The sequence below is a fragment of the Spinacia oleracea genome, chromosome 4 (assembly GCF_020520425.1).
Source record: "Spinacia oleracea cultivar Varoflay chromosome 4, BTI_SOV_V1, whole genome shotgun sequence".
In the NCBI taxonomy this organism is placed as follows: Eukaryota; Viridiplantae; Streptophyta; class Magnoliopsida; order Caryophyllales; family Amaranthaceae; genus Spinacia; species Spinacia oleracea.
In genome coordinates, this window is record NC_079490.1 from 45,788,731 (window position 1) to 45,860,819 (window position 72,089).

Genomic DNA, 72,089 nt, shown 5'->3' on the forward strand with positions numbered 1-72,089 from the left:
TGTTCTTCATGGCTAAGAAATGCGCTGACTTTGTTAATCGATCAACAATGACCCAAATAACATTCATTCCCTTGGTTGATCTTGGTAAACCTATGATAAAATCCATTGAAACTGAATCCCATTTCCATTCTGGCACATCCAGAGGTTGCAACAAACCTGCTGGTCTTTGATGCTCGATCTTGATTCTCTGACATGTCAAATATTTAGCCACATATTCTGCCACTTCTTGCTTCATGTTGCTCCACCAATAGACTTGCCTTAAATCCTTATACATCTTATTTCCTCTAGGTTGAATCGAGTATGGTGAATTATGAGCTTCTTCTAAGATTCTCTTTTTCAACTTCTCATCATTAGGCACACATAATCTTCCCTGAAACCTTAACGTTCCATCTTCTTGAATGACAAAACCAGGTGACTTCCCGTTTTCCACTTCACTCCTTATTCTTTCTAATTGTGAGTCCTTACATTGCGCTTCCTTAGTCTCATCAATCAAAGTTGGCTTCATTACCAACACATTCAAGCAAGCATTTCCTTTGATAAACTCAATTTCCATCTTTTGTAGATCATCTCGGTTGACTCGGGAAAAAGTTAGGATAGAATTTAGGTGAGACTTCCGACTTAATGCATCTGCAACAACGTTAGCCTTTCCGGGATGGTATTGAATATCAAGGTCATAATCTTTAAGAAGTTCTAACCACCTACGTTGCCTCATATTGAGTTCTTTTTGGGTGAAAATATACTTAAGACTCTTATGGTCGGTGAAAATTTGACACGAAGCTCCATACAAATAATGTCTCCAAATCTTAAGGGCGAAAACAACAGCTGAAAGTTCGAGGTCATGGGTAGGGTAGTTTTGTTCATGAACTTTGAGTTGGCGTGAAGCATAAGCTATAACTTTTCCGTTTTGCATCAAGACACATCCTAACCCATTCTTGGAAGCATCACTATAGATTACAAATCCGTCAGTTCCAGATGGAAGGGTAAGAATAGGGGCAGTGGTGAGACGTTTCTTAAAATCTTGAAATGCAAATTCACAATCATCATTCCACACGAATTTGGTATTCTTTCTAACTAATCGGGTTATGGGTAAGGCAACCTTAGAAAATTCTTGAACGAATCTTCGATAGTATCCAGCTAAACCCATAAAACTCCGTACTTCGGGTACATTAGTTGGTCTAGACCATTTCACAATTGCTTTTATTTTCTCAGGATCAACAGATACACCTTCCTCAGAGATAATATGTCCTAAAAATGATATTTCCTTAAGCCAGAATTCACATTTCGACAACTTAGCATATAACTGGTTTTCAATCAACATATCTAACACTTTTCTCAGATGCTCCTCGTGTTCCTCATTACTCTTAGAATATACCAAAATATCATCAATGAAAACAACTACAAACTTATCAAGGTATGGTTTGAAAATGCGGTTCATTAAATCCATGAATACGACTGGTGCATTAGTTAACCCAAAAGGCATCACAACAAACTCATAGTGACCATATCTAGTTCTAAAGGCTGTCTTTGGAATATCCTCAGGTTTAATTCGAAGTTGATGGTAACCTGACCTCAAATCAATCTTAGAAAACACTTTTGCACCTCGAAGTTGGTCAAACAAATCATCAATACGGGGTAAAGGATACTTATTCTTAATGGTAATCTTGTTTAACTCTCGATAATCTATACATAACCTCATAGTTCCGTCCTTTTTCTTCACAAACAAGACAGGGGCTCCCCAAGGTGAAACACTAGGTCGAATATATCCTTTTTCAAGTAACTCATCTAATTGTTTCTTTAATTCTTGTAACTCAGCTGGTGCCATTTTATATGGTGCCTTAGAAATAGGTATTTTATATGGGTGGATCCTGGAATTAATTCAATGCTGAAATCTAATTCTCTTGGTGGGGGCATACTAGGTATTTCTTCTGGAAAAACATGTGGGTACTCACAAACAACAGGTATGTCGGTAATGGAAGGTCCAGAGGTATTTAAGTCAATAACACTACACAGATAACCAGATAAACCACTCTCAGTCATTTTACGTGCTCTCAAAGCATGGACAATTTGAATCGTTGGTTTTCTTACTAACTTATGGAATGAAACTCTATCTCCATCTGGCGTTATAAGGGTCACACTTTGCCTCGAACAATTAAGGTTAGCTTCATACTTAGTCAACCAATTCATTCCCAAGATTACATCAAATTCAGATAGGTCAAAAGCTATTAGGTCTGCTCGAAACTCAACTTTCTCTATTACAATAGGGCAATCCTTATACATGGTTCTACATTTCACAATTTCTCCACTAGGAAGGGAAACACTCATAGCATGAAAGTCACAACATGGTTTCAAAATTAAATATTTTGCAAACAATGGAGAAATAAAGGAATGTGAAGCTCCAGAATCAAAAAGAACATGGGCTGGTAAAAAATGGATAGAGAAGGTACCGGTGATAACATTATCATTCTCATCTGCCTCATCCTGTCTCATCACAAAAACTCTTCCAGCTGGCGGTGGTCGAGGTGGGTTGCGGTTTGAACCTGAGGCGTTGTTGTTATTCCGACCACGATCGTTGTTAGTTGAAACTGGTCCTCTCGTGGTTGGGGTTACCTGCTTCGGACAATCTCTGATGTAATGATCATGGCTCCCACATCGAAAACAAGTGTTCGATCCTACACGGCATTCACTCTCGATGTGGCCTCTTCTCCCACACTTGGCACATTCTTGTGCCCTATTATTCTGGTTTCCACGATAACCTTGTCCTTTGTTTCCAACATCGTTCCTCCTTTGGTTTCCCTGATAGCCTTGGTTAGGCTTCTTTGCTCCTCCTTGACTCTGGTTTTCATTCCTCCTTTTATACCCAACATTCTTCGCTTCTCGAAGCAGTACCACTCTCTCTACATTAGCTGCAATATCAACCATATCCTGGTATGAAGTAAACCTCTGAGTGGACAACCTATCCTGGTACTTAAGGTGCAGGCCTCGCTCGAAACGGTTCATTCTGGACTGCTCTGTCGACACCAAGTCTGGTGCAAACCTTGACAACTCCATAAACTTATTTGCGTATTCCAACACGCTCATTGTTCCTTGTTGTAAGTGTAGAAATTCATCTTCTTTTTGTTTCCTCAGGGATGGTGGATAAAACTTGTCTCTCATTAACTTGTGTAGTTCGTTCCAACCAAATCCAGGCCAATTCTTTCGTTCCTTGTTAACTTTCCACCATAATCCTGCTTGACCCGTCAAGTAAAACACTGCGAAATCAACTCTCCATTTCTCAGGGCACTGCAGGGTTTCAAACAACTGATCAATGCGACTTATCCAATCCTCGAACTCAACTGGATCAGGCTTGCCATCATAGGACGGTGGGTTGAGTGACGAAAAGTTCTTGAACATCGTTGCGCTCTCGTTCCCACTAACATCTTTCTTTTTCCGAGAATCATGGATTAATTCAGCCAACATTGCACTCACATTTTCCAATCGATCCATCCTTTCCTCATGGCCATTATGTTAGGTTATGATACATATGATATTACATAAATCATGCGGAAACAACCATTAACCCAGGAATACATATTATTTACACATAATCATATAGCATAATTTAGATGCATACTCTTTGTTGCGTGCCCTCCCTAGCTGCGCCTGAACCGAACAAGAACAAGTCTTTAGGACTCCAAGTGTCGTCCCTCAGTAGATAGTCCACAGCACGTCCGGATCCGCCTTAAGATTGACCAACTAGAATCGCCCTTAAGGTACTAGAATTTTCGGCACTTTTGAGCAAGATGTGTGACTGAATTTTTCTCTCAAAAACTCACTTTGAATACTTTAAAACTCGTTATAAATTGTGAACCCAAGCCACATATTTATAGGGGTATGGAAAGAGAATTGGAATCCTATTAGGATACGAATTAATTAAACTTAGAATCCTACAAGAACTCTAATTAATTAATTTATCAAATAGAATTAGGAATTTAATCATTAACCGAACTCTGCACGTTTTAGGAATCGTGCATGAACACAAACTCACACACACACACACGGCAGCCACGATGGGCCGCCCATGCGCGTGCGTGCGAGCAGCAGCCTACGCAGCGAGGCCCACGCAGCCGCGGCTTTGGCGTGCGCTGGGCCTGCCTTGCGGTAGGCCTGGGCGCTGCCTTGGCTGGGCTTGTGGCGCGCGTTTGGCCTGGCTTCGAGCTGGGCCCTCGTCCGGCAGGCCTCGTCCGATGCTTATTCGTACGATACGCTTCCGATTAAATTTCCGATTCCGGAATTCATTTCCGATACGAACAATATTTAACATTTCCGATTCCGGAATTAATTTCCGTTTCGAACAAATATTTAATATTTCCGTTTCCGGAATTATTTTCCGATTCCGATAATATTTCCGATTCTGACAATATTTCCGTTTCCGGCAATATTTCCGATTCTGGCAATATTTCCATTTCCGATAATATTTTCCGATACATACCATGTTTCCGTTTCCGGCAACATCTACGACTTGGATAATATTTATATTTCCGATACGATCCATATTTCCGTTTCCGGCAATATCATCGTTTCCGGAGTATTCATTTCTTGCTTGTGACGATCTCAGCTCCCATTGAAACCAAGATCCGTCGATTCTGAATATCCATAGATAGAGTATCTAATGCCATTAGATACTTGATCCGTTTACGTACTATTTGTGTGACCCTACGGGTTCAGTCAAGAGTAAGCTGTGGATTAATATCATTAATTCCACTTGAACTGAAGCGGCCTCTAGCTAGGCATTCAGCTCACTTGATCTCACTGAATTATTAACTTGTTAATTAATACTGAACCGCATTTATTAGACTTATCATAGAATGCATACTTGGACCAAGGGCATTATTTCCTTCAGTCTCCCACTTGTCCTTAGGGACAAGTGTGCATTTCCTAATTCCTTTGTCGCTCGATGCTTGCTCTTGAACATAAGGTAAGAGTTGTCATCCTTATTATGTCCAGAGGTGTTCCTCGGTTTCAGAGTTCAACTGATCAAATAAACAGATAATCATAGCCTATGATTCATCCGAGCACGGCCATGCATTTCACAGTTTCTAGCTCTCCGAGTGGCCTTGTACAACTTTTAAGCATCTCATCCCGATTTATGGGAGGACAATCCCAATCTTGCGATCTTGAGATTAGACTTCGTTTGATAGGTGATTACCTGAGCGTTGCCTTTATAGCCTCCTTTTACGGTGCGACGGTTGGTCAACGTCAAAGCAACCAGTTCTCAAACAAGTTCTCAAATCACTCAGGTATTGAGGATTTAGTGTCTAATAATTTAATGAAATTTACTTATGACAGATTTTCATCTCTTACAGTAAAGTTTGATAGGTCTTGTCCGATACTAGTCTTCCCAAAGTAAGTATCTATGCAAATGATTATGACATTGCCATGTCCACATAGTTCAAGAAACAGAACTACTAGTCATCTTGCATTCTAATCGTCTAACGTTTTCTATGCGTCCAATTTTATAGAAAACTCCGACTAGGGACCATTTTCAACCTTTGACATTCAAGTTCACTTGATAGACATTTCTTAGTCACAGGACTGGTCCTGACAGTCTATCTTGAATATATCGTCAAATTGAAGGGACTCATCATTTAATAAACCACAAATTAAATGGAAAAATGAATTCTTTTCATTTATTGTGAATGATTAACCAATAATGTTTTACAAAGATTTAAACTCTAAAACTTTAAAACATTAAACAGAGACATCAAAGCCATTCTCCAATATGCTTGATTCCCATAGCTGCAGTGTGCGAGTTGTGCTTCGCTTGCGGCAGAGGTTTAGTTAATGGATCTGATATGTTGTCATCAGTTCCAATCTTGCTTATCTCGACTTCTTTTCTTTCAACGAACTCTCGTAGAAGGTGAAATCTACGAAGTACATGCTTGACTCTCTGGTGGTGTCTAGGCTCTTTTGCCTGTGCAATAGCTCCGTTATTGTCACAATACAGGGCTATTGGTCCTTTAATGGAGGGGACTACACCAAGTTCACCTATGAACTTCCTTAGCTATATAGGTTCCTTTGCTGCTTCATGTGCAACAATGTACTCCGCTTCAGTTGTAGAATCCGCAATGGTGCTTTGCTTAGCACTTTTCCAGCTTACTGCTCCTCCGTTGAGGCAGAAGACAAACACAGACTGTGATCTGAAATCATCTTTGTCGGTTTGGAAACTTGCGTCCGTATAGCCTTTAACAATTAATTCATCATCTCCACCATAGACCAGGAAGTCATCTTTGTGCCTTTTCAGGTACTTCAGAATATTCTTGGCAGCAGTCCAATGCGCCTCTCCTGGGTCTGACTGGTATCTGCTCGTAGCACTGAGTGCGTACGCAACATCCGGGCGTGTACATATCATAGCATACATTATTGAACCAATCAATGATGCATATGGAATCCCATTCATTCGTCTACGCTAATCAAGTGTTTTTGGGCACTGAGTCTTGCTTAGAGTCATTCCATGAGACATGGGTAGGTAGCCTCGCTTGGAGTCCGCCATCTTGAACCTATCAAGCACCTTATTGATATAAGTGCTTTGACTAAGTCCAATCATCCTTTTAGATCTATCTCTGTAAATCTTGATGCCCAATATGTACTGTGCTTCTCCTAGATCTTTCATCGAAAAACATTTCCCAAGCAAAATCTTGACAGAGTTCAACATAGGAATGTCATTTCCGATAAGTAATATGTCGTCGACATATAATACTAGGAAAGAAATTTTGCTCCCACTGACCTTCTTGTATACACAAGACTCGTCTGCGTTTTTGATGAAACCAAAGTCACTGACTGCTTCATCAAAACGTATATTCCAGCTCCTGGATGCCTGCTTCAATCCGTAGATTGACTTCTTTAGCTTGCATACCTTTTTAGCATTCTTTGGATCCTCAAAACCTTCAGGCTGTGTCATAAACACAGTTTCTGTTAAAACGCCGTTTAAGAAAGCAGTTTTGACATCCATCTGCCATATTTCGTAATCGTAATATGCAGCGATTGCTAACATTATCCGAATAGACTTTAGCATTGCAACTGGTGAAAAGGTTTCATCGTAATCCACACCGTGGACTTGCCTGTAACCTTTTGCAACCAATCTAGCTTTGAAAACTTCAAGTTTCCCATCCTTGTCCTTTTTCAGTTTGAAAACCCATTTGCTTCCAATGGCTTGGTAGCCATCTGGCAAATCGACCAAATCCCATACTTGGTTTTCAGACATGGAGTCTAATTCAGATTGCATGGCTTCTTGCCATTGCTTGGAGCTAGGGCTCGTCATAGCTTGTTTGTAAGTCGCAGGTTCATCACTTTCAAGTAATAGAACGTCATAGCTCTCGTTCGTCAAAATACCTAAGTACCTTTCCGGTTGAGATCTATATCTTTGCGATCTACGCGGGGTAACATTTCTAGATTGACCATGATTCTCACCAGATTCTTCTAAAGATCTCTGAGTTTCATCCTGAATGTCATCTTGAGCATTCTCTAGAGTTTGTTGTTTGACTCGAATTTCTTCGAGGTCTACTTTTCTCCCACTTGTCATTTTGGAAATGTGATCTTTCTCCAAAAAGACACCATCTCGAGCAACAAACACTTTGTTCTCAGATGTATTGTAGAAGTAATACCCCTTTGTTTCCTTTGGATAGCCCACAAGGATACATTTGTCAGATTTTGGATGAAGTTTGTCGTATACTTCACATCCCCAAATCTTAAGAAAAGACACATTTGGAGGCTTTCCAAACCATAATTCGTATGGAGTCTTTTCGACAGCTTTAGACGGAGCTCTATTTATAGTGAGTGCAGCTGTATTTAGTGCATGTCCCCAAAATTCTAATGGAAGTTCGGCCTGACCCATCATTGACCTGACCATGTCTAGCAAGGTTCTGTTCCTCCGTTCCGACACACCGTTCCATTGTGGTGTTCCAGGAGGAGTCAATTCTGATAGAATTCCACATTCTTTCAGATGGTCATCAAATTCATAGCTCAGATATTCACCGCCTCTATCAGACCGCAGTGCCTTAATCTTCTTGCCTAATTGATTCTCTACTTCACTCTGAAATTCCTTGAATTTGTCAAAGGATTCAGACTTATGCTTCATTAGGTAGACATAACCATACCTACTGAAGTCATCAGTGAAAGTGATAAAGTAGCTGAAACCACCTCTAGCATTTGTACTCATTGGTCCACATACATCTGTATGGATTAAACCCAATAGTTCATTTGCTCTTTCTCCAACTTTAGAGAAAGGTTGCTTTGTCATTTTGCCAAGTAAACATGATTCGCATTTACCATAATCCTCTAAGTCAAATGGTTCTAGAATTCCTTCCTTTTGAAGTCTTTCTAAGCGTTTCAAGTTTATATGGCCTAATCGACAATGCCACAGATAGGTGAGATCTGAATCATCCTTTTTGGCCCTTTTGGTATTTATGTTATATACTTGTTTGTCGTGATCTAATAAATAAAGTCCATTGACTAATCTAGCAGATCCATAAAACATCTCTTTAAAATAAAACGAACAACTATTGTCTTTTATTAAAAAGGAAAATCCCTTAGCATCTAAGCAAGAAACTGAAATGATGTTTTTAGTAAGACTTGGAACATGGAAACATTCTTCCAGTTCCAAAACTAGCCCGGAGGGCAACGACAAATAGTAAGTTCCTACAGCTAATGCAGCAATCCGTGCTCCATTTCCCACTCGTAGGTCGACTCCACCCTTGCTTAACTTTCTACTTCTTCTTAGTCCCTGTGGATTGGAACATAAGTGTGAGCCACAACCTGTATCTAATACCCAAGAAGTTGAATTAGCAAGTATACAGTCTATAACGAAAATACCTGAAGATGGAACGACTGTTCCGTTCTTCTGATCTTCCTTTAGCTTCAAGCAATCTCTCTTCCAATGCCCCTTCTTCTTGCAGTATAAGCATTCGGATTCAGAAGTGGGTTGACTGACCTTCCTCTTTACAGATTTGGCGCCAGTTTGCTTAGTTGGGCTGGCCTTGTTGCCACCTTTCTTAGCATTCCTCTTCTTTCCAGATTTCTTGAACTTGCCCCCACGCACCATAAGCACATCCTGCTTATCACTTTTGAGCGTCTTTTCAGCGGTCTTCAGCATACCGTGAAGCTCAGTGAGCGTTTTGTCCAGACTATTCATACTGTAGTTAAGTTTGAACTGATCATACCCGCTATGAAGAGAATGGAGGATGGTGTCTATAGCCATTTCCTGAGAAAATTGCTGATCCAGCCGACTCATATTCTCAATGAGTCCAATCATTTTGAGAACATGTGGACTTACGGGCTCGCCTTTCTTAAGCTTGGTCTCAAGAATTTGCCTATGAGTCTCGAATCTTTCGACTCGAGCCAGATCTTGGAACATGTTCTTCAACTCACTGATGATTGTGAAAGCATCTGAGTTGATGAACGTTTTCTGCAGATCCGCACTCATGGTGGCGAGCATTAGACATTTCACATCCTTGTTGGCATCAATCCAACGATTGAGGGCTGCCTGAGTGACCCCGTCGCCTGCAGCTTCGGGCATCGCCTCATCTAGGACATACTCCTTTTCTTCCTGCATAAGAACTATTTGCAAGTTCCTTTGCCAGTCAAGGAAGTTTTTCCCGTTTAACTTCTCCTTTTCGAGAATTGATCGAATGTTGAATGAATTGTTGTTTGCCATATTAAAAAACTACAATTGAAAAGAATAAACAAATAAATAACCATTCACAGTTTCTCTTAATAAACTTAAATTCTAGCATACATGCATAATTCAATGTTTATTAAGCATTTTATTCAAGTTATGTGTTCCGGCAGGTGTGAATAAAATGATTCCAAGATCCTAAAATCATTGAAGAACTAAGCACAGTTTGTCGACTTAATCCTAGAACATCTTAGGTAAGCAAAAGCCTTTTGCTAATAGTCTAGAAATTATTCTTGGTTGATAGGTACGTCTAAGACCTTATTAGGTAAACCTATCGATTTTGCCACGACATAAAAGGACTCCTTACTTATATCGTTGAGTTTCACCAAAACTAACATGTACTCACAATTGTTTGTGTACCTTGCCCCTTTAGGACCAATAAGTAACACCTCGCTGAGCGAAAACTATTACTAGATTGATGTAAAGGATATCCAAGCAAGTGTATATTTTGGCATGGCACCTTTTAACTCAATTTTTAAGTTTGGAACTTAAGGCTCTTACTATGTTGGTTAGATTTTAAGTGAACTAAAATCCTTAGTCATGCAACATAATCAAGCTTTTGATCTCATGCATTTTAAGACATATTTAAAAGCAATAAATAACTTAAAACATGCATAAGATTAAATGTGATCTAGTATGGCCCGACTTCATCTTGAAGCTTTGACTTCAAAGTCCGTCTTGAAAATCTCCGTGGGAGGCACCATTTTCTTCAAATAGGATAAGCTATAACTAATTACAACTATTTGATGGTTCGCAGACCATATTTGAATTGAAAAATAACTTTGGTACTTTAGACCAATTACATTCAAATTAATGGTACGCAGACCATAATTTCTATCCTATTTGGGCCATACTAGTCACTTCATAACCTGCAAAACAGTACATATCCAATATATACCATTCACCCATTCATTATCATGAATGGCCCACATAGCTGGTTAGGAAAACACATTATGCATCACGTAAACATTTGCAACAATTAATCAAGGGCACCAATAATCTACTAATTATTCAGTCCTTATTAATTCTAATCAAGTTGTTTTAACCTTAAGGATTTGTAGACCTAATCAAGAGTTTATGACTAAAAAGCGCTCCCACTTAAACCAATAAATTCATATGCTTTACTAATTTTAAACATAAAAATGTATTTCTAGTCTAACCGGAAACATACAAATTTAATTAAAATTTAAAGCTCATATAAATTTATAATTGAATCCAAAAAGTTTAATTTAATTTCAGTCGTTATTTAAATTAATTCATGATTTTAATTTTAGTAAAATAATTAGAATAAATAAAATTTATTATAATTACAATATTGAAAATTAAAATCCAAGAAAATAATTTAAATTATTAATTTTAAAATTAATTAAAATTACGTGAACTGAAATTTTCAAATTAAACATTCAAAACGATCTAATCGTAACGCAAACACCCTACGCATTGCACGCCCATGGGCCGCACGCACATAGCCATTGCTGGCCATGTGCGCGCAGCCCATGCGCTCGTCGCATAGCTGCTGCATCTTCCATCGCAAGCCATCGCACGCTGTGGTGCTCGCTGCGCGCGCGCCAGCGCTCGTCGCACGCGAGCCATCGCTCACAGTGCGCGCTCGCCAGCACTCGCTGTGCGCGCTCCATAGCTCGTTGTGCGCGCGAGCCATTGCTCGCTGTGCGCGCGAGCCATCGCTCGCTGTGCGCGCGAGCCATCGCTCGCTGTGCGCGCGACATCGCTCGTTGGGCGCGCGACATCGCTCGCTGTGCGCGCGAGCAACGCTGGGCGCAGCGCTCGTGGCACGCGAGCTTGCGCTCGCTGCGCGCGAGGCTGCGCGCTCTTGCGCGAGGCAGTGCGCGTTGTGGCGCAGCTCGCTTGCTGCCCACACGCGACTGCCTTGGCTTGCCTTTCGCCCATGCCCATTTGTTCATAGCTCGTGGCCCACGACACAAGGCAGGGCTGCTGCCTTGTGCTCGTGCACCATGCCTTGCTCATTGCATTGGTGCCGCACGGGCGACGAGCTCCCTTGCTCGTCGTCGCATGCCCGCACTATACAACACCCCTTAAGGGTAACACGAAGCGTCCATTGCTTTGTGCGTGCAAGTTATATGAACGAATCGCATAAAAATTTAAAATTTATATTTAAAATTAATGACAAATTAATAAATAATATTAATTTCATAATTTTAGGGCGAAAAAATCGAAAATTTATTATTCAATTGATTTCCGATTGTTATGGTTTCAAGTCTAGGTCATAAAAATTTAAAATTTATCATAAATTTACAATTTTTATGGTGGTTTTTAATCATAGGTTTCTAATTAAATTATAATTAATTATGAAAATCAAATTAATTCTAAATTATTCTAATTTTCAACAAATTAATCATAATTACGAATTAGATTGCATAATTAACAAGGCTAGGCATTCAAACTTGTTAAACATATACAGTAGGTCAATCAAAAATTCAAGATTTATCAACAAGAATCGCAAATATTTAATTTAACATCTTAAATTTACGAAATTTTGCATTCGAAAAACTAAAACCTTCGAAAAGTCATAGTTAGGCTTCGAATTTGAGAATTCTGGGTTCGGCAGAAAATTACTATTTTTGTCAAAATTTTAGAATGCCTTTTACATGCGGAATTGACACAAAAATCACTCGATTTGGATGAGTAACGAAGAAACTGCCGAAAAACTGCGTACGTATAATTAAATAAACGCAATTTGCAATTAATTAACAATTACGAAAATTAATCACCCCTTTTAATTCTTGCAAATTTTTAATATTTAACCATGTTCATGCAAATTAGATTATGAAAATAATAAGGGGCTCGTGATACCACTGTTAGGTTATGATACATATGATATTACATAAATCATGCGGAAACAACCATTAACCCAGGAATACATATTATTTACACATAATCATATAGCATAATTTAGATGCATACACTTTGTTGCGTGCCCTCCCTAGCTGCGCCCGAACCGAACAAGAACAAGTCTTTAGGACTCCAAGTGTCGTCCCTCCGTAGATAGTCCACAGCACGTCCAGATCCGCCTTAAGATTGACCAACTAGAATCGCCCTTAAGGTACTAGAATTTTCGGCACTTTTGAGCAAGATGTGTGACTGAATTTTTCTCTCAAAAACTCACTTTGAATACTTTAAAACTCGTTATAAATTGTGAACCCAGGCCACATATTTATAGGGGTATGGAAAGAGAATTGGAATCCTATTAGGATACGAATTAATTAAACTTAGAATCCTACAAGAACTCTAATTAATTAATTTATCAAATAGAATTAGGAATTTAATCATTAACCGAACTCTGCACGTTTTAGGAATCGTGCATGAACACAAACTCTCACACACACACACGGCAGCCACGATGGGCCGCCCATGCGCGTGCGTGCGAGCAGCAGCCCACGCAGCGAGGCCCACGCAGCCGCGGCTTTGGCGCGCGCTGGGCCTGCCTTGCGGTAGGCCTGGGCGCTGCCTTGGCTGGGCTTGTGGCGCGCGTTTGGCTTGCTGGGCGATGGCCTGGCTTCGAGCTGGGCCCTCGTCCGGCAGGCCTCGTCCGATGCTTATTCGTACGATACGCTTCCGATTAAATTTCCGATTCCGGAATTCATTTCCGATACGAACAATATTTAACATTTCCGATTCCGGAATTAATTTCCGTTTCGAACAAATATTTAATATTTCCGTTTCCGGAATTATTTTCCGATTCCGATAATATTTCCGATTCTGACAATATTTCCGTTTCCGGCAATATTTCCGATTCTGGCAATATTTCCATTTCCGATAATATTTTCCGATACGTACCATGTTTCCGATTCCGGCAACATCTACGACTTGGATAATATTTATATTTCCGATACGATCCATATTTCCGTTTCCGGCAATATCATCGTTTCCGGAGTATTCATTTCTTGCTTGTGACGATCTCAGCTCCCACTGAAACCAAGATCCGTCGATTCCGAATATCCATAGATAGAGTATCTAATGCCATTAGATACTTGATCCGTTTACGTACTATTTGTGTGACCCTACGGGTTCAGTCAAGAGTAAGCTGTGGATTAATATCATTAATTCCACTTGAACTGAAGCGGCCTCTAGCTAGGCATTCAGCTCACTTGATCTCACTGAATTATTAACTTGTTAATTAATACTGAACCGCATTTATTAGACTTATCATAGAATGCATACTTGGACCAAGGGCATTATTTCCTTCACATTAACATGGACATACTCCTCGTGAGTAATGTCGTTATCATCGTGAACATGATGCTCGTTGTGAGCTCCGTTGGTAACATCGTTGATAGCATCAATGGTCGACATTCTGCATAACATATCTTATCAGATTGAAGCGAAATAATAATATAAAATAAACCCTTTGATCCCGTTCCTACACTCCCACTCATGTTCATTTTAACATAGCAGGATTTTAGAAAATTCTTTTTAACTCATTCCTTAAAATTCTTTACTTAAAGCCTAATTAATTCTATTCATGCGAAAACCCGTAAGGTTTAGCACTTATGGTCCAGAACCTTTGCTCTTGATACCAAACTGCAACGCCCCGACCTCTAATTCAATAGTTAACACATAATTAGCAGCGGAATTATCCTAATTGGTCGGGACATTACCTGCCGTAACTTTCTTTTCGGAAATTACAAGGCAAACATCAATCATAAGCCTTTAAATACTCCAAAATATATATAATAATCCTTTATATTACCAAAATGAAAGTACATAACTTACTAAAAGTCTTTAATTAAAACTTATTAAACTATTAAAACCGTAAACATAAACTAGGTGGGTAATATTAAAGTGAAACTCCTCGCCACTACTCATGTCCATCATCCCCCGCAGTACCTAAAACGGAAAACAAAACGGTGAGCCGAAGACTCAGTAACGAACTATTCTAGCAGCGTAAATTCATTTCAATTCATTTTATTTAATAACACAGGGAGAATAGAATAAGTAAAACATTTAATAAAACATCATATTCAATTCATTCATAAACTTTGCAATTTAACATGCTAGTTGTCGGCAAGTACGAACCGTGAAGGAATTCTCCACTGGGCCTGGGCCCATAAGAGCCTGGGCTCATCGTAACATGGGGCATGGGCCCTGAGCCTGGGCTCATAAACCATGGGAGCCTGGGCTCGTAATCCATGGGTGGACAGGTGTCCGTGGTGCATGCATGACCGATAGATAGGAAGATGGTAGTTTATATACCGCCAGACAAACCATGTATTTCACTTTCATTTATCATGTTTTATATATTTTTACCAAGCCTTGGCTTGTATTTCAGTTGAAATAACATAACTCATTTTATATCATAAAACATCATTTAGATCATGGGATCCATAAAACATCATTTCATTCAACGCATCATATAAACATCATTTTATGAGAAAACTCAATCAAATCATATTATAAAGAATAATTCAACAAATCATAATTCATTCCCACAATCCATAAAACATGTCAAAACATTTAATTCATAAATCCAATCATAACGTCATAATTTCATAATACATTTATAAAGGGATTGCGGGTACTAGCAATAGCCGTTACCTAACTTCCACGACTTTGCTAAGGATTTTCGTTGGTTCGTTCGTCCTGAGCTCCGAGTCCAATTTCTTTAAAAATATTAAATAATTGAATTAGTTCCAAATTGATAAATAATTTAACTTAATAATTTCGAAACTTTATAATTAACCAAATTTCTAATAATAATGTTAAAAAAATATATATATTTTCATAGTTTTAATGAAAATATAATTAAACGCCTGAAGAACATAATTAATTGAAATTTCAATCGAAATATATATATATTTTCCTTAATTAATTTACACGAAAATCTTATTTAAATTTTGAAATCCATTTAGTAACTTATTTTAGTTAAATCGATAATATAATTTAAAATCAATATTTTATAAAATCATAAATTTTATAAGTAATAAATTTTATAAATAACGAGTTTTAATAAAAATATAAATTTCGAAATTTAACGAAGTATTATTATTGTTACTCGGATTTTTAATCAAAATACATATTAGTTTTCAAATCAATTTTTATGAAAGTATTGTTTAAATTTCATTTTGGATAAATAACACTAGAATCCTATTCTCATAAAATCGATAATAAAACCTGAAAAAAAATATAAACAATTTTATTAGCAAATATACATTTTACAAAAATTATTAAATCCTAAGAATTGATAAATTAGATTCTGAAATTATAAACCAGGCTTAACTCACCCAAAAAGCCCAAATCATAAAATGGCCCAATCTGAATTTAGGTTTGAGGGAGGATTAAATCAGGTTTCAAATGAAACTGATTTCCTTTTTTTTTTTTTTCTCTTTCGAATGGAGGCACGAACAGGGCAAGGGGAAGGGACGAAACAGGGGAGGCGGAGCAAGGAGGGCCCGAGGAGGAAGGAGGGAAGGGGGGAGAGGCGTCTGGCTGGGCGACGCAGCGCCGGAAGGCGACGGTGAGGGCGGTGGTTTGCGGTGGTGGTCCAGGCGAGAGGAGGAGGGAGTGCGAAAATGAAGGGGAAGCAGGGGAGGGTTGTGAGGGAGAGTTCTGGGTGATTTTGGGCGGAGCACCGGGGTTTGTGGGGCGGCGGAGGTTGGTGTGTGGGTTGGTGATGGTGGTTGTTGGTGGAGTGTGGTAGGGGTGGTGCGGGGCGGCAGAGAAAGAAGAAAACAGGGGAGGGGGCAGGGGAACGGGGCAGGGGCGTCGCGAAAGGAGGAGAGAGCAGGGGAGGGGATACGGTGAGATGGTGGTGTTTGGTGGTTAGGTGGTGTTGGGTGGTGGTGAAAATGGTGGTGCACGGTGGTGGTCGTTGGTGGTGGTTGGTCCGAATCAGGGAACCAAAAAGAGGAGAGAAAATTGAAATTGAATTTGGTTTTTGAGATTGAAATTGAAATTGGGTTTTGCTTGTTGTTGAAAATTCACCTTAATTTTCTGAATTTGTATTTGGAAGGTGTGATGAACAAGGGAGTGTACTTGGGGTCCAAGCATTTGCATTTGGACTGAATTGAGAGGAAGGAGAGGAAGTCAAAACTTTCTGGTTTATGCGTGGAGAGCAAGCAGAAATTTTTCCCTTTTTTTTTTCTTTTTTTTTTAAATTTAATAAATTCACCATATTTGGCAAAAATCCAGAATTTGTAATTAATTTTCAGAAATAAAAATGTTTAATTAAAATAATTCCTTAGAAATAAATAAATTATCGTTAACGAAAATAAATAAATAATTTCAGTTTATAAATTCGTCGTTTAAAATAAATCGTAAAAACGATTAAAATAACGAAATTCGATTATTCGTAATTTAATTAAAACGAAATCAAGTTAATAAATATTTTTAATTTAATAAATCGAATTTAAAATTTCGGGGTATTACAGATAATAATAATTCTCCGCTTCTGTTTATATTGTTGAGTTAATTTCTTTATGGCATTCTAGACTAGCTCATGTGAATGTTGCATATGTCAAGAGACTCAAATAACTTAGTCTTATTCCGGAATTTAGTAGGACCTCTTTTGATAAATGTGAAATTTGTGTAGAAGCCAAGCACCCGAAAAAGCCTTTAATAAGAATGTATGTCGATCTTCTACCTTACTTGAGCTAATTCATAGTGACTTAGGCGACTTTAAGAATTTCATGAGTAGAGGAGGAAAATGTTACTATATTACCTTTGTAGATGATTTTTCTCGTTATTGTAAGGTTTATTTATTGATAACTAAAGATGTGGCCGAAGAGAAATTCCATATATATAAGGCTAAGGTTGAAAACCAATTAGACCTGAAAATAAAAAGAGTTAGATCAGATAGAGGTGGTGAATATGATGGAACTCCTCTAAAGAAATTTTGTGAATTGAAGGTAATGAGATTAGTCATGAGGTTACAACTCCTTATATCCCAGAACAAAATGGAATAGTTAAACGCAAAAATAGAACACTTAAGGATATGAAGAATGCTATGATTATCAGTTCGGGATGCCTACTAATATGTGGGGTGAGGCAATTCTTTCTGCTTGTTATGTTCTCAACCGTGTTCCCCATATGAAGTTAGATAAAACCCCATATGAGTTGTGGAAAGGTTTCAAGGCTAATTTAGGTTACCCTAAAGTGTGGGGGTTTTGGCAAAATAGGACTTCCTGATTTCCAAAGGAGTAGGATTGGGCCTAAAACTGTGGATGATATTTTATAGGTTATGCATCCAACAGTGCGGCATATAGATTCATTCTTAAGGATGCATCAGGTTTTGGACCAATTCGTAAGTCAAGGGATGTCGAGATTTTTGAGCATATTTTTTCTATGAAAGTTAATGTTCAAGCTTGTTTACATGTTTCATCTCCATCATCTGTTGTGCATTATGACATTGAATCATCCAGTGAAACTCTAGAACCTAGAAGGAGTAAAAGAATTAGAACCGAGTCTAGCTTTGGACCCGATTTTATTATTGCCTTCCTAATTGAGAAAGAGTTATTAAATGAGAAATAAGTTGATACATTTCTCTTAGAAAAAAACCCCAGATCATATGGAGAGGCTACGAGGTCAATTGACTCAAGTTTCTGGTTAGAGGCCATAAATAGTAAAATGAGTCTATCATGAGTAACAATACCTGGATTTTGTCTGATCTTCCTAGAGGTTGCAAGCCCTTATGAAGTAAGTGAGTTTTTACTAAGAAACATACTCCAAAAAGGTCTTTTATTAAGTATAAATCTAGGCTTGTGGTAGGGGTCGTCGTCAAAATCATGGTGTAGACTATTTTGATACATATTCACCTATCACTAAAGTTTCCACCATTAGAGTTTTAATTGCACTTGCATCCATTCATGATTTTGTTGTGCATTAAATGGATTTAAAAACTGCATTTTTGAATGTTGATTTGAATGAAGAAATCATATGAAGCAACCAGAGGGATGTGTTGTTCCCAGACATGAAGATAAGGTATGCAGGCTCATTAGATCATTGTATGGTTTAAAACAAGCACCTAAACATTGGTATAACAAGTTCCATCAAACCATTATTTCTAATGGCTTTCAGGTAAATAATTCTGATGATTTTGTTTATTCTAAACTTTCTGAACTTGGTTGCGTTATAATATGTCTATATGTGGATGACATGTTAATTTTTGGTACCAATATACACATAGTAAACGAAACCAAGGGTTTCCTAAATTCTTGCTTTGAGATGAATGATTTAGGAGAGGAAGATGTGATTCTTGGCATAAAGATACCTAGAACTTCATATGGGATGTCTTTAAACCAATCTCATTACATTGAAAATATTTTAAAGAAATTTGGTCAATTTGATTGGACTCCAGTGCAAACCCCATATGTTTCCAGTATTCATTTGAAAAAGACCAAAGGTGATTCTGTATCACAACAACAATATGCCAAGATTATTGGAAGTTGAATGTTTTTGATGAATTATACTAGACCTGATATAACATATGTTGTTAGTAGATTGAGTAGATATACTCATAATACTAGTCAAGATCACTTGAATGCATTGATTAGATTATTGAAGTATAAAGACACTAGCAATTGGGGTCTACATTATCAAAGAGCGTTCTTGAAGGGTATTCTGATGCCAATTGGGTGTTAGATACTGATGAGATTCAATCTACTATTAGCTACGTTTTTACTCCAGCTGGAGGAGTTATATCATGGAAATCATCTAAGCAAACTTGTATTACCAAATCAACTATAGAATCTGAGTTTATTGCTTTAGAATTGGTAAGACCGGAAGCTGAATGGATAAGGAGCTTGCTTGTTGATATTCCATTCTGGGGGAAATCATCTCCATCAGTTTTAATGCACTATGACTCACAAGCTGCAACTGGGGTAGTGAAAAATCAAGCCTATAATGGAAAGAGACGGCATAATCGCTTAAGCCATGCTATTGTTAGAGATCTGATCAGAAAAAATGTAATATCACTCGAGTATGTAAAGTCTGAGAGGAATATTGCATATCCTCTCACCAAAGGCCTTTGTAGGAAAATGGTGCTTGAGTCAGCACAAGGAATGGTTTTAAAGCCTATTGTGGAATAAATTGTGGTGAACACCCATCTTAGGAATACATAAGTTCAATGGGTCAAACAAAATCACAAAAGAACTCATGTTTGTTACTGCTACCATTCCTAATAATAAAAGTGATGTAGTATTTTTCTTAATGTCATATGTAAGGTTGAGCTAAGGATCTTAATAAGTTCATAGCCTTGTTGAGGTGGTTTGTGACAGTACAAACTTGATGAACTAACCTATGTGAATGTGGGGGTTACGCCAAATCCCCTATGAGAGTCCCTAAGGCTTAGGAACTCGAGAGCATTCATGAAAAATTCGGGTATTTGTGAGGCACTAAAAATTACAAAATTGCGAAAACGAGTCTTGATTTGAGACAAGTTGAAATGCGCAAAACTAGTTTACTAACTTCGTTATAGGTTCAATGAGAAATCTACCTAAAATGACTGTAAGATATTATTTTTATGTGTTGAGTGTTAATTCAAGTCCAAAATACATTGACACTTTCAAAACAAAATCTTCGTTGCCCAAAAGGTTCCTTTTTAGTTTTTCTTTGTTCTTTTGAATCATGTGGGGGATTGTTGGATTTTCCCTCCATAAGTTGAATTTTTCTTCAAAACGTAAAAGTGTGTGTGTCCCATATTGACAAAAAACAAAAGTTTTACCCATTTTATATATCCACATTCAACTACTATGTTTGTTAGAAGACTTGAGGGGAGGCTCTAGGCCACCGCACACGCACGCGCGCGCGGGGGCTAGGGCGAGGGGTGCGTTCGCGGGTGGGGCCATTTTTTTTTCTACCGCCCACTTTTTCCTTAAGGGCCAGTTTGTTATATAAGGTAACCGAATATTTTACATAACGGTTACCGATTTTATTCCGTCAATTAAGTCATTGATTGATTCTAATTGATTGCTGAATTTATTTCCTCCCGAAATAATTTTGTCAGCCTTTAGTTATATATTGAGAGTCTTTCTTCTTCACAAAATACACACAAAAATAATCACTCTCAATTTTCCTCTGTAAACACAATTTCTCTGGTTCGTTTTGGGCATCGTTCAATTTCGTTTTCAATCTATCCTTTTTACAACACCAACTAGATAGATGTCGTGTAACCCCGAAGGTTGATTATCAAGAGGCCGTGTGTAAGTAAAGGGGCAAATTCAGCTTTAGGGCAGTGTTCATACACGCCACGACTTTGGTTGAGATAAGTTCATTCATTCATTACTAGTCATTTGTAATCCCCCGTAAATTTATAAATTTTATTAATATATTTTAACGTATAGTTATTTATATTTAAATAGAATTTATGAAATTTAGTAATAAATATATAATTAACGTATATTTATTTTATTTAATTGCGTTCTAAATATTTTAAAGATTTATGAAATCAAAAACAATTTTAGAATTTTAATAACGAAAACACTTTTGAATTCGAAAAACAATCCTAATCGGTTTTGGATTCAAATACTAAAACTAAATCCTAATCATAGCCCAAATTGGTGAAGCCCAAAACACATAAACCCATAATTCCCATTACTTGTTTCAACATTCATGTAAATCAAATTCACGTGAATTGCAAAAACCTCAAACACCTCTCTCTTCTTGATGTTTCTCACGCTGCCGCCAGCCACCGGCAACCACCACCGGTAACTCCTCCATCTTCCTCCTCTCCTTCGTTCTTTCTTTCTCTCTTTTGTTCCTCTTTCCTTAATCAATGGCTCTGTTTTTCTTGCCTTTGTTGCTCGACAGCCACACCTAGCGCACGCAACCAACACCACCACCTGGTTGTTGCTACTGCGCCGCCCCTTGCCGCGCCGCCTTGCTGCACCGCCCGTTGCCGCGCCGCCTTGCTGCAGCCCTACCGGCCAGTGTTCTTTCTCCTCTCTTCTTGTTTCTTCATTCGCACACCACTACTACCAACACACGCGGCCAACGTCGTTCACACCAGCCGCCGGCCACCTTACGTCAGCCGACCACCTGCCCTGCTGCCGCCGTCACTAACCGCCGGCCATCATCCTTCTCTCCCTCACTTTTGGTTATTTCTTAAACCCTAAACTATTTAATGTTTTAATTCTTGTTTTAGTAAGTTAATTAATGTTTTCATGCTTTAAATTTATTATTTTAATTATGTAAATATAGAATTAAGATTTATATATTTGCATAATGAATTTATTAATTTCCAGATTTATTAATTTTGTTAAATAAGGGTTTTTAATTAATAAAGAAATGAATTTTTAGGTTTTAATGGTTTTAAATCATGGTAAGATGATTATGAGTTATTAAAGTTATGATTTTTATGATTCTAAGCATGTTAATTTGGTTTTGGTGAAGCTTTAAACGATTTTATATTACTGGAAATTTAGAGAATGATGTTTCTATTGAGTTTTTAATGAATTTTAATCATTAATATAATAATTATTAAGCTAGAGGATTAAATACCCAAGTCTTGATGTTGGGGATTAATGTTCTAAATATGTTTAGGATGTATTTAGAGTATTTTATTATTGCTGTGAATTATTAGAAGTTGATTGGGAAATTTCATTGGTTGTTTTAGGCGGAGAATTCTCTGTAGGCGACTTTTGAAAGTGTTAAAGTGGTCTATCTATTTGTTTACACAAGGTACGTATATACCGGTGTGTTTGTGGATGTGTGCTATTATTGAAACCATGTTGAATATGTCTATGAACTTGGTTGTGTTGAAATTTACATGTTTAATGCCGTTGGATGAACATGTTGAACATAGAATTTATTATGAGATTTATAACATGTTAGCATGGATGATTGATGCAAGCATGTCGGTTGGCAAACATAGAGGAAGGCTCGTGTGAGAACACCCCTTTTATGTGAGAACACAATCTTATGTGAGAACAAATTTTGGCCTTTGGATCTTTTCTAATCTAACAGCTGAAAATAAAGGGATTTGTAATGGCATTTCTGTAAATTTGTTGAAAATATACCCAGCCATCTCCTTCCTTTTTCACGCTTATTTTTTTCTCTCTCTAACCTCTGGTTTCTCTCTCTTCTCTCTCTCTCTCTCTCTCTCTCTCTCTCTCTCTCTCTTCCCTCTCTTAAATCTCCCACCATTAAAGAACCTCAATCATAGCTTCAATTTTGCCTCATAATTCTGTGCGATTTCAATTATATTCTTGAATACATTCATCTAATTTATTGTTTAAAGGTATGATATCAATTTTTGTTTAATTTTTCAATTATTATTGTCATAATTACGTGATTATTTTTTGATTTTTGGATCTGTTTTTGATTAACAAATTACCTATGATTATGTGATTATTCGATTTTTTTTTTGTTTTTTATTATCGAATTGCTATTTTTTGTTTTTGATCTGTTTTATTTTTGAATTTTGGACTTGTTTTTGTTTTGGTTGAATTTAATAATGCTTATTTGTAATTTAAGTTCTGTATTCATATTCGGATTCAATCATGTGTGTTTTCATGCTTTTTTTCAGATGGATCATTGTTCTTTTTGTTTGATCAATGGCATCGGAAATTCATCATAGTCCGATTTCATCATTGACGGAATCTAGTGAGTTTTCTTATTATTTTGTATGATGTTTAATGTTCTGAAATATCGTTTTAATTGTTCTGACTTATAGTTGTTTTTGTTCTGAATAATTGCTTCTGGTGTTCTGCACTGTTGTTTCTAGTTTTCTGAAATATTGTTTCCGATGTTCTGAATGATTGCCTTTCATGTTTTGATTTTTCATCCACATGTTCTATGTGAATATTATACATGTTCTGAAATTGTTTTTTTTTATTTATTCTTTTCTAGATTTTATTGTGACTAATGAACAATATGCAAGTTGTTCTAATTCAAATGTGGTTGTTACTTCTGAAAGAATTCCTACATGAAGTCATGGAGGAGCGAGAAAATGGATTCTATGATGCTTTGATGACTTAAAACCTGTTGTACAGATGAAATTTATGAATCTCAAAGAGGACTTTTATTTTATAAGGCATATTCAAAAGTTGTTGATTTTTTGATGAGGAAATATACTGCTATGAAAAGGAAGTCACTGGACGTTATTTATTTTCAGTATTGTTTATGCAACAAGGTTGGTTTCAAGGCGAAAGCAATGGTTAAGGTTGGAGGCATGTCCAATGTTAAAGAAGGGGAAGGTAATGAAAATAAAGTACTTATAACTAGAAGAAGGCTAGTTACTCATGTTGGTTGCAAGACTTGGACGATTATGAAGTATAAAATTGAAGATTATTATGTGGTGACTGAATTCAGAGAGGCACGTGTTCATCCTATTTACACCTTGGGATATGATATCTAAACTTTCAGAAAGCGGATAGGGAGATGAATATTTTTCATAAGAAGATGATTGTTGATAATTGTAAGGTGAACATTGGTCCAGTTAAGTCTTTTAAATTGATTAAGGAATTAGTTGGATCATATGATAATGTGGGTGCATCTAAGCAAGATTTCAAAAACTTTCCCAGAGATTTAAAGGCTTACATTTGGAACGAGTATTTGTACTTTGATTCAATTTAGTTCTTAATTTTCTGTGTTTTTTCGAATTCGGTCTTATTTTGCAAAATCATATTGACTGAAAATTAAACATGTATTTGCGAATTCATATTATGCTACATTTGAAAATTTGTAAATTGTTTGAACATCTTCGTGTTTTTTCATGCCTTAAATCTCATATCGGCCAATATTCTATTTGATTGTGCTATGGAATTATAAGTTTTTCATAGTTCGCTATCATCAATCACTGAATCTGGTGAGTTTTCTTATTAATGTTCCGAATAATTGTTCCTTTTGTTATGAATAATTGTTTTAAATGTTCTGACTAATTGATGTATTTGTTCTGAACTACAATGAAATTGACAATGTTAATGTTCTAAATTTTTGCTCCTAATGTTTTAAACTTTTATTCATATGTTCTATGTTATTGCTATACATGTTATGAGTTGTTTTATGATCTTCTGTAAATTTCATTATGCATAGCATATGAGGAGCTTGGTTATTGTGATATCCGAAATTGCCAGTAAAAGAGAAGTGAACTTGTATATATGTTGTAACTTTTTATAACATGATTTGAATATGTAGATTACTGTTTTATTTTTTCATGTTCTGGATAAATGTTTATCGTGTTCTAAAAAATGTACAACATGTTCTAGGAAACTCTGCAATGTGTTCTAAACAATATACATCATGTTCTAAAAACTGTACAGAATGTTCTAATTTGTGTAGCACTTTTATTATTTTTTTAGTTTTCTTGACACTAAATCCTTTTTGTTATTTTCAGGAATTTGTCATAGACTCGGTTTCTTCAAACAATATGCGATTTCAGTATTTTTCATGCAACTAGAGTTGATGATTTAATTGTTACATTTTTTTTTTAACTTTAATTTTGAAGAATTGTCTAACTGTGTACTCTTTGTTACATCATTTTTTATATCTTGTTTTTAGTGCTACATTTTAGTTATCATTATGGATGGACATAGTGTTACGTTTCGAATTATGTAAATTTTATATCTTTTATTCTAAATGTATTTTGGTTTGTTGACCATGGTCTAAAATGAAACACCTTTTGTTCTACATATTGTTGATCATGTTCTAAATTTTTACATCTTTTGTTCTACATAGAAAAACAGAATATAGTTTTTTTTACCGGTCTTTTGAACATGGTTTAGCTAGTAGGTTTGCGAAGTATTTGACTTCTTTTTTAATAGATTCATTAGCAAATCAAATCAAAAGTTTATTTGTGAAACTTTTAAACAAGGTTAAATCTTCAAGCAAATGAATGTATTACAAGTTGATCAAAACCATCCAAGATAAAAATTGTCGGTTTACTAATTTTACGGATTCATCACAAAGTATGTACAAGAATTCAACAATTGATGCTAAAGAATACGATCCCGTCAAAATTGATTCGTTTTTGCCCATTTCCTTGACTTTGAAATCAAAACATGATGTTCATCATTTTCCTCATGCGCCAATATATTCCCACAATACTCAATTTCTTCATTTCCTGAAACTAAAATGAATTAAATTTTGAAGATTAGAAACAATAAAATAACATATGTTCTGAATTTACATAGCATATGTTCTAAATTTACATAGCATAAGTTCTAAAATTAGATAGAAATGTTCTGAATTTACAAAGTAGATGTTTTGAATTCACAGACTAAATGTTCTGAATTCACAAAGTAAATGTTCTGAATTCACATAGTAGATGTTCTGAATTCACAAAGTAGATGTTTTGAATTCTCAGATTAGCAGAGCTTATGTTCTCATAGACAACATGGTTAAAATTAACATAGACACACATGAAAAAGCGCGCACACACACACACAAGTAACACACGTAGTATGCGCAACTACACTCATTATATAATTGATGACATCACAATATCTTATCAAAACAAGTATGTTGACAAATACTATGATTTGAAATAGGTATGGTAAAGGTATATGTTTCAGAAATAATATATAGTAAACATTTAATCAAGATATAAATCTTAGCACAACTTGGGTTAGACGAAGCATGCAAGGCCTAACACAAATTATGTTAGAAAAATCATATAAGGCTTCAGTTTGCCTTTATTCTGAAGGAATTTTGTCAGCTTTTGTTACCTTTTCAAGTTCCTTCTCCTTTTCTGCAAGTATATGCACTCTTTCTTGCACCTTTTGTATCATCTTCTTATTTTTCCTTGGGTGGAGCTTCAGTTTTTTCTGGAGTTGATGAAATAGAAGCAACATCAACTTTCATTTTTCCAAAGGTTCATCATCCCTACAACATATTGAAAATAAATTCAGTTATGTTTTGAATGTTTAAAAGTATAATATATTAAAAATAACATATTCTCTTACTTTACTTAGCATATGTTCAGAGTGTTTTTAGTATATGTTCCAAAGTTATTTAGAAAATGTTCTGAATTATTTAGCATATGTTATGAATTTACTTAACATATGCACTCAATTTAATGGATTGTACAAGGACGTACACATGCACTCAATTAATGAAGAGAATTTGAGTTATCTAGCAAGCATACAAACGCGAAAGAACAACATAAGCAACTGCTAAGAAGGTCAACTAAAAATTTATGCAAAACCCTAAACGACATACAAATATACAAGAACAAGGTCCACACAGTTAGTAAATATGGAGATATATTAACAATAACAAATTTTCTGACTTTACTTAGCTAATATATGTTATGAATTTATTTAGAATTTTTTTTAATTCATTTGTAAATGTTCTGAATTATTTAGCATATGTTCTTTAAGTTTTAGAAAATGTTGTTAAAATGTTATGAATTTATTTGCAAATGTCCTAGATTTATTTGCACATGAGCTCAACAAGAAACCAACATAGCCAAGCAACACCAAGCAAACTTATATATGAGCAAAGTAGAATATTTCTTAGACACAAGAAGCCAACAATAGTTGATTTGATGTCACACGGTCACACACAAGGTTCAAATATGGTAAGTGTAGTCAAATAAGATCTAATGTCTTTCAATATATTTCATTCTCAATATTGAACCATCACCATCCTTACATTTTGATGTTCTAAAAAGTAACTTCCATGTTCTAAACATTAAACAATTTTGTTCTATACAGTGAACCTTCATGTTCTAAACCGTGAACCTTCATGTTCTAAACCGTGAACCTTCATGTTCTAAGTGTTGAGCCTTCGTGTTCTAATGAATTGAGATTATAAAATATTACCCAACATTGTCAAGGATGTCATTTAGAAGTGCTTGTTCGACAGTAGAGCTACCAGTGCGTTGTGGCTCTGATGTTTTGACGTATTTAATCTCATTTTCGTCATTTGAGTTTTCTCTATTTAAACATACAGAACATATAACTATAGGTTATATAACATCATGAGTTAATTCATAAAATAAATAAATCAGAAAATATAAAATTTATTTTACAAATTAATTCAAAAAATCAAAAATTAATGACCTAAAAATTCAGAAATTCAAACACTAATCACAAAAAAAAATTAGAAATATGAACAATTAATCACAAAAACTCAGAACAAGTTGATAATGGATTCACAAAATAACCACAAGAAACATCAGAAAAGTTAAATCACGACATAATTACCTACGGTTCTTCTCGATCTTCTGAATCTGAATTGTGATTTTCTTCGTTTTTTTTCGCAAATTCATCATCACTTTTCATATTTTTCCTCAAAATCATAATTAGTAAACATAAATTAACTGAAATTAAATTCTAGAACAAGAGAATAATTAGAAATTTGTGTATTGTTGTGTACCTTCTCCGTTCGTAGGTTTTTCGGCTTGATTTTATGAATTTTCTGCTTCTTCATCTTCAATTGTATACGAATTCAAAAAAATTAGGTTAAAATTGACAAAAATTGTAGAAGAAAGGAAGAAAAATACAAGAATTCGGCGACAAACTACCTAAAATCAATGAATAATCGAGTGATATGAAGCTTGATCGGTGTTTTCTTGAAGCTTTAATGGAGGATTTTTTAGGAGAGAGAAAATGGTGAGAGAGAAAGGAATGAGGCTGAATTTCACAGAGAGGGTAAACAGTTATAGTAATTCTAGAGAGAGAAACGTATGTATTTTTATTATTTGGTAGTTTGGAGGTTATTTACATTATAATCATTACTTGTTTTTAATCATAGCCTTTGAATTTCATCTAATCCTACGGATTAGATTCATTCTCATATATACTTGTATACTCACATAGGGACCTATTTTCACCGGATCCCTCCCCTATATATATATATATATATATATATATATATATATATATATATATATATATATATATATATATATATTGGTTTAGATCGATTGATCATTGTTCCCTTTTAACATTTCACTACTTTATGAGGGCGGAGGACCTTGTTTCGTAAGTTGATACTACACGCCTATATAAAGGTGGTTAACCATTGTTAAAGGAAAGGTTGAGTTAATTGGAATGAGTTCTTGATTGATAACTTTGTGATCGATTACTTAATTCCAAGATAAAAACAATTGTGGATACTTGTTGATTATGTGATTTATGTGATTGGCGAGTCATAACAAAGTATTAATTGGTAAATCATGTAAAGTGAAACTGGATAGCAATAGCTTTAGACTGTGCACGTCTGAAGTGACTGACAAACAAGAGTTGGGGTTCATGGTGGTAGCCCATGGCCTTTTCTGGCACCGGATTGATCACCGTGTTCTATTTTATTCAAAAGTTCCTCGATATCGCAGGTCACTGAGATTATGCCCGTACCTCGTTTTCCTTAGTGAAGACTTCTGGTTGGACAACTCGGTCCATTGACTATTTCAATTAAAATAATGTTAATCATACAAAGGTCTAGTGTAGTCAAATGTGATTTTCAAGTTAATATGTTTGCATGTGTTGTCCTTACTTATGCTTTATTGTATCATGCTAGGAATATTTATTCATTGATTTAGTATGTAGTACTCAGTTTTGCTGATTACGTGCTTTGTTTGTGTGTGATGATCATGGCTATGCCTTATTGATCATGTGATGACCCATTTTGGTGAGCAGTCTCAAAGTATCAATAAGCGTTGCCCATCTACAGGTTTGAAGATGATGCATCATTGGGATCGGGATTAGAGAGCTTGTATTTAGTTTGATTTTCTAAGTTGACTTCGGTTTGTTTAATTGGACTTTAAACTTGTTGAACTAGTTACATTGACTTTATTTTCGTTGATTAGTTTTGGAATTAACTCTGTAGTTGATTATTTATAAACCTGAAGTTAGTTTTATGTTTTTCGCTGCAAAATTCTGAATAAGCCGTTACGTTTTCACACGGGCGAGAGTACTTTGATAATTCTCTATAGTTATATTTATAAAAAGGGTTATTCTAGAAAAAGGAGAATTGTCGGGGTGTTACATCATTGTTCCTACACTATATATATATATATATATATATATATATATATATATATATATATATATATATATATATATATATATATATATATATATATATATATATATATATTTAAAACATTTGTTTTTTTGTTGGAGAATATATATAGTCATCCGCTAATATCGAAGTTTACACAGTTACACTCACCCTAGTTATTTTATCGATCTAAATTGATTATTTTTATGAAGGAGTCGCAAGGGCAATACAAATGGGCGGGGGAATTCGAACATGAGACATATCCTGTATAGCCCCTTAGTCTTAACCACTATGCCAAAATTCTCATTGACATTGTTTTAACTTAGTTACTATATTACTCACTACCTTAAGTGTTATCAAGCACGGTATAAATTTACAAAATTAATACATTCTCTATTTCTTAATATACGGAGTATGTATCAGTTTTGACATTATTTATACAATATTTGACTATCATTATCTTTAATTATAGTAAAAGTAATAAAAATATTAATATTTTTAAAAATACTTATATTAAGATTAATCCAACTAAATATTGATAAACATGGTCAAAGTTAGTTTAGATTTTCTTTTGCTGTAAATGAGTCATACGAATAATACAAATTACGAATGAGGGTCGAGAGAAGGAAATTCGAACTTGAAATGTATTGTGCATATAGCCTAAGTTACGGCAACTTTTGTATAAGACCGCCTTACCGGAAAGACCACTTTGATTGTTTAACTAATTGGTTCTATTGGTTAACTAATTAGTTCTAGTGCTTAACTAATTATTTTCATTGTCTAACTAATTTGTTTCAGTGCTTAACTAATTAGTTCAAGTGTTTAACTAATTGATTTAATTGCTTAACTTATAGGACATCAAGGTGGTCTTTTGTGTAAGACCGCCTTATATAAAAGTTTGTAAACATAATTGGTAGTTCGTAAACATTATCATAGTCAAATCCATTCATCTACTAAGAGGAAGGAAGTAAACGCACATATACACTCAGTCACTCACATGATCGAATTGATCCACCCATGAAGAAAATGAGGAGAGGTAAAAGAAATTTTTTATATAATATAAAAAAAAAATACTCCATAACAAACAAACACATGGGACAACTTAAATGAAGGAAGTTTAGGTACAACGGCATGAATTGAAATAAATTTACTCATTATAAATAAATAAGTTATAGAGAAATAACTCTACAACAACATCAAAAAAAAAAAGTAGGGCTACCTACCAAATCCAGCACTAACTTAATTACAAACCAATAGTCCTAATATTTTCTCTACCAACTCAGTCAAATATTACTCGATCTCCATTATACTCCATATATATATACTTATATTATATGGTTGGATTAATGTGAGTCAATTTGACCCACTCACATATTTTTCTCCTTAACCCAACATTTATATTCTCTAAAAAGAAATACACCCTTTATTATTCTCATCATCTAAACACCCCTAGTTTTGTCATACTCCCTGTCTCTCTCTCTAGAAATATTATACGCTAAAAAGAAAGAAAATAGGGTTAGAATTGAAGATGGGTAGATCTCCATGTTGTGAGAAAGAACACACCAACAAAGGTGCATGGACTAAAGAGGAAGACGAGCGTCTCGTTAATTATATCAAAGTTAATGGTGAAGGTTGTTGGAGGTCTCTTCCAAAATCCGCCGGTACGTTCGTTACTCTTGTTTTTTTTTATTTTTTTTTATTTTTACGTATTGTCATTACATATTTAAACAAATTGAGGTTGACATGAGTGGTTAAGGGTCTCTCGCTACTTAATCAAGATCTCGGGTTAGAGCCTTGGGTATGGAATAAATCTCAACTGGGAGGGATGCTGCCCATCGAGATACCCATACAAACTCTAGCGAGAGATTAGTCCACTCGCCAAAAACGGTGGGAACTCCTCGTAGTGTACTGGCTTAACTCGCGTGTTACAAAGAAGCCAAGTTTGATGGTTTGGTAGGAGTTTCTCTTTACGACCTTGATGTTGTAGAGTTTCACCTTCCACGTGTTATAATTTTTGGGATGGCTAACCTTTAGTTCTCGAGGTTATTATTGTAACTTGTGATTAACGAGTGTTTAGAGTAATTTATCAAGGCTAATATTACCACTTTTTACGTGAATTTCCTTTTCACTAATTAGACGAGAAAATTAATAAAGATTAATTCCTGTCCGTTAACGGTATAACTTTTTGTAGTGAACGAATAGAAAAAAAAAATTAAATATTTGGAAATCATCCCATTTAAATGATGAGATAGCTACGCATATATGTTTTGTATGTACACATTTGTTTTTGAGATAATGCCAATAATGACGTAATATTTTATGTTTTCAGGTTTACAAAGATGTGGAAAGAGTTGCAGATTAAGATGGATAAACTATCTTAGACCGGATCTAAGGAGAGGCAATTTCAGTGACGAAGAAGACGAACTCATAATTAACCTTCATAGCTTGCTTGGTAACAAGTATGTGTTACATAGTTAATTTGCCTTTAATTTGGTTAGAAATTTGTGGTGCTTACCATAATATTATGTAATTAACTTTTTTTTATTTTTTTTATTTTCTTGTCTAGCTAATTACATAAAACAAAAAACAAAGAAATAAGAAAAAGGGAGGATTGATTACGCAGTCCAAGTTATTTGTTTCAAAAAAAAACCGCTAGAAGGAGGGGTCGAACCTCCGACCTTGTGGTTAACAGCCACACGCTCTAACCAACTGAGCTATTCCAGCTTTGATGTTATATTGAACGTATATATAATTAAAAAATCCAAAATATCTAATATTTAAATGCCTACAATTCTAAACCTATTTTGATGTGTGTTGAGTTTCAGGTGGTCTCTGATAGCTGCAAAATTACCAGGAAGAACGGATAATGAGATAAAGAACTACTGGAACACCCACATCAAAAGAAAGCTTATTAGTCGAGGAATCGATCCGCAAACTCACCGTTTAGTCAATTCAACCATTACCACTACCAATGATAACGCTACAAGTGGTACAACGAAGAATATGTTATGCAACAATGATAACAAGAGAAATAAGAGTAATACTAGTAATGGTTTCCAATTGATGAACGTACAAGGTTCAACATTACATTTTGGCCTAGGATCAAACCTCGAGTACGAGGTTTCAGCAAGTACAAGTGATGGCAAATATTATTGCACTAGTTTCCCAACTATTACAAGGTCCAATAATATTAATATTAGTGAACGTGGACATTCTAATAGTAGTAGTAACAGTGTTGTGAGTATGGAACAAGGTGGTTACAAAGAAATTAACCTCGATTTGTCTATTAGCCTCCCTGCCTCGTCCAAGATTAATTCGATTAATCATGAAATTATCAAGAGTGAAGAAGAACAATATATGACGACTTACCAATATATCGGGCGTGGTACAAGAATGCCAGTTTTAAGTAGTATAGACGGAAGTGTATGTTTGTGTTACAATTTAGGGTTTCAGAAGAAAGGTAACCAGCAGTGTAGTAACTGTGCTATGCCAATTGTCGATCAATTATGAATATAGGAAAATTTGGTATTTACTACCTTAAAAATACACCACTTTTGTAATTACTACCTTATGAATTTTTTATTTTAAATTACTATCTTAAAGTTCCAAATTTTTATTATTTACTACCACTTTACAGTTTTCTCATTTTAAAATTAAGATATCTTTTTCATTTCTTAATCGTTTAAAGTGATTCAAAGTTCATTATTATCGTTTTTCTATAGAGATTTCATTGAGAACGACATTTCAAAACAATTCGTCTGATAATTCCTATATATTTTAAAATTTTACAAATAATATTTAATTAGTTTTACCTTTTACAAAATGTTAAAAGCAAGATCCCTATGAAATCCTTACAAATAAATGAGAAGAATGGGTTTTAAATCACTTAAAATGATTAAGAAACGAAAGAGATCGATATCTCAATTTTAAAATGAGAAAACTGTAAAGTGGTAGTAAATATAAAAAAATGGGAACTTTAAGGTAGTAATTTAAAATAAAATTTTCACGAGGTAGTAAATACAAACATGGTGTATTTTTAAGGTAGTAAATACCAAAAAATCCTAGTTATAATATTATAGAAATATTTAAAAGTGACATACATAAATATGATTAGGTGAGTATTTTCAATTCCAATCAATTCAAACTCGTCCCATCACCAAATGGGTACATGTTATCCTTATACCCGTCCACCAACATCAAATTTCTATTTGTTAGTCAACCATTTACACTTATCTTTGTCGTTAGCCCAATCTAAAATCTAAAGTCGCCCCATCATTGTAGACACCTAATTTGTGTCTCCCCTTTGGGATGATGACGATACCATTATCCTTGTTAGGTGATTGGAGTAACTCCAGGCGGAAATCCCAATTGCTAAGAATATTTCCAAATTCAAGATCCAAAATCCAACCCCCGAGACCGTTCCCTTCCCGGAACTCAGTACAAAATACAACTTTCCAAATCCAATTTCAAAATCCAAGTACAAACTCATCTAGTAGACCATCCCATTGGTTTTACTAGGCCTTTTCCACTCAAAATCATATAAGGCAAGTCAAATTCGGGCGCCGACCCACAAAACCGAGCATGCCGGGCCCCGTCCCGTAAAACCGGAATTCAAAAACCCGAGAAAGGCTTGTTTTTAGACACTAAATGATGCCTTAACCTCCAAGAAAATACAAAACGCCAAACCTAGTACTATTCGTACAACAAGTACAACACTACAAGACGAAACAAGGACGGATTCCCCGTCCTTGCATTGGCGGCATTCAAGCCACGTCACCAGCGCAAAGCGCTGGTCCAGCGCCCTGCGCTGACGTGTGCTGGTGCCTTGCACCAATTCCTTCTATAAATACCCCTCATTTCCAGCATAATACGGAGGAGAACAACAATACAACGTCGTAATTTCGACATTACGTCTCAAAATACAACTCAAAAACTCCTCAAAAACACATACAAAGTTCCTAAATTCAAAAAAAAGCAATTGGGTGCTCTTGTCTAAATCTAACTAGGTAAATCCGAATCCCATTCTAATCTACTATGCTGCTTTAATTTCTAAATGGTTAGCAAGTTGGTGTTTTTAATCATTAAAAAACACCACTTGCAACAATCACACATGTTTTCCAAAAATACAAACTTTTCCAAAAAACAAAATACAATTTTCAAAGATTCAAGGATGTCCAAGTTGTTTACAATCACCTCTTGAACTAGAATCACCATCAAACATGGGGTAATCAAAGATAACACCTTTTAACATTTAAAGGTTTAGTCTTTTGAGATTCAAAACTCCATTTTCAAAATACAAGTTCAAGTTTTCAATTTTCAAGATCTTACCATGTTTAGGGTTATTCATAGTTATTTCCCTAAACTAGGATCATTTCAAGTTCAAATTTCAATTATTTCAAGTTCAAAACTTCAATATTCAAGCTTTCAAGTTCAAGTTTAACATACAAAATCTAGGACATTTGGGTTGAGCAACCTCTCCCAAGTTGAGATTTTTGGCTTTGAATTCGTGTCGGGCGCACTTATTTTTAAGGAGCCGCTTGGCGTTCGAATCTCATGTGCCCAAGTACAAATTTCAATTATGCACCTTTCAATATTGCAATTTCAATATCGCACCTTTCAATGCCGCAATTTCAATATCGCACTTTCAATATCGCACTTTCAATACCGCAATTTCAATACCGCACTTTCAATTCCGCATCTTTACTTGCCTAGTCCATTTCTAGGCAATGTGGACCTACTCCCTAGTCCTTTTCTAGGGGGTCTTGTATTTACTAATTCCACACTTTATTTAGTATTGTGATGTTGCTTTATTTTCTTTATCGCTTTCATCACCAACATGCTAAATACAACAAAATACAAAGGTTACATCACGCTTAACAAAGATATTTTTGGACAAACCGGCCTTAGGTTCCTTAAATTAATCTTTAAAGCAAAGTTACCACCATACAATTAGAGATTCAATTTTCTCTTAATGCAAACCCACATAGTCTAATCTAGGGTTTATTTTCTAAAAAAATGTTGTGCCAACGTACTTGAATATTTCTAAAGCTCGCCGAATAAGCATTTTGTTCCGGCAATATTTCCGATTCTGGCAATATTTCCATTTCCGATAATATTTTCCGATACGTACCATGTTTCCGTTTCCGGCAACATCTACGACTTGGATAATATTTATATTTCCGATACGATCCATATTTCCGTTTCCGGCAATATCATCGTTTCCGGAGTATTCATTTCTTTCCTGTGACGATCTCAGCTCCCACTGAAACCAAGATCCGTCGATTCCGAATATCCATAGATGGAGTATCTAATGCCATTAAATACTTGATCCGTTTACGTACTATTTGTGTGACCCTACGGGTTCAGTCAAGAGTAAGCTGTGGATTAATATCATTAATTCCACTTGAACTGAAGCGGCCTCTAGCTAGGCATTCAGTTCACTTGATCTCACTGAATTATTAACTTGTTAATTAATACTGAACCGCATTTATTAGACTTAACATAGAATGCATACTTGGACCAAGGGCATTATTTCCTTCAGTCTCCCACTTGTCCTTAGGGACAAGTGTGCATTTCCTAATTCCTTTGTCGCTCGATGCTTGCTCTTGAACATAAGGTAAGAGTTGTCATCCTTATTATGTCCAGAGGTGTTCCTCGGTTTCAGAGTTCAACTGATCAAATAGACAGATAATCATAGCCTATGATTCATCCGAGCACGGCCATGCATTTCACAGTTTCTAGCTCTCCGAGTGGCCTTGTACAACTTTTAAGCATCTCATCCCGATTTATGGGAGGACAATCCCAATCTTGCGATCTTGAGATTAGACTTCGTTTGATAGGTGATTACCTGAGCGTTGCCTTTATAGCCTCCTTTTACGGTGCGACGGTTGGTCAACGTCAAAGCAACCAGTTCTCAAACAAGTAATCTCAAATCACTCAGGTATTGAGGATTTAGTGTCTAATAATTTTAATGAAATTTACTTATGACAGATTTTCATCTCTTACAGTAAAGTTTCATAGGTCTTGTCCGATACTAGTCTTCCCAAAGTAAGTATCTATGCAAATGATTATGACATTGCCATGTCCACATAGTTCAAGAAACAGAACTACTAGTCATCTTGCATTCTAATTGTCTAACGTTTTCTATGCGTCCAATTTTATAGAAAACTCCGACTAGGGACCATTTTCAACCTTTGACATTCAAGTTCACTTGATAGACATTTCTTAGTCACAGGACTGGTCCTGACAGTCTATCATTGAATATATCGTCAAATTTGAAGGGACTCATCATTTAATACTAAACCAAGATTAAATGGAATATGAAAATACATTTCATATATGATAAATGTTCAACCCCAATGTTTTATAACCATGGGCCTCAAACCCATCTTTTAAAACAATTCATGGAATTCAAAGCTATGCTTGATTTCCAGTGCTACAACGTGAGTGTTGCTTCTCACTTGTTGCATAGGTTTAGTTATCATGCTTTGCCAATCTTAATATCCTTTTCATCGAATGTTCTTCGAGATATGATGATAAGATCTTTTCGAGTTTGTTTATTATGTGATCTAGTCTTTCTTACTTCGATGGTGGTTTTACTCATTTTTCAATGAAGAACCATCAAGTTAGCAGACGTTTTTCTTGCTTCAAGAGTGGTTCTACGCATTTTTCAATGAAGAACCATCAAGCTAGCAGATAGGTGATCTACCCAAGTTCAGTGAAGAACTTTAAACAACCCTGTTTTATTGCTTCTTAGGCAATAATTACTTTTACTTCAACTGTATAGGTTGCTAGTGATGCTTTGTTTGGATTTACCTATCCAGGCAGTTCATAGATATGTGGAAGATTCTCCAACTATATCTTGGAACATAGAAATTATTATTTTAATTTCCCACGCAACAACTCATGGTCTCCAACCCATGTTGCCATTTTCAAAACACGATGCTCTATAGCTCGTCCTTATCAATGGTTAACTCCAAAGGGTCTTGCTTGATCCTTTGCCAGTGTTTATGCGTGTAGCATCAATATTTAGCATATCTTTGTTTCCTTGAATCAAGAACTATTCCTATGTACCTTTTCAAGTATCATAAGTATTCTTGATCTCAATCTAGTTGATCTTCACTTAGATCAATAGAGATTGGTATATGTTCGTCATGCCTAAAGTCATACGATACGTTTATGGCGATCCTCATATTATATCATACATGATAAATTCTTTTGCAGAATAATTCCCAATTGAATTCTATTCATGTAACTTTAGCTCATCTAGTTTCAGTAGATACTAAATCCAGCTAAATTCTTTGACATATAATATAGGTTAAGAATCTTACTTAGATCCTTGGATGTTTAACTTAGTAAATGCTTATACATAGTTCAAACATTCTTTACTTAGATTTATTCACATGGGTCGAATATCTCCAATGGAGTCATTCGTGTTTGATTTAGTAAATGCCATTACTTAATCTAAAACATTAATATAAGATCTTTGTAAATAGATCTTAATACCCAGTATGCACTAAGTTTCGCCTTGGTCCAACATTGATGAATAATTTCAAACCTAAGTTATTAGCATTTGAATGTTATTTCACAATAGAGAGATATGTGTGTGATACACATAGGACCAATTAAGTTTTATGTACTCCCACTAAACTTCTTATATATCTATAAGAATCATGTACATTTTATGAAACTAAAATACTTATTAGCTTCACTAAAATACATTTCTAATTCCCAATTGCTTGCTTAAATCTGTACTTAGATTTCATAAGCTAGCTTTCTTTTTCAAGAATTTATTTGGATCCACAAATCCTATGACATACCATGTACATAATTTATTCCAACATTTTATTGAGGAATTGTTTTGTCATCCAATTGCTATATGTACCGATATGCAATCATTGCTTGAATTATAGACTTGAGCATTACGATTATGCATGAGGTTTCAACACAATCCATGCCATGAATTTGCTTGTAACCTTTTAGCAACTAATCTAGCTTTGTGCGTGAACACAATTCCATGTTTGATGGTTTTTATCCTTAAAACAAACTTGCAACCAATAGGTGTGAAACTATTCTTGCAAATCAACAAAATTTCAATTTTGTCATCAAAACATTGAGTATGTTTTATGGCCTCTAACCATTTAAACATATAGTCTATATATGGCCTCTAACCATTTTAGGGAATCTATATTTCGTCATAGCTTTCTTACAAGTCACAAACTCATTAATCTATATGATAATAGTTTGACTGCAAGTTGTAGGTTTCTTCACTATTTAATAGAAGAATCTCATAGTTTCATTGACCTGATCTCTATGTTTCTTCACTATCTAATAGAAGAATCTCATAGTTTCAGTGACTTGAATTCTATGCCTACTTGGGTATAGAACATCAAACAATAGAATATCAATAGCCACTTGAAAGTCCTTTGAATATTCTGTTCTCCTTGAAGCACTTGTAAAGTCTTCTAAGAGATGTCTATTCTTTAAAGCCACTTGTAAAGTCCTTACAGAATAAGTTCGGTTTTTCTGAAGCACTTCGAAAAGCCTCCGGAATGTCCGTTTATGTTTGTTGTTTGCCTCGAAGACTTTCGAGGTCTATTTTCTCCCACTTGTCATTTTGGAAACGAATCTCCAAAAGGACATTATTTCGAGCAAACAAACATTATGTTCTCAAAAATTCGTGGTAGAAACAATACCCTTGTGTCTCATTTGAATAAATCACAATGAAACATATATATATACTTGGGCCTTAGTTTGTCGAATGACAAATACTAAGCTCCCACTGAGTTTTGCAACTCTCTAGATATTTTATGAAAAGTTATTCTGAAATTACTTTTCAAAAGCTTTGACGAATTTGGTTTAGTTTGGTGGTAGTTGAGCATTTTGTTTTAGAAATTATAGGAAAAGTCTTTATGATTCATCATTAATCGAATCAAGTACTAATTGACTTCGATTATCCCAACTAAGATATGCCATATCTTATGGACCTAGATTGTGAAATTACAACACACAATCATTGATGATCATATTTGGTCTCAAGTAATCATCAACATGATCTAACCTAGATCTTTATGATTTCTTGCCAAGTGGATTTTATACTTCTGAATCTTTGAACTAGCCAAACAGATTCAACTTATATCACATTTGAGTAAATAAAACTATATTCACTCAAATCTGTGTGAAATAATAAAGTCATAAAACCTTTCTTTAGCTTTGAACTCTATTGTCTAGGCGTTCTAACAATACTTCATATCTTTTGTTACTTTCAACAAGTAAGACTAGTTGTCTTAAAATGATCTAGAAATCAATCAATTTTCAAAAGTCCATCAAAATAGAGTTTATGAATGTTAACTTGTTGATATGGTCTAAGAAACAATGCCAAAGATTAGTGGAACTCAAATCAAGGGGTTGATTTGAACCTAGTAAAGTTCTTTAAAGAGTTGTTTGTTTTAATCAAGCATATTGACTCAACCTGTAATTGACCATTTCATTCAAATAAACAAACAAACATTGTTTTTGTTTTTCTTGAATGTGAGTCTTTCTGTGTTTGAAGCAGAAATTTAGGTATGCTGATTATGGAACAAAATAGCCATTAAGTTCCAGCCTTTGAAAGGACTTAAAACAAACTTAGATGACCCTACAATTAATGTAGCATTGCCATGCTTCATTTCCCACTTGTAGGTCATTAGTGTATCCTAGCTTCCATTGTTTGAGTTATTACCGAAGTAAGAACCTCAAGCGGTATATGATACCAAGGAAGTTTGATTGCTAGGTCACTTCTCTTTAAACATAAACTTATAGGTAGAAACGGAATCGTAAATTCCTTTCATTTGTTCCTCGTTTTCCTATTTCTTGTACCCTTTCTTATAGTCTTAAGAATTGAATTCTTTAGTGTTGACTTTTATACTTTGTTAGACATGTCCAATGTCACCCCAACAAGGTTCTTAACATTTAATTTATGTTGAATATTAAGTTTCAACTAGATGATCTTACCAGAAGCTTCTAAAGTTCTCTAAGCATCGATCTATTCGAATGTCTAGGGATTAGACTCATTCGAGAATTAAATGGACAAAGATATTAGGTTGTTAACCATTGGTAAAGCTGAGCGTTTAAGCTCAATGCTTTATGATCTCAAAACTACAGTGTATTTTGAATTCACAAGCACCAATTGGTTTGCCATTCGATTTTGATATTCGAAAACAACCATAAAAGTCGATATAAGAAACGTACATTTTAAATTGCTCACTTTCTCTCTTTTCCGTGAATCGCTCTTGGATTCACTACCAATCGAGGAAATTTACTGTTACCTTTCTAAAAGGATTTATTGCAGTGCAAGATATTTAATTATAAACAATAATTAAAACATACATTGAAGCATGCAAAGTCTAAACATTTATCATGAATAATAACTTGAAATTAAAGCAACCATGCAATTCAAACAAGTTATTAGCATTTTATTCGATTTTATTGTTCCGGCAGGTGTGAATAAAATGATTCCAAGATCCTAAAATCATTGAAGAACTAAGCACAGTTTGTCGACTTAATCCTAGAACATCTTAGGTAAGAAAAAGCCTTTTGCTAATAGTCTAGAAACTACTCTTGGTTGATAGGTACGTCTAAGAACTTATTAGGTAAACCTATCGATTTTGCCACGACATAAAAGGACTCCTTACTTATATCGTTGAGTTTCACCAAAACTAACATGTACTCACAATTATTTGTGTACCTTGCCCCTTTAGGACCAATAAGTAACACCTCGCTGAGCGAAAACTATTACTAGATTGATGTAAAGGATATCCAAGCAAGTGTATATTTTGGCATGGCACCTTTTAACTCAATTTTTAAGTTTGGAACTTAAGGCTCTTACTATATTGGTTAGATTTTAAGTGAACTAAAATCCTTAATCATGCAACATAATCAAGCCACAATCTTATGCATAATTAAGACATATTTAAAGCAATAAATAACTTAAGGCATGCATAAGATAAATGTGATCTAGTATGGCCCGACTTCATCTTGAAGCTTTAACTTCAAAGTCCGTCTTGAAAATCTCCGTGGGAGGCACCATTTTCTTCAAATAGGATAAGCTATAATTAAAACTAATTACAACTATTTGATGGTACCACTAGTGGAAAAACAATCATTTGCATCACCACATTTGCCTCGCACATTTAAACATGTGACGCAATTGACAGTTCTAAGCTTTAAAATTAGTCATTTGCGTCGCAGAATTATTAATCTGCGACGCAAATGACTCTAAAATGTTCTCAGAGTCATTTGCGTCGCAGATTAGTAATAATGCGACGCAAAATATTACCTCCTTTGCGTCGCAGAATTACTAATCTGAGACGCAGATGACTCTTTAAGTCACCTGCGTCGCAGATTAGTAATTCTGCGACGCAGAGGAGGTAAAAAAAATTCGGAAGTTTTTAATTATTCCTCACCCACGCGTACTGCACCCTAATTTGTCGAAGAACAAAACAAACAGGCGCAGCTACCTTCACGACTTCACCCTCATCCTCCATCGATCTTCGATCTTCTTCACCCTCATCCTCCATCGATCTTCTTCACCCTACACCAGGCGCAGCTACATTTAGAGAGAGTTTCGCTGGAACCGTAGGCCACAGCCGCCGCCGCCGCCGCCGCCTCCATTGGAGAATGCCCACTGAATAGGAATCGATCCCTGTCTCCATCAGGTACACTTACTTACCCTCAATTTCCATCTTCTTCACCCTAATTCTTCAATTGATTCCCTTATTTACTCAATCAGGTACACTTTCATTGAATTTTGTGGTTACTTTTTTGTTTAATTTGAAAGATTTAGGGTTTCTTTTTTTGGGTTTGGGATTTGGTGAGAAATTACGTGAATTAGGTCACTAATTTCCAATAATTTAGAACAATGAGGGGGTGAGTGTGCGTAATATTTTGCTAGGGATTATGAATTTGTTTTTGTTAATTTTGCGCAGATTTTTTTTGTTCTGACATTGTGTTCATTTGAATGTTCTGTTGCAGTGGTTTGGCTGAATTGAGTCTCGTTTGGGAGTAAGAAGATTTACTCCGATGGTAAGTTTCATTCCTCATGTTTCCAAAATGTATGAGACTATAGTAAGACTTTGAATTATTGTTGTTTGTTCTTGATTAAGCTATACATTTTGGCTTGCAAATGTTAATCAGCTTGAAGTTGTATGAATTCAGATAGAAGTTTGTATCTTTCTTCTTTACTTACTGACTTTGAATAACTCTCTTTGTTTCCTTTTTTTCTTCTTCTTAATTTTAGTTTTCATCCGAAATTTGCATTGTTTGTTTTAGAATGATTGATTGTTGTGATATATTGTGATTTCTTTGCTAGATTTTTTTACTCTTTCCCCCCTTAATTTCCTGGTATATTTCTTGTTGATTTCATAGATGTTTTTATTGATTTGGATTGGTTAGTTAGTGTTATAGTTGAGAATAATGGTTGGTTATTGATCTGGTTAGCGCTTTTAGAGTTTTGTTGGAAAGTTGAGAATTTTTGGTTTAATTTCTGAAGTAGACTAGAAATGTGTCATGAGGAAGGGGAATAAGGTGCAGTGATATACAATGTCCTCTTAATAGTATCAGTTAATGGCGACCAATTTGACCATAGACTGGTCGTTCCAGACTCCAGAACGAACTTGCTTAAAGTTATAGTAAAAAGCCTAGAATATTAGTTAGGACAGATTTGTGGCTTAGTGTCGCACGAACGCTGTAAATTCATAATTTAGTGTGCTTCAATTTTAATTTCTCGGCTTTTTTTTTCTCGGTTCAAATTTTTATTTTTATTTCATATTGTAATTTGTTTGATTTTGGTCTGACAATGGAGTTTTTTTATGTAACAGGCGAATATGCCGGAGAAATTGAACCTGTGTAAGCTTGATGCTCGCCGTGAACAATGCCTTTCGCAAGGTCCTGCATTCATTTTCTTTTCTTTTTTTGATTTTTACAGTTCTGTATTTTTCTTGCATAAATTAAATTGGAATCTTGCATCCACTAATTATCTAGAGCTTGCTCTCTTTTTTTCATTCACAATGAATTTCCTGGGCCCTTTGATTGTATTGGCATATCTTTCCTTTTATATATTGTGACTGTCAGGAAGACGTAGGATAACCTTGGTTATTATGGGTGCTTCATATGTAACCATATCTAACTTGGATGTTGGATAACCTTTATTTTTGGTTGTTTCTGGTTGGTAGTCTTTGTGATGATCAGTTGGGAAGTGTATATATGCCTGCTTGCTATGGTTGTTTTATTATTAATGAAACTTGCAAGTGTCCTGAGGTTTGTGATGATCAGTTGGGAAGTTGTTTATTCTAATGAAACAGAAAGCAGGTTGCGTAGGTTGTACTATGGCTATCATGAAGAATGTTTTAAGGTGTCTTTCGGTGAGTTTCTATTGCTTCAACTGTTGTAAGAGCTTACAACACCAATGTAATACGGGCGAAGTTTATTAAAAGTTTGTAAACTAGAATTATGAGTTTGTACAGCAGATAAGTATTGTGGTTTGCGTGGGTTTATTTTCTTCAGTTTTTCCATCGCCTTGATGAATTTTGCAGGCACAAACAATTTTTTGAGCTTGCTGAAACTCTTGGACATTTGTTTTCATGAACTCTTATGTTCATCTGGTTCTTTTTGTAGGATCTTTTACCTGTTTGCTGTTGTTTTTCTGCTGATCTACCAGTCACTTTTCCATCTATTTCACCACCTTAGCTGCAATTTTCTTTGATGGAGGTTGTAGGAGTTGAAATTCTCTCTCTGACAGAACTATTAGCCATTTCTTGGACTGGATTTGGCTGTTGATGAAATGACTCTGCATCATATTGTAGGATTGCATTAAGTGCTTCTTGTACTAACTTTATGGCTGCAGTCTGTTGCAGTCAAAGTTTCTCTGTCTTTGCAACTTGGTCATCAACTTCCTAGAGATTGTTGCTGTTTTTACTCAGCTCCATATTCAAGTTACTCATCTCATGGCTATTGTTTCCATCTCCACTTTATTTTTCATCTGCTTGAATGATATCTTGGGCCTCATTCGTTTATGGTTCACTTAAACTTTTATGTTAAAAGTGTAGTTAGGTTATCAACATGTTGGGTGATCTATGGTGAATTTGCCTTTTATTGGGTTGTAACTAAAATATTAAAAAACGAATTTTTTTTAAAAAAAAAAAAGTCATTTGCAACGCACATTTAGCTAATGTGCGTGGCAAATGACTTTTTTTTTTTCGCCTAAAAGTCATTTGCGTCGCACATTTAGCTAATGTGCGTTGCAAATGACTTTTCAGCACCATGCCTGAAAAGTCATTTGCAACGCACATTAGCTAAATGTGCGACGCAAATGAACCTTATTTGCGTCGCACATTTAGCTAATGTGCGTTGCAAATGACTTTTCAGCACCATGCCTGAAAAGTTATTTGCGTCGCACATTTGCTAAATGTGCGACGCAAATAAGGTTCATTTGCGTCGCACAAATGTGCGACGCAAATGACTTTTAGTCATTTGCGTCGCGAGCTTTTGCCACGCACGATGTGCGACGCAAATGTGCTTAAAAGTGCGATGCAAATGACCCTTTTTCCACTAGTGTACGCAGACCATATTTGAATTGAAAAACAACTTTGGTACTTTAGACCAATTACATTCAAATTAATGGTACGCAGACCATATTTCTATCCTATTTGGGCCATACTAGTCACTTCATAACCTGCAAAACAGTACATATACAATATATACCATTCACCCATTCATTATCATGAATGGCCCACATAACTGGTTAGTAAAACACATTATGCATCACGTAAACATTTGCAGCAATTAATCAAGGGCACCAATAATCTACCAATTATTCAGTCCTTATTAATTCTAATCAAGTTGTTTTAACCTTAAGGATTCGTAGACCTAATCAAGAGTTTATGACTAAAAAGCGCTCCCACTTAAACCAATAAATTCATATGCTTTACTAAAAAATGTATTTCTAGTCTAACCGGAAACATACAAATTTAATTAAAATTTAAAGCTCATATAAATTTATAATTGAATCCAAAAAGTTTAATTTAATTTCAGTCGTTATTTAAATTAATTCATGATTTTAATTTTAGTAAAAATAATTAGAATAAATAAAATTTATTATAATTACAATATTCAAAATTAAAATCCAAGAAAATAATCTAAATTATTAATTTTAAAATTAATTAAAATTACGTGAACTGAAATTTTCAAATTAAACATTCAAAACGATCTAATCGTAACGCAAACACCCTACGCATTGCACGCCCATGGGCCGCACGCACACAGCCATTGCTGGCCATGTGCGCGCAGCCCATGCGCTCGTCGCATAGCTGCTGCATCTTCCATCGCAAGCCATCGCACGCTGTGGTGCTCGCTGCGCGCGCGCCAGCGCTCGTCGCACACGAGCCATCGCTCGCAGTGCGCGCTCGCCAGCGCTCGCTGCGCGCGCTCCATAGCTCGCTGTGCGCGCGAGCCATTGCTCGCTGTGCGCGCGAGCCATCGCTCGTTTTGCGCGCGAGCCATCGCTCGCTGTGCGCGCGACATCACTCGCGGTGCGCGCGAGGCTGCGCGCTCTTGCGCGAGGCAGTGCGCGTTGTGGCGCAGCTCGCTTGCTGCCCACACGCGACTGCCTTGGCTTGCCTTTCGCCCATGCCCATTTTTTCATAGCTCGTGGCCCACGACACAAGGCAGGGCTGCTGCCTTGTGCTCGTGCACCATGCCTTGCTCATTGCATTGGTGCCGCACGGGCGACGAGCTCCCTTGCTCGTCGTCGCATGCCCGCACTATACAACACCCCTTAAGGGTAACACGAAGCGTCCATTGCTTTGTGCGTGCAAGTTATATGAACGAATCGCATAAAAATTTAAAATTTATATTTAAAATTAATGACAAATTAATAAATAATATTAATTTCATAATTTTAGGGCGAAAAATCGAAAATTTATTATTCAATTGATTTCCGATTGTCATGGATTCAAGTCTAGGTCATAAAAATTTAAAATTTATCATAAATTTACAATTTTTATGGTGGTTTTTAATCATAGGTTTCTAATTAAATTATAATTAATTATGAAAATCAAATTAATTCTAAATTATTCTAATTTTCAACAAATTAATCATAATTACAAATTAGATTGCATAATTAACAAGGCTAGGCATTCAAACTTGTTAAACATATACAGTAGGTCAATCAAAAATTCAAGATTTATCAACAAGAATCGCAAATATTTAATTTAACATCTTAAATTTACGAAATTTTGCATTCGAAAAACTAAAACCTTCAAAAAGTCATAGTTAGGCTTCGAATTTGAGAATTCTGGGTTCGGCAGAAAAATAATATTTTTGTCAAAATTTTAGAATGCCTTTTACATGCGGAATTGACACAAAAATCACTCGATTTGGATGAGTAACGAAGAAACTGCCGAAAAACTGCGTACGTATAATTAAATAAACGCAATTTGCAATTAATTAACAATTACGAAAATTAATCACCCCTTTTAATTCTTGCAAATTTGTAATATTTAACCATGTTCATGCAATTTAGATTATGAAAATAATAAGAGGCTCGTGATACCACTGTTAGGTTATGATACATATGACAATACATAAATCATGCGGAAACAACCATTAAGCCAGGAATACATATTATTTACACATAATCATATAGCATAATTTAGATGCATACTCTTTGTTGCATGCCTTCCCTAGCTGCGCCCGAACCGAACAAGAACAAGTCTTTAGGACTCCAAGTGTCGTCCCTCCGTAGATAGTCCACAGCAAAGTGAATTAATCTAAGTTTAATTAATTCGTGTCCTACTAGGATTCCAATTCCCTTTCCATAACTCTATAAATACGTGCCTAGGGTCACATATTTTTCGAGATTAATTCAAGTATTCAAAGTGAGTTTTGAGAGAAAAATTCAGCCATATTTCTTACCTAAGAGTGCCGAAAATTCTAGTACCTTAAGGGCGACTCTAGTTGGTCAATCTTAAGGCGGATCCGGACGTGCTGTGGACTATCTACGGAGGGACGACACTTGGAGTCCTAAAAGACTTGTTCTTGTTCGGTTCGGGCGCAGCTAGGGAAGGCACGCAACAAAGAGTATGCATCTAAATTATGCTATATGATTATGTGTAAATAATATGTATTCTTGGCTTAATGGTTGTTTCCGCATGATTTATGAATTGTCATATGTATCATAACCTAACAGTGGTATCACGAGCCCCTTATTATTTTCATAATCTAATTTGCATGAACATGGTTAAATATTACAAATTTGCAAGAATTAAAAGGGGTGATTAATTTTCGTAATTGTTAATTAATTGCAAATTGCGTTTAATTAATTATACGTACGCAGTTTTTCGGCAGTTTCTTCGTTACTCATCCAAATCGAGTGATTTTTGTGTCAATTCCGCATGTAAAAGGCATTCTAAAAGTTTGACAAAAATAGTAATTTTCTGCCGAACCCAGAATTCTCAAATTCGAAGCCTAACTATGACTTTTCGAAGGTTTTAGTTTTTCGAATGCAAAATTTCGTAAATTTAAGATGTTAAATTAAATATTTGCGATTCTTGTTGATAAATCTTGAATTTTTGATTGACCTACTGTATATGTTTAACAAGTTTGAATGCCTAGCCTTGTTAATTATGCAATCTAATTTGTAATTATGATTAATTTGTTGAAAATTAGAATAATTTAGAATTAATTTGATTTTCATAATTAATTATAATTTAATTAGAAACCTATGATTAAAAACCACCATAAAAATTGTAAATTTATGATAAATTTTAAATTTTTATGACCTAGACTTGAATCCATGACAATCGGAAATCAATTGAATAATAAATTTTCGATTTTTCGCCCTAAAATTATGAAATTAATATTATTTATTAATTTGTCATTAATTTTAAATATAAATTTTAAATTTTTATGCGATTCGTTCATATAACTTGCACGCACAAAGCAATGGACGCTTCGTGTTACCCTTAAGGGGTGTTGTATAGTGCGGGCATGCGACGACGAGCAAGGGAGCTCGTAGCCCGTGCGGCACCAATGCAATGAGCAAGGCATGGTGCACGAGCACAAGGCAGCAGCCCTGCCTTGTGTCGTGGGCCACGAGCTATGAACAAATGGGCATGGGCGAAAGGCAAGCCAAGGCAGTCGCGTGTGGGCAGCAAGCGAGCTGCGCCACGACGCGCACTGCCTCGCGCAAGCGCGCGCAGCCTCGCGCGCAGCGAGCGCAAGCTCGCGTGCCACGAGCGCTGCGCCCGGCGTTGATCGCGCGGAATTGCTCGCGCACAGCGAGCGATGGCTCGCGCGCACAGCGAGCAATGGCTCGCGCGCACAGCGAGCGATGGAGCGCGCGCAGCCAGCGCTGGCGAGCGCGCGCAGCGAGCGCTGGCGAGCGCGCACAACGAGCGCCGCGCTCGATGGCTCGCGTGCGTCGAGCGCTGGCGCGCGCGCAGCAAGCACCACAGCGTGCGATGGCTTGCGATGGAAGATGCAGCAGCTATGCGACGAGCGCATGGGCTGCGCGCACATGGCCAGCGATGGCTGTGTGCGTGCGGCCCATGGGCGTGCGATGCGTAGGGTGTTTGCGTTGCGATTAGATCGTTTTGAATGTTTAATTTGAAATTTTTCAGTTTACGTAATTTTAATTAATTTTAAAATTAATAATTTAAATTATTTTCTTGGATTTTAATTTTGAATATTGTAATTATAATAAATTTTATTTATTCTAATTATTTTACTAAAATTAAAATCATGAATTAATTTAAATACGACTGAAATTAAATTAAACTTTTGGATTCAATTATAAATTTATATGAGCTTTAAATTTTAATTAAATTTGTATGTTTCCGGTTAGACTTGAAATACATTTTTATGTTTAAAATTAGTAAAGCATATGAATTTATTGGTTTAAGTGGTAGCCCTTTTAGTCATAAACTCTTGATTAGGTCTACGAATCCTTAAGGTTAAAACAACTTGATTAGAATTAATAAGGACTGAATAATTGGTAGATTATTGGTGCCCTTGATTAATTGCTGCAAATGTTTACGTGATGCATAATGTGTTTTACTAACCAGCTATGTGGGCCATTCATGATAATGAATGGGTGAATGGTATATATTGTATATGTACTGTTTTGCAGGTTATGAAGTGACTAGTATGGCCCAAATAGGATAGAAAATATGGTATGCGTACCATTAATTTGAATGTAATTGGTCTAAAGTACCAAAGTTGTGTTTCAATTCAAATATGGTCTGCGTACCATCAAATAGTTGTAATTAGTTTTAATTATAGCTTATCCTATTTGAAGAAAATGGTGCCTCCCACGGAGATTTTCAAGACGGACTTTGAAGTTAAAGCTTCAAGATGAAGTCGGGCCATACTAGATCACATTTATCTTATGCATGCTTTAAGTTATTTATTGCTTTAAATATGTCTTAATTATGCATAAGATTGTGGCTTGATTATGTTGCATGATTAAGGATTTTAGTTCACTTAAAATCTAACCAACATAGTAAGAGCCTTAAGTTCCAAACTTAAAAATTGAGTTAAAAGGTGCCATGCCAAAATATACACTTGCTTGGATATCCTTTACATCAATCTAGTAATAGTTTTCGCTCAGCGAGGTGTTACTTATTGGTCCTAAAGGGGCAAGGTACACAAATAATTGTGAGTACATGTTAGTTTTGGTGAAACTCAATGATATAAGTAAGGAGTCCTTTTATGTCGTGGCAAAATCGATAGGTTTACCTAATAAGTTCTTAGACGTACCTATCAACCAAGAGTAGTTTCTAGACTATTAGCAAAAGGCTTTTGCTTACCTAAAATGTTTTAGAATTGAGTCGACAAACTGTGCTTAATTCTTCAATGGTTTTAGGGTCTTGGAATCATTTTATTCACACCTGCCGGAACAATAAAATCGAATAAAATGCTAATAACTTGTTTGAATTGCATGGTTGCTTTAATTTCAAGTTATTATTCATGATAAATGTTTAGACTTTGCATGCTTCAATGTATGTTTTAATTATTGTTTATAATTAAATATCTTGCACTGCAATAAATCCTTTTAGAAAGGTAACTGTAAATTTCCTCGATTGGTAGTGAATCCAAGAACGATTTACGGAAAAGAGAGAAAGTGAGCAATTTAAAATGTACGTTTCTTTTAGCGACTTTTATGGTTGTTTTCGAATGTCAAAATCGAATGGCAAACCAATTGGTGCTTGTGAATTCAAAATACAATGTAGTTTTGAGATCATAAAGCATTGAGTTTAAACGCTCAGCTTTACCAATGGTTAACAACCTAAAATATTTTTTCCATTTAATTCTCGAATGAGTCTAGACCCTAGACATTCGAATAGATCGATGCTTAGAGAACTTTAGAAGCTTCTGGTAAGATCATCTAGTTGAAACAGAATATTCAACATAAATTAAATAGAAAGAACCTTGTTGGAGTGACATTGGACATGTCTAACAAAATATAAAAGTCAACACTAGAGAAATCAATTCTTAAGGCTATAAGAAAGGGTACAAGAAATAGGAAAACAAAGGAACAGATGAAAGGAATTTACAATTCCGTTTCTACCTGTAAGTTTATGTTTAAAGAGAAGTGACCTAGCAATCAAACTTCCTTGGTATCATATACCGCTTGAGGTTCTTACTTCGGTAATAACTCAAACAATGGAAGCTAGGATACACTAATGACCTACAAGTGGGAAATGAAGCATGGCAATGCTACATTAATTGTAGGGTCATCTAAGTTTGTTTTAAGTCCTTTCAAAGGCTGGAACTTAATGGCTATTTTGTTCCATAATCAGCATACCTAAATTTCTGCTTCAAACACAGAAAGACTCACATTCAAGAAAAACAAAAACAATGTTTGTTTGTTTATTTGAATGAAATGGTCAATTACAGGTTGAGTCAATATGCTTGATTAAAACAAACAACTCTTTAAAGAACTTTACTAGGTTCAAATCAAACCCTTGATTTGAGTTCCATTAATCTTTGGCATTGTTGCTTAGACCATATCAACAAGTTAACATTCAAAAGCTCTATTTTAATGGACTTTTGAAAGTTCACTGATTTCTAGATCAATTTAAGACGATTAGTCTTACTTGTTGAAAGTAACAATAGATTTGAACTATTGTTAGAACGCCTAGACAATAGAGTTCAAAGCTAAAGAAAGATTTTATGACTTTATTATTTCACATGGATTTGAGTGAATATAGGTTTATTTACTCAAATGTGATGTAAGTTGAATCTGTTTGGCTAGTTCAAAGATTCAGAAGTATAAAATCCACTTGGCAAGAAATCATAAAGATCTAGGTTAGATCATGTTGATGATTACTTGAGACCAAATATGATCATCAATGATTGTGTGTTGTAATTTCACAATCTAGCTCCATAAGATATGGCATATCTAAGTTGGAATGATCGAAGTCAATTAGTACTTGATTCGATCAATGATGAATCATAAAGACTTTTCCTATAATTTCTAAAACAAAATGCTCAACTACCACCAAACTAAACCAATTCGTAAAAGCTATTGAAAAGTAATAACTTTTCATAAAATATATCTAGAGAGTTGCAAAACTCAGTGGGAGCTTAGTGTTTGTCATTTGACAAACTAAGGCCCAAGTATAGATATATGTTTCATTGTGATTTATTCAAATGAGACACAAGGGTATTGTTTCTACCACGAATTTTTGAGAACATAATGTTTGTTTGCTCGAAATAATGTCCTTTTGGAGATTCGTTTCCAAAATGACAAGTGGGAGAAAATAGACCTCGAAAGTCTTCGAGGCAAACAACAAACATAAACGGACATTCCGGAGGCTTTTCGAAGTGCTTCAGAAAATCCGAACTTATTCTGTAAGGACTTTACAAGTGGCTTTAAAGAATAGACATCTCTTAGAATACTTTACAAGTGCTTCAAGGAGAACAGAATATTCAAAGGACTTTCAAGTGGCTATTGATATTCTATTGTTTGATGTTCTATACCCAAGTAGGCATAGAATTCAAGTCACTGAAACTATGAGATTCTTCTATTAGATAGTGAAGAAACATAGAGATCAGGTCAATGAAACTATGAGATTCTTCTATTAAATAGTGAAGAAACCTACAACTTGCAGTCAAACTATTATCATATAGATTAATGAGTTTGTGACTTGTAAGAAAGCTATGACGAAATATAGATTCCCTAAAATGGTTAGAGGCCATATATAGACTATATGTTTAAATGGTTAGAGGCCATAAAACATACTCAATGTTTTGATGACAAAATTGAAATTTTGTTGATTTGCAAGAATAGTTTCACACCTATTGGTTGCAAGTTTGTTTTAAGGATAAAAACCATCAAACATGGAATTGTGTTCACGCACAAAGCTAGATTAGTTGCTTAAAGGTTACAAGCAAATTCATGGCATGGATTGTGTTGAAACCTCATGCATAATCGTAATGCTCAAGTCTATAATTCAAGCAATGATTGCATATCGGTACATATAGCAATTGGATGACAAAACGTATTCCTCAATCAAATGTTGGAATAAACTATGTACATGGTATGTCATAGGATTTGTGGATCCAAATAAATGCTTGAAAAAGAAAGCTAGCTTATGAAATCTAAGTACAGATTTAAGCAAGCAATTGGGAATTAGAAATGTATTTTAGTGAAGCTAATAAGTATTTTAGTTTCATAAAATGTACATGATTCTTATAGATATATAAGAAGTTTAGTGGGAGTACGTAAAACTTATTTGGTCCTATGTGTATCACACACATATCTCTCTATTGTAAAATAACATTCAAATGCTAATGACTTAGATTTGAAATTATTCGTCAATAATGGACCATGGCGAAACTTAGTACATACTGGGTATTAAGATCTATTTACAAAGATCTTATGATATTGTTTTAGATTAAGTAATGGCATTTACTAAATCAAACACGAAAGTCTCCATTGGAGGTATTCGACCCATGTGAATAAATCTAAGTAAAGGATGTTTGAACTATGTATAAGCATTTACTAAGTTAAACATCAAAGAATCTAAGTAAGATTCTTAAACCTATATTATATGTCAAAGAATTTAGCTGGATTTAGTATCTACTGAAACTAGATGAGCTAAAGTTACATGAATAGAATTCAATTGGGAATTTTCTGCAAAATTTTTTATCATGTATGATATAATATGAGGATCGCCAAAAACGTATCGAATGACTTTAGGCATGACAAACATATACCAATCTCTATTGATCTAAGTGAAGATCAACTAGATTGAGATCAAGAATACTTACGATACTTGAAAAGGTACATAGGAATAGTTCTTGATTCAAGGAAACAAAGATATGCTAAATATTGATGCTACACGCATAAACACTGGCAAAGGATCAAGCAAGACCCTTTGGAGTTAACCATTGATAAGGACGAGCTATAGAGCATCGTGTTTTGAAAATGGCAACATGGGTTGGAGACCATGAGTTGTTGCGTGGGAAATTAAAATAATAATTTCTATGTTCCAAGATATAGTTGGAGAATCTTCCACATATCTATGAACTGCCTGGATAGGTAAATCCAAACAAAGCATCACTAGCAACCTATACAGTTGAAGTAAAAGTAATTATTGCCTAAGAAGTAATAAAACAGGGTTGTTTAAAGTTCTTCACTGAACTTGGGTAGATCACCTATCTGCTGGCTTGATGGTTCTTCATTGAAAAATGCGTAGAACCACTCTTGAAGCAAGAAAAACGTCTGCTAACTTGATGGTTCTTCATTGAAAAATGAGTAAAACCACCATCGAAGTAAGAAAGACTAGATCACATAATAAACAAACTCGAAAAGATCTTATCATCATATCTCGAAGAACATTCGATGAAAAGGATATTAAGATTGGCAAAGCATGATAACTAAACCTATGCAACAAGTGAGAAGCAACACTCACGTTGTAGCACTGGAAATCAAGCATAGCTTTGAATTCCATGAATTGTTTTAGAAGATGGGTTTGAGGCCCATGGTTATAAAACATTGGGGTTGAACATTTATCATATATGAAATGTATTTTCATATTCCATTGAATCTTGGTTTAGTATTAAATGATGAGTCCCTTCAATTTGACGATATATTCAAGATAGACTGTCAGGACCAGTCCTGTGACTAAGAAATGTCTATCAAGTGAACTTGAATGTCAAAGGTTGAAAATGGTCCCTAGTCGGAGTTTTCTATAAAATTGGACGCATAGAAAACGTTAGACGATTAGAATGCAAGATGACTAGTAGTTCTGTTTCTTGAACTATGTGGACATGGCAATGTCATAATCATTTGCATAGATACTTACTTTGGGAAGACTAGTATCGGACAAGACCTATGAAACTTTACTGTAAGAGATGAAAATCTGTCATAAGTAAATTTCATTAAATTATTAGACACTAAATCCTCAATACCTGAGTGATTTGAGATTACTTGTTTGAGAACTGGTTGCTTTGACGTTGACCAACCGTCGCACCGTAAAAGGAGGCTATAAAGGCAACGCTCAGGTAATCACCTATCAAACGAAGTCTAATCTCAAGATCACAAGATTGGGATTGTCCTCCCATAAATCGGGATGAGATGCTTAAAAGTTGTACAAGGCCACTCGGAGAGCTAGAAACTGTGAAATGCATGGCCGTGCTCGGATGAATCATAGGCTATGATTATCTGTTTATTTGATCAGTTGAACTCTGAAACCGAGAAACACCTTTGGACATAATAAGGATGACAACTCTTACCTTATGTTCAAGAGCAAGCATCGAGCGACAAAGGAATTAGGAAATGCACACTTGTCCCTAAGGACAAGTGGGAGACTGAAGGAAATAATGCCCTTGGTCCAAGTATGCATTCTATGTTAAGTCTAATAAATGCGGTTCAGTATTAATTAACAAGTTAATAATTCAGTGAGATCAAGTGAGCTGAATGCCTAGCTAGAGGCCGCTTCAGTTCAAGTGGAATTAATGATATTAATCCACAGCTTACTCTTGACTGAACCGGTAGGGTCACACAAATAGTACGTAAACGGATCAAGTATTTAATGGCATTAAATACTCCATCTATGGATATTCGGAATCGACGGATCTTGGTTTCAGTGGGAGCTGAGATCGTCACAGGCAAGAAATGAATACTCCGGAAACGATGATATTGCCGGAAACGGAAATATGGATCGTATCGGAAATATAAATATTATCCAAGTCGTAGATGTTGCCGGAAACGGAAACATGGTACGTATCGGAAAATATTATCGGAAACGGAAATATGGATCGTATCGGAAATATAAATATTATCCAAGTCGTAGATGTTGCCGGAAACGGAAACATGGTACGTATCGGAAAATATTATCGGAAATGGAAATATTACCAGAATCGGAAATGTTGCCGGAAACGGAAATATTGTCAGAATCGGAAATATTATCGGAATCGGAAAATAATTCCGGAAACGGAAATATTAAATATTTGTTCGAAACGGAAATTGATTCCGGAATCGGAAATATTAAATATTGTTCGTATCGGAAATGAATTCCGGAACCGGGAATTTAATCGGAAGCGTATCGTACGAATTAGCATCGGACGAGGCCTGCCGGACGAAGGCCCAGCACGAAGTCGGGCCATCGCCCAGCAAGCCAAACGCGCGCCACAAGCCCAGCCAAGGCAGCGCCCAGGCCTACCGCAAGGCAGGCCCAGCGCGCGCCAAGGCCACGGCTGCGTGGGCCTCGCTGCATGGGCTGCTGCTCGCACGCACGCGCATGGGCGGCCCTTGTGGCTGCCGTGTGTGTATGAGTTTGTGTTCATGCATGATTCCTAAAACTATTAGAGTTAGTATATGATTAAATTCCTATTCCTAAATGGATAAATTAATTAATTAGAGTTCTTGTAGGATTCTAAGTTTAATTAATTCGTGTCCTACTAGGATTACAATTCCCTTTCCATAACTCTATAAATACGTGCCTAGGGTCACATATTTTAAGAGATTAATTCAAGTATTCAAAGTGAGTTTTGAGAGAAAAATTCAGTCATATTCCTTACCTAAGAGTGCCGAAAATTCTAGTACCTTAAGGGCGATTCTAGTTGGTCAATCTTAAGGCGGATCCGGACGTGCTGTGGACTATCTACGGAGGGACGACACTTGGAGTCCTAAAGACTTGTTCTTGTTCGGTTCGGGCGCAGCTAGGGAAGGCACGCAACAAAGAGTATGCATCTAAATTATGCTATATGATTATGTGTAAATAATATGTATTCCTGGCTTAATGGTTGTTTCCGCATGATTTATGTATTGTCATATGTATCATAACCTAACACATACATGTTGGAGTCTCTAGCACCCACATGAATGGGAAGATGCTAGCCCTCAAGATCATCAGGGCCCGATACTATTGGACTACCCTCGAACGGGACTGCTACTTCTTTGTCAAGAAATGTCCTACATGTCAAAAGTGTGCGAATCTGAAGCACATTCCTCCATCACTACTATACTCTCAATCATCACCGTGGCCGTTCTCAGCCTGGGGTATCGACGTCATCGGCAAAGTCACTCCAACAGGCACCGGGGGTCATGAGTTCATACTGGTCGCCATCGACTATTTCACCAAATGGGTTGAGGCCAGATCATTCAAAGTATTGGGTTCCAAGCAAGTGGCCTAGTTCATACAAGAAAACATCATATGCAGATACGGTGTTCCTCACGAGTTCATCAACGACCAAGGAACCCATTTTCAAGGGGAGTGTGAAGATCTATTCACCGTGTACAAGATTCAACATCATCGCTCTTCACCTTATCGCCCACAAACCAATGGGGCAGTCGAAGCAGCCAACAAGAATGTCAAGACCATCATCATGAAAATGACTACCAATTACAAGGACTGGCCCCAAAAGCTTCATTTAGCATTGTGGGGATATCGAACTTCAATTCGCACTTCAATTGGTGCAACTCCGTTCTCATTGGTCTATGGAATGGAAGCAGTACAACCTATCGAGCTAGAGATACCTTCTATAAGGATAGTCCTCGAAAGAAAAATCCCAGAAGATGCATGGGTACAAGCCATATATGACGAACTAGTCATGCTCGATAAGCGTCGGCTTCAAGCCGCTCACCATGTACAAATCTATCAGTGCCGAGTGGCCAGATATTTCAACAAAAGCTAGGGTCAGAACCCGAAACATCAAGGAAGGCGAGCTTGTCCTGAAAGCCCTTCGCAAAAGCACCATGGACCCAAGGGAAAAATTCAAACCCAACTGGGCAGGCCCATACATTGTCAAGAAAATCCTCTCTGGGGGAGCAGTCGAACTAACAGACATCGACGGAACAGAATTCAGATCTATGACCAACCTCGATCAACTCAAGAAGTTCTATGTCTAAGTTCCATGTTCAAATTCCAGAATCCAAATTCAGGTCCTGTAAGGTAGTCAGAACTACGTCCGGCCTGATTCCCTAACGGGACACATAGGCAACCTCATTTCGAGGCCCGGCCACTTTAATACAAAAAAATTCAAAATTTCCTCAATTAAAGGCATCCTAAAAATCAAATCAAATCAAAATTCAAAACTCAAAATTGTTGTTGTTTTTATTCCAAATGTGCCAATTCAAAGCAAAGCATGTTCAAGCGGTAATTTAACACAATAACTCTTTATTTGGCCCTAAGGCCTTCAAAGCTAATTCAAATACAAAGTCAGATCAAGTGAAGCAAAGTTCAAAAGCCTTTTCACTTCCTAAACACATCTTCTAAACACATCTTCCAAACACATTACAAACACATTCCAAACACAATTCATTCCAAACACATTTAGCCTACAAAGATCTAGGGTCGGGCGACTATGCTCTCGAGTCTTGGCACCTTGAGTACTATCCCCTGACTCCTCCCGCAATCCATCAACAATCTTCCCCTTGCCCAAGCGGCGGGAGAAGGAACTTGCAAGCCTTCCAAGACGGGAGGACGACGAACCCCCTTTGGATTCCGAACGGTCAAGCACCAGATGGGCCACACTCCCGTCACCTTCCTCATAGTCAGTTGATGCAGGACGTCTAGCTCTAGAACCTCGGACTCTAGCTGGTCCGGAGAAAGAAATGTCCCTCTGGCTTAGGCCTCTCAACCATACAATATACCCCGCAGACATAGTAACTGACTCAGGTGGGAACTGAATACTCAAGAATGGTTTGGCAACCCAATACCGCCTCCAAACTTCAAGTCGATGCGCATTCAGCACAACAGGTTTCGGGTTCTCTTCAGTACGGTCAGGGATCTCCTGTTTCAAGCCATATTGTCTCATCACTCGAACAGGCGAGTAGAAGACTAGGATTGTGAGGCTTGGCACCCTCAAAGCAGTAGAACCAGGGGCATGTCTCATAGCAGCAATTCCCCACCAAGGAACTACCCACTTTATACAAGATTCAATCCCAGAGAGTGCACACCACCACTCATCCAATGAAAGCCGGCCATACAATGTGGGTCACACAGTGAATCCCTTTCTATTATAGCTCGCCATGTTCTCCGGTGGTGCCACCAACATGAGCCTCTCTATAAGCCAAACCTTGGGGAGTATACAAGAAGCACGTTTCAAAATTCAACATTCAAAATTCAAATACAAGTACAAATTCAACATACAAGAAAGCTTTAGATCCTTACTTGGAGTAACACAGGACTTCCCGATGGCAAGGAAGAGCGGTCCGACTTCAGCATATCAAGGCCCATCAATGTCTCGCCAATCACAAGCGGCATTGGGTCCCGACCATTAGCAAACTGCTCTACCATTTCTATTAGGGAGGCATCACCATTGCCAAACCCCTGTTTTGAAAAGAGAAAGCGAGCGAATATACAAAAACTCAAGGCTCTCGGCGGAATACTTTGGGAACATCAAGCCCAGCAAAGTAGGTGATAAAGAGGGACAAATCCACCCCTCTGCCATATACAACATCACTCAAAAGTGGGGGCTTCAAGCCCAAATACCTTTCAAAACTCAAGAAAAAGTGTTCTTCAACACTAGGCATGCATGGCTCCAGCATCAAGGGCCACCCTAATACAGCACTAAATTCCTCAGGGAGGGGACATACCTCATTATTTCCAAAACGGAAGACATGATGATTTGGGTCCCGGGCCTCCAGAACAGCAAGAATGAAGTGCAAATCCAATTTTACAAACCGGAAAGAGACGAGCACCCCAAGATGCATGTCATCAAGCTCCCTTTTCTCCAATTTGCCTAGCGAACCAAGCCACGAGTTCAAGCCATATTTCCTTTCTTTTCGAGATGAAGCAGTATGCAATGATAACAGGGAAGGATTGATGCAAGAAATAATCCAACAAGCTCCCTATTTATACAAGAGTCGGCTTGCACGACAGCCCACGGGCGCCAGGCGCCAAGCCTGCGCCAGGCGCAGGGGTCTGCATCTAAGGACGAGGCCACCGTCTTCTCTTATGACTTCAAGTACACACTCTTTAGTGCTTCGGACAGTAGAGTACAACCTCCATTATTCAAGTTTCCAAAGCCGCAAACCGCGCAACTTCAAGCAGTCCGGATCAACGCTTCGGGCAAATTTCGGGTCATTTCAAAATTCAAGCATCCTAGTCCTAGATCGGCGTCCTAAGTCGAGTCTGCATATGCATAGCAAGAGTTGAATATACTTTGACTTGCGCTTTTCCTAACCAAAAAACCTCAGTCAAAGTGGGGGCTTATAGTGGGGTATATACACCCGAAAAAATGGGCAAATTTTTTCAAATTTTTTTCCAAATTTATCATGCATGCATATAGCTACAAAATTTTAAGGCACACACAACGCATACAATTTCAAGCATTCAAACATACAAAGCCAATCTTCAAAAAACTTCAAACCAATTCAAGTTCAAAGCCAATTCAACCATACAAAATTCAAGTGTCAAGCCATACAAATACAATACAATCCAGCCTATACAAAATCAACCTAGGCAAGCTGGAACTCGCTACCATGCAGGGTCAGTCTGAATCATCACCAGCAGAGACATCAATCACGGGTGCTTTGTCCTTGTTACGCCTCCTAAGGCGCTCCAGCTCCCGATCCAGCTCCGTCCCAGGGTACTAGGATCCTCCTCCGAGATACGAAGTGTGCCAGTGGAGGGATGAACTCCCTACTGAAGAGAGGAATACTGATAAGGCGGCGGCATCGGCATATACGGGTACGACCCAAACATCTGGTTCTAACGCATCCTCTCCATCTCCGCATAGCAAGCCCATGAACATGCCCCCCAAGGTTGAGGGCCACTTCCTCCGAAGTAGTAACCGGAAGGAGGAACAAAGGGCCGTGAACCGCTAACACCTCCAAATGAATGCCTGGTGGGATCAACATGTACAAAAGGGGAAGCTCCCCGCTCATCATCAGAATGCCTCTGATGAGCACCAGCACCGGACCCCTGTCCCAGCTCCAAGCTCGGTCCCTCCTGTCCCGAGGACGTCTCCGCCTGAGGCTCTCTGTCAACGGAATCTCTACGGTCTCGATGGCGCTCCTATACAAAATACGATTTCAAGAATCAATTTCCCAGTTAGAATTTCCAGTATACAAGTTTCAAGATCAAGTGAGGTACCTCTCTGTTCCGGCCAGAAAGCTTCCGGGTCAGCTTGGCACACTGTCTCTTCCAAGAATCAAGCAAGAGCATCCAGCGACGCACTCTCACCCAAGGCGCCTGCATACAAAATTCAAGATCAATTTTCCCATACAAAGTTACAAACAGTTTCAAAAATGCAACAATACTTACAGGGGCGTAATGCTCAGGTACAGCATCATATGATTTCCGGTGCGGAGGAGAAGCCCAAGGAATGGTCTCCACCACCTCTTCCCCGTCCGAGTTCTCATAGCGGAGGATCCTATCAGCATGAGGAATGTCCTCAGGATCAACCTCCTCCTCCTACATAAAATCATACAATAATACAATCATACAATCAATACAAGAATACAAGAATACAAGGATACAAGATACAAGGTTCAAAGCTCACCGGCAGTACGAAGCGTACTGGTGGGGACAGCCTCCTCCGAAAGTCGTCATAGCTCCCATTCCTGTGTACAAACTCCCTCCAAGAGCGGCAAACAGCCTCGCCCCTAGCCTCCGCATAGAGCCGGGCAAGATCTTCATCCAGAGCCAGCATGGACTCCGGTGGATCCTTGGGGACAAGCCTATTCCCCGAATGGTGTTGAAGGGATACTCGCTCCCCCAGATACCACATATGGCGGTACACCCCTGGAAGAAAAACCCGCCGCCCAGACAGGAAATGGGCACGAGCAGCCGAGACGGGAACAACCGCGTTGGTAAAAGGACGCCATACCACCTGCAAAGCAAACAACTCAGGCAACATTGCAAATACAAATACAAGAGAGCAAAACAGTACAAAAGCTTACATCTTCAGCAGATAGAACTCTCCAAGACCTGCGAGAAGCCGCCAAAGACGCACCCACGCGCACCGCTCCAATCCAAGAGGCAGCATACGGGTAAGCCGCATCTCTAGTACGCTCCGGCGCCAAGGTCGGAAAGTGCTCATAGATCCAAATCTTTCAAGGAACAAGAAAAACATCAGTCAAGTTCAAAATACAAGCATACAAGTACAAAGTACAAAGTACAAGGAGTTGCAAATACCTCCAGCACGCTCCACAGAGCAGCCATGCTCGGGTCATTCCCCAGTGCAGTCCGGGAGGCCCGCTTCATCTCGTACAAAAGGTGGTTGTACGCCAAGCCACCCCAGTTATAGCTCGAAACAGCTCCCAAGTCCCGCAAAGCGGACAAGAATTTGATGTGCACCCGACTGTTCCTACTCGGGGTCATCACTCTGCTCACCAAGGCTAGGAGGAAGAGCCTAACCCTCTGCTCCGGGGACACACCCCCACCACAGATAGCCTCCACAATAACCTTCACGGAAGCGTGAGCATCATCATCAGACAAGTCAACAACAGGGCCGAGCAAGTCCCTGGCAGCGGCCGAGCGCCACATCAGCTCAGAATCAAAGGTCACATTCCTCTCAGAAAAAGGAAGACCTGTAATCATAGCAAACCCAAAAGGGGTAATGGTGATCTCCCCCCATGCCATGTGGAAAGTGTTGGTGGTATCCCACCACCGCTCTAACAAAGCCCACAAACGGTTTTTAATCCCCGTTCTCTTCGAAGAACCTCCCATGGTACGCCAGAAATCGACCAGGCCCATCTGCAACCAAATCTCCATAGCTTCCTCATCAGCGCGAAGAGCTTTAAAGGCCCTCTGAACCTCCACCAAGGACCAGTAGGTACGGAATGGCTTTCCATCGGCCTACAGGTGAACGAGTTAGCTCAAAACCTATACAATTACAAGATACAAATTCAAAGCACAATACAAGACTCACCATGCCAGCGCGAGGCCGCTGAGACAAGTGCCAATCCGGCCGAAACACCTGGTCGGAAGGGATCCAACCAGTACCAGGGAAAGCAGGTGCATCTCGGGGAACCATACCCCCACCTGGCGCATTTATTGCAGCTGCTTCATCATCCGAAGCGTCTTCCTCAGCGGCTCAAACCACAGATGATTCAGCGAGATTCCTCCGAGTGTGACGAGGCATACTAAATCAAGTAGCATACAAAGTGTCAAAATCCTAAACTGGGGGCTATCCTATACTAGCCTATACAAAGCCAAAAATTCAAGACAAATCCCCAGTGGACCTCTAGTTCAAGATTCAAGTTCTACACCAACGCTTAGGCTACCCACGCCGAAGCAAGTATTCAAGTTCTACACCAACGCCTAGGCTACCCACGCCGAAGCAGGTATTCAAGTTCTACACCAACGCCTAGGCTACCCACGCCGAAACAGGTATACAAGTTCTACATCAGCGCCTAGGCTATCCATGCCGAAGCCGATACAAAAACATACTTTCAAGAAATTTCAAAAGATTCAAATCTACAAGTTCCAACAGTTCAAGTTCAAGTGGCTATCAAACAGTCATCTACAAGATTCAAAAAGCTTAAGCATACAAGCATCATGTCAAAGTACGAAAAAATCAAAACTTCATGCAATCCTAGAGTTATTTCATAAGCAAAAACATGAAATACTTACATGGACAAGGCAAGAACAAGATCAAGGGAAGAGCCTTATCGACCTTTGAGAGAGAAAAGAGCAAAAAATTCAAGAGAGTGTGCCTCAAAATGGCACGGCAAGGGGAGCTTTTATAGCTCAGCCCCGCGCCAGGCACCGCCCCAGCGCACTACGCCGCCCTGCTGCATGCGCGAATCTGCAGCACGCGCGGTCTCACGTGCTGATTGCACGTCCTTTGCTGCTATGGTCTTCCGCACCAAGCATCAAACGTCGCATCGAACCATCCATTAAAAATACGGGTATACGCCTGTATCTCCAAGTGCAAACATATGCCTATTTCAAGAATACAAAGTCCAAAAAATACAACGACTCAGGCGTCCAACTCCCAACGGACCCAAGCTCCGGGAAAGTCAGTCGAAATTCCAAATTCTAAGGGCCAGTAAAAAGCTCTTATCCCCAGCAAAGCACATCCCAACGAATCAACTCCGGGTATTCAAATTCAAAATTTCGAGGTTCAAAAATTCAAAATTTTCGATGCCAAGCTCCTTCCTGAACTGAAGGCGGAAAGGTACAAGTACAAACCGGAGTCATCACTAACCGCACCAAGGTAGACTCTATCCTTTTTTCTAACGCATGTTTTATGCAGGTACCGGCGTACAAAGAGTGGTCTCGATTGCAGAACATCTTGACCATTCTCCGTCCCTTTCGAAATACTTTGACTTGCGCTTTCCTAACCGAACGCTCAGTCAAAGTGGGGGCTTCTGTAGACACCTAATTTGTGTCTCCCCTTTGGGATGATAACGATACCATTATCCTTGTTAGGTGATTGGAGTAACTCTAGGCGGAAATCTCAATTGCTAAGAATATTTCCAAATTCAAGATCCAAAATCCAACCCCCGAGACCGTTCCCCTCCCGGAACTCGGTACAAAATAGAACTTTCCAAATCCAATTTCAAAATCCAAGTACAAACTCATCTATTAGACCATCCCATTGGTTTTACTAGGCCTTTTCCACTCAAAATCATATAAGGCAAGTCAAATTCGGGCGCCGACCCACAAAACCGAGCATGCCGGGCCCCGTCCCGTAAAACCGGAATTCAAAAACCCGAGAAAGGCTTGTTTTTAGACGCTAAATGATTCCTTAACCTCCAAGAAAATACAAAACGCCAAACCTAGTACTATTGGTACAATAGGTACAACACTACAAGACGAAACAAGGACGGATTCCCCGTCCTTGCTTTGGCGGCATTCAAGCCATGCCACCAGCGCCCAGCGCTGGTCCAGCGCCCTGCGCTAACGTGTGTTGGTGCCTTGCACCAATTCCTTCTATAAATACCCCTCATTTCCCGCATAATAAGGAGGAGAACAACAATACAACGTCGTAATTTTGACATTACGTCTCAAAATACAACTCAAAAACTCCTCAAAAACACATACAAAATTCCTAAATTCAAAAAAAAAGCAATTGCGAGCTCTTGCCTAAATCTAACTAGGTAAATCCGAATCCCATTCTAATCTACTATGTTGCTTTAATTTCTAAATGATTAGCAAGTTGGTGTTTTTAATCATTAAGAAACACCACTTGCAACAATCACACATGTTTTCCAAAAATACAAACTTTTCCAAAATACAAAATACAATTTTCAAAGGTTCAAGGATGTCCAAGTTGTTTACAATCACCTCTTGGACTAGAATCACCATCAAACATGGGGTAATCAAAGATAACACCTTGTAACATTTAAAGGTTTAGTCTTTTGAGATTCAAAACTCCATTTTCAAAATACAAGTTCAAGTTTTCAATTTTCAAGATCTTACCATGTTTAGGGTTATTCATAGTTATTTCCCTAAACTAGGATCATTTCAAGTTCAAATTTCAATCATTTCAAGTTCAAAACTTCAATATTCAAGCTTTCAAGTTCAACTTTAACATACAAAATCTAGGACATTTAGGTTGAGCAACCTCTCCCAAGTTGAGATTTTTGGCTTTGAATTCGTGTCAGGCGCACTTATTTTTAAGGAGCCGCTTGGCGGTCGAATCTCATGTGCCCAAGTACAAATTTCAATTATGCACCTTTCAATATTGCAATTTCAATATCGCACCTTTCAATACCGCAATTTCAATATCGCACTTTCAATATCGCATTTTCAATACCGCAATTTCAATACCGCACTTTCAATTCCGCATCTTTACTTGCCTAGTCCATTTCTAGGCATTGTGGACCTACTCCCTAGTCCTTTTCTAGGGGGTCTTGTATTTACTAATTCCGCACTTTATTTAGTATTGTGATGTTGCTTTATTTGCTTTATCGCTTTCATCACCAACATGCTAAATACAACAAAATACAAAGGTTACATCACGCTTAACAAAGATATTTTTGGACAAACCGGCCTTAGGTTCCTTAAATCAATCTTTAAAGCAAAGTGACCACCATACAATTAGAGATTCAATTTGCTCTTAATGCAAACCCACATAGTCTAATCTAGGGTTTATTTTCGAAAACAATGTTATGCCAACGTACTTGAATATATCTAAAGCTCGCCGAATAAGCATTTTGTTCCCGTGCCCGGATCTCACCCATCCGTTTCAAGGATTCAAGGCCTTATCCAACATAGAGTCACTTGCGGTCTTTCCAAACGAGACTTTAAAAAATGTTTGGTGGCGACTCCTTCGAGGTACAAAAATTCTACGATTTTCTAAAGAACCGCCCCTCTTGTAGAACGGGAAACAAGTTTTGACACAAAAAAAACCCCTACAATCATTAAATGTGATGCACCATTTACACACATAAATTTAATTTTGCACGAAATTTTAAGTGATATTGCGATCATGTACATTAACGTATAAAAATAATTTGTTGTTGCAAACATATAAATAATAAGGAAACTTAACCATCTTGATTTTATGATTTTTGAAATAGTTGATTACGATATATTAGTCGCATTCAACATGCCTTTAAGGCTTTGAATAATATGAGCGAATACATTATCATTCGTGCTCCATATGAAAATATTATGATAATGTGGAAAAATCCACTTTTTGATATTTAAGATTAAGTATAGGTTAAGGCTTGTCATAAGAAATTGTGGATAGGGGTCTCATTTTGTTAGTTATTATTGAGCCTATAAAATGTTTGAGACAACTTGTTTAATATATTAATTAATTAAATCTAGAGTTAACGTTTGTTTTGCATATCCGTATTCATCAAATGACACAAATTCTTAAAAAGTTGATAATATTATATATAATAATTTAATTGATAGTACAAGTTCAACTATTATAAGATTTCTAAATCAATTATCAGAAATTGCATGCAAATATTTTTCATTGGATTATAAATAATAAACGATCAAAGGTAAACGTTTATTATGCATATCCGCATCCAATAAAAGCATAATTTCCAAACAAAACTGGATAGTACATACAATCAATCATTATTTATGTTATAAGAGAGGCACATCAGAGAGCGACATTGGTCATATCCACATCGATTTGCCTCTATTTTAGTAAAGTACAGAGTATATAGATATAGATTTAAATTAAGAAATTTGTTGAGATAAGTAAATAAGTAGTTTGTAATATAATCGATTTTTACCATAAGTAAATAAAACGTTTTAGGTAAAATATATACGAAATATATTAATTATTTCATCATAAGTTAGTTATTTATATTATAAGAGAGGCAAATTAGAGACTGAAATTTGTGAGCTCCACATCAATTTTCCTACATTTTAGCATAGTACTTCGTATACAGATGTTTGTTAAACATTGACTAAAATATAATTCAATTAATTAGCCTAAAATACTTGGAGGAGCTTTAGAGTAGAGAGGACCACGTGTTAGTTGCGCATTGACTTTCTTGTTTACTACTTCTTCCATTTTTTTTAGATAAACCACTTTTAGTTTCACGGTTGTTAGTAAGTAACGTCAACTGTTAATAACTTAAATTACCAATTAGTAAAAAATATTTTTTTTAAATGGTAGTATTTTGTAAGTATGTAGAAAAATCTAACAAAATGTTATGGTATGTTTATCGTAAATTATTAGTAATCACCAAAAAAACAGAAAAAGTAGAAAGATGTGAGAATGTAATAGCTAGTGTAAAACTCAACGAGTTGCATGTAAAAAATTGAGGAATTACGTAATTGAGTAATTACGCAAGAGTGGATAGATTAGTTTACACAAGTTTTTCTCATATTTAAGGAAGTTACATAATTTTTTTAAAAGTAGTATTTCGTAAAATATTACTATTAATGGCAGTGATATATAATTATTGAATTTAGTTGCTAAATATACTACGTACTCCGTATAAATAGTAAAATCAATGGAGTTAAGTTATATTATCGAATTTAGTTGTTAAAATATTATAGAGTACTCCCTCTGTATTTAAATAGGAGATACACTTGGTCGGACACGGGTATTAAGGAAAAATAGTTGAATGAAATAAAATAATAAAGGAAGTGGAGTTGGGGTAAATATTTTAATCAAGTAAAATAAGTGGGGTTAATTTTGGAGGGGTGTGGGGGTGGGGGGTTTATAAAGTTAATTGTTTAATGTGGTAGTGGGTCATAGGGCAAATTAGATATATTATTTAATTAGATGGTGGGGTTGAAAAATTACTAAAAATGGCAAATGTATCTCCTATTTAAATACGGCAAAAAATGTTAAGTGTATCTTCTATTTAAATATGGAGAGAGTATTATAGTACTTCGTAATAAATTTTTTATAAACTCTTTACTTGATTGATTTTCTAACTCATTTTTATTCTAATTATGTAACTGCATAAATTTTTATAAAATGATAATCTTATACTTTCTCCGTTCTGAAAATATCGCACCATGGTTGACTTTTACTTTTCTAACCATTACTTTGACTCTTAATATCTCAAATCGTGTACAATTAAAAATTATAAAAAATTAATATTTAGAAAATATATATCGATACGAATCTAACATGACCTCATATGACTAAAATTTCCTTCAGCGCGTCTCTTGTGTGACCAGTCACACCCGAGCGCGAAACCAACGGCGTCAAATCTGGTCCTTTCCTCGCATAGGTTGGTCACCTTCTTCGAAATAGCAACCTGCTTAAGGACTTCTCGATGATGGCTGTGACGGAGCATAGATTCATGGCGTTGATGAACCGAAAAAACCGCACCAGTATTACATTGGGCTGTTTGATTTCTAGAAACTTGCTTCACTGTTCATCATCTTCTCTACACAACAACCAAAGAAATGTTTCCAAAGAAGATAAACAAATGATTGTTCATCATCTTCCCTGTTAATCACGTGTTTTGATTTCGATCACGTCTAAGCAACATTTTCTTTAGAGATGATGAAGGAACGTATGAGTTGTTTTAGTGACAGGGATGATGAAGGAATCCCTAAAACTATAAAAGTAACAGACCTAAACAACAAAAGTAACAAGTCTAAACTATAGAAAAAATACATTGACTAAAACTATAAAAATACCTCCCCTAAAACTATAAAAGTAACAGGCTTAAACTTTAAAAGTATCTCCCATAAAACTATGAAAGTAACGCCTAAACAATAAACAACACAGGTCTAAAGTATAGAAGTACCTTGATTAAACTTTAAAGGTAACAAGCCGAAACTATAAAAGTAACAATTCTAAAAATATTAAAATTAACAGGCCTAAACTATAAAAGTACCCCCCCTAAAACTATAAAAGTAACATGCTTAAACTACAAAAGTACTCCCTCTATAACTATAAAGTAACTTTTAAACTATAAGCGTACCTCCCCTAAAACTATAAAAAACAAAGTAACAGAATAAACTATAGAAGTAACATACCTAAACTAAAAAAGTACCTCCTCTAAAATTATTAAAAAAAAAAGTAACATGTCTAAAATATAGAAGTAACATACCTAAACTAAAAAGGTACCTCCCCTAAAACTACTCTGTATAAAAAAAAAGTAACATGTCTAAACTATAGAAGTAACATACCTAAACTAAAAAGGTACCTCCCCTAAAACTATTCCGTATAAAAAAAGTAACATGTCTAAACTATAGAAGTAACATACCTAAACTAAAAAAGTACCTCCTCTAAAATTATATAAAAAAAAGTAACATATCTAAAATATAGAAGTAACATACCTAAACTAAAAAAGTACCTCCTCTAAAATTATAAAAAAAGTAACATGTCTAAAATATAGAAGCAACATACCTAAACTAAAAAGATACCTCCCTAAAACTACTCCGTATAAAAAAAGTAACATACCTAAACTAAAAAGGTACCTCCCCTAAAACTAATTCGTATAAAAAATTAACATGTCTAAACTATAGAAGTAACGTACCTAAACTAAAAATGTACCTCCACTAAAATTATATATATAAAAAAAATGTAACATGTCCAAATTATAGAAGTAACATACCTAAAAAGGTACTTCCCCTAAAACTACTCCGTATAAAAAAAGTAACATTTCTAAACTATAGAAGTAACATACCTAAACTAAAAAAGTACCTCCCAACTATAAAAATAACAGGCTTAAACTATAAAAATAACTCCCCTAAAACTATTTTTTTTTATAGTAATTAGTTTTTTTTTATATTATTTTGAGTTGCTTATTATTCTGTATGTTATTATCGAAATACTTAACATTACATTGAGGGTGGCTACTCATAATATTATGTATTACAATAAAAGAAATGAAAAAGTGTGTTATGAGAAAAGGGAGAATAATTGCAGAAATGAAAAAGAGAGAAAAAAAGCAATTAAAAGTAGAAAATGTCATGGCCAGTACTTGAACACACGACCTATCTAGTTGAAGATAGCTATATTATAAGGAAGTCTAACCAATTATCCAACAAGCTTGCTTTTGATCTATGTCTTCCCGTTAAATTATAAAACAACTACATTCTTGTTGGAAGCGCTCAAATATCAAGCGTGAACACGTCACACATTGATGGTGTGGCGGGTCTCATATGAGAATTTGGGAATTTTCTTACGTACGAATCACAAAAAATTGCAAAAGTTGTAGTGTGAATAGTGTAAAAACAAATGGTACGATATTTCCGGAACAGAGGAAATATTAGTTATATTTGTTACCAAAATATAGAAAAGATAATTTACGAAATATTTCGCATGCGTAGAATGAAATCATTTTTTTTTTTTTTGAGGAAAATTAAATCAAATATTTTTATGAGGTGAAAGTTAATAATATTTTTAGTACTTTATTTTTATAGTTTTTTTAATTCTATAAAAAAGGCAAATCAAAGAGTGACATTTGTCAGATCCACATTAATTTCCCCTGTTTTGAAATAATATATAGATATATTTTAAATATTAGGTATAAATTTTAAATATTAGGTATAGATGGATGAGTATTTTATACGTAAAGGGAAAAAATTAATTTTCAAATAAGGAAAGTAAAGATTCTAAGAAAAATATCATAGAATCAAAGCTAAAATGCAACGCCAATTACCGGTAATGTACAACTTAAATTTGATATTGAATTATAATAATCTATATACTATATATTAAAAAGCGTTTATAAAAAAGTTTATGTGACACGTGACGCTCTACTTATAAGTCATTCACTCCATGCGATCTTCACATACATATAGAAATGATAAATATGGTTTGCATAAAGTTTGAACTCCCAACCTTGTGTTTAAACATTAATGCTTTTACCATTAAGACGTGATATGTTTCATGTTATCCTTGTAAAATAAGTAAATAAGTAAATTCAAATGTTATTTATGTACTAACCCAGGGCATAGCCCGAGCCCAAAAACTAATAATATTTTAAAAAGGGTATACACTTTTCTACCCTTGGAGCTTAGTAGATCCACCCATGATCTCAAGCTCGTTAACTTTTCAAGATTTTAAAATTTAAGCTCTTTTAAAGAAATAAAATATGAGTACTTAAGCCTGTTTTTTTGGACTTAATTATGTTCAAAATTTTATTTTGATCAAGATGTATTGAGTTGAATTGAGTTCTGGTCCATTAAATTCAATCCAAAACAACAGAACCTTACTAGTCTCAACCTCAAGTAGCTTCTATATTCAGCTATTAACCATTCAAGTTTCTAGTGCCACACCTTGACTATAATTGTCTAACTCACTCCAGTTACTTGATCCCAACGTAATTTTTTTTTTTTTTTTTTTTTAAGGAGGAAAAGTAAACAGAAATTAGGATAGTCTTCTCTCAAGACTATAACCTAATTTATCTAAGGAAATAAAATAAGAAAATTTGATATCAATGATAGGGTCTATATCTTGGTAACTCTGAATGTGGTGACCAATGCCTGCAACATAGTCTGCTGCACGATTAGCTTCCCGGTATACTTGACTCGAAGTATAACTATCATATTGTGTAAGTAGGTGTGATAGGTTGTCGTACACCCGTCAAAAATAAAATCCTAACGAAACCTCCTAACAATGTAGTAGGGTA

The 72,089-nt window shown here is 36.3% G+C and overlaps 2 protein-coding genes, 1 long non-coding RNA gene and 1 other non-coding gene across 4 annotated transcripts in view; 2 read left to right on the plus strand and 2 right to left on the minus strand.

Annotated features, from left to right (window-relative positions):
* Positions 1-2,919, minus strand: part of LOC110776131 (uncharacterized) — a 7,698-nt gene extending 4,779 nt beyond the window's left edge. Inside the window, exon 1 of the mRNA XM_056841685.1 lies at positions 2,608-2,919. Within this exon, the coding sequence (XP_056697663.1) occupies positions 2,608-2,919 (312 nt within the window). The remainder of the gene's footprint in view (positions 1-2,607) is intronic.
* Positions 2,920-30,830: 27,911 nt separating this feature from the next.
* On the plus strand, positions 30,831-33,161 carry LOC110776133 (myb-related protein 330). Its single transcript, XM_021980688.2, has 3 exons — positions 30,831-31,287; positions 31,956-32,085; positions 32,452-33,161. The coding sequence occupies exons 1-3, from the start codon at positions 31,155-31,157 to the stop codon at positions 33,134-33,136; spliced, it is 948 nt and encodes a 315-aa protein (XP_021836380.1). The 5' UTR covers positions 30,831-31,154; the 3' UTR covers positions 33,137-33,161.
* TRNAN-GUU (transfer RNA asparagine (anticodon GUU)) lies at positions 32,277-32,350 on the minus strand. Its single transcript has one exon. It is a non-coding gene; the product is annotated as a tRNA-Asn (tRNA).
* Positions 33,162-41,988: 8,827 nt separating the features above from the next.
* Positions 41,989-43,866, plus strand: LOC130459201 (uncharacterized). The gene is made up of 2 exons (XR_008918426.1): positions 41,989-42,688; positions 43,483-43,866. It is a non-coding gene; the product is annotated as an uncharacterized lncRNA (long non-coding RNA).
* Positions 43,867-72,089: the final 28,223 nt, after the last annotated feature.

Excerpts from the sequence above, each read along its gene's own strand:
- LOC110776133 (XM_021980688.2), top strand. The coding sequence starts at position 31,155 with ATGGGTAGATCTCCATGTTGTGAGAAAGAACACACCAACAAAGGTGCA. Across the intron at positions 31,288-31,955 it reads GTCTCTTCCAAAATCCGCCG|GTTTACAAAGATGTGGAAAG; the intron begins GTACGTTCGTTA and ends TTATGTTTTCAG. Across the intron at positions 32,086-32,451 it reads CATAGCTTGCTTGGTAACAA|GTGGTCTCTGATAGCTGCAA; the intron begins GTATGTGTTACA and ends GTTGAGTTTCAG.